The 60,948-nt window shown below is 38.4% G+C and overlaps 1 protein-coding gene and 1 long non-coding RNA gene across 3 annotated transcripts; both read right to left on the minus strand.

Annotated features, from left to right (window-relative positions):
- Window positions 1-14,784: 14,784 nt before the first annotated feature.
- LOC306881835 lies at window positions 14,785-19,302 on the minus strand. 2 transcript variants are annotated; one of them, XR_013785169.1, is made up of 6 exons: window positions 19,176-19,302; window positions 18,930-19,050; window positions 18,681-18,746; window positions 18,512-18,594; window positions 18,099-18,148; window positions 14,785-17,992 (listed from the first exon to the last, which is right to left on the minus strand). It is a non-coding gene; the product is annotated as an uncharacterized lncRNA (long non-coding RNA). The 2 variants fall into 2 exon arrangements; XR_013785170.1 differs by having other exon boundaries at window positions 18,099-18,153; window positions 19,176-19,295.
- A 7,626-nt stretch (window positions 19,303-26,928) lies between these two features.
- Window positions 26,929-60,302, minus strand: LOC306884717 (very-long-chain 3-oxoacyl-CoA reductase-B-like). Its single transcript, XM_079440851.1, has 11 exons — window positions 59,992-60,302; window positions 40,295-40,341; window positions 39,786-39,861; window positions 35,497-35,604; window positions 35,116-35,180; window positions 34,944-34,988; window positions 31,951-31,985; window positions 30,876-30,957; window positions 30,547-30,612; window positions 30,207-30,356; window positions 26,929-28,036 (listed from the first exon to the last, which is right to left on the minus strand). The coding sequence occupies exons 1-11, from the start codon at window positions 60,143-60,145 to the stop codon at window positions 27,929-27,931; spliced, it is 936 nt and encodes a 311-aa protein (XP_079296977.1). The 5' UTR covers window positions 60,146-60,302; the 3' UTR covers window positions 26,929-27,928.
- Between the last annotated feature and the right edge of the window lie 646 nt (window positions 60,303-60,948).

Consider the following 60,948-nt stretch of genomic DNA (forward strand, 5'->3'; position numbering starts at 1 on the left):
CTGTTTCGTACATCAACCGGCAGGGAGGTCTACGATCACGCCGCATGTCACAGCTCGCCCGCCATCTCCTCCTCTGGAGTCAGTCACAGCTCAATCCACAGTCCACATTCCGGGGGAGCTCAATCGTGCAGCCGACGCGCTCTCACGACAGCTCATGTTCCCCGGAGAATGGCGACTCCATCCCGAGACGATCCGGCTGATTTGGAGTCGATTCGGGGAAGCTCAAGTAGACCTGTTTGCTTCCCGCGAGTCCTCCCACTGCCAGCTGTATTTCTCCCTGGCCGAGGCCCCCCTCGGCACGGACGCACTGGCACACAGCTGGCCTCGGGCTCTGCGCAAGTATGCGTTTCCCCCAGTGAGCCTGATCGCACAGACACTGTGCAAGGTCAGGGAGGACGAGGAGCAGGTCTTGTTGGTTGCGCCATATTGGCCCACCCGGACCTGGTTTCTGGAACTCACCCTCCTCGCGACAGCCCCTCCCTGGCGCATCCCTCTGAGGAAGGACCTTCTTTCTCAGGGGCTCGGCACCATATGGCACCCGCGTCCAGATCTGTGGAACCTCCATGTGTGGCTCCTGGATGGGACGCGGCAGAATTGAGTGGCCTGCCACAGGCTGTGGTGGACACCATCACTCAGGCTAGGGCCCCTTCAACTAGGCAAGCCTATGCACTGAAGTGGAGTCTGTTCGCGGACTGGTGTTCTTCTCGAAGGGAGGACCCCCGAAGATGCACGATTGGAGTGGTGCTTTCTTTCCTGCAAGAGAGGTTGGAGTGCAGGCTGTCGCCCTCCACCTTGAAAGTGTACGTGGCTGCTATTGCGGCCCATCACGATGCAGTGGACGGCCGGTCCCTGGGGAATCTCATCGTGAGGTTCCTGAGGGGTGCCAGAAGGTTAAATCCTCCTAGGCCACCCCTGATGCCCTCCTGGGATCTCTCTATTGTCCTGGCTGGACTTCAGAGGGGTCCCTTTGAGCCGCTGGACTCAGTCGAGCTGAAATTCCTGTCGGCTAAGACAGCGCTCCTGACCGCGCTCACTTCCATCAAGAGGGTCGGGGACCTCCAAGCATTTTCGGTAAGCGAAGAGTGCCTTGTGTTTGGGCCGGCCTACTCTCACGTTGTCCTGAGACCCCGGCCTGGATACGTGCCTAAGGTTCCCACCATGCCCTTCCGCGATCAGGTGGTGAACCTGCAAGCACTGCCCTCGGAGGAGGCAGACCCAGCCTTGGTGTTGCTGTGTCCCGTAAGAGCGCTGCGCATATACGTGGACCGCACCCGGAGCTTCAGAAGCTCTGAGCAGCTCTTTGTCTGCCACGGAGGTCAGCAGAAAGGGAAGGCTGTCTCCAAGCAGAGGTTGGCCCACTGGATAGTGGATGCCATCGCCTTGGCGTACCAATCCCAAGGCGAGCCGTGCCCCCTCGGGGTGAGGGCTCACTCCACACGGAGTGTTGCCTCCTCCTATGCGCTGGCGCACGGCGCCTCTTTGGCAGACATCTGTAGAGCTGCGGGCTGGGCGACACCGAACACCTTCGCGAGATTTTACAGTCTCCGCGTTGAGCCAGTCTCTTCCCGTGTGTTGGGTAACAGGTAAGTGGCGGGAGGAGTTGGTGTCACGCTTGCTGCGCCATTCCCCCTTACACGGGGATATGAGCGCCTATTCTCTCCTCCAGTTAGTTCCCCGGACAGCGAACCCTGGCGGAGTTCCTCCAGCACCCCCGGCAGTCAGGCTGGGCGGAGCAGTCTGACGCCAGGCCCAATACCGGTGTTAGCTTGCCCGGGTCTCCGGTCAGCCCCTGTACTCGGCTAGGTGCCCGTGTGGCCTGATTCCCTTCGGGTGATCCCACACATGTATTCATCCACGGTACGGTTTCCCTCACGGTAAACCCGTGTCTTCCCTTTGACAGAGCTCTGTCAGACCCTGCTAGCAGCCCTCCTCCCTTCTCCTAGGTAGGATCTGCCCCAGGGTCCAGGCGTATGTAGCACTGCCCCAGGCTTGGGCCAGTCCATACCAGTGTCTCCACACGTTACCTCCCTTCGGGCAGGGTGTGGCCTCCGTAGCGCCCTTCTCCGGAAGGCACGCTTCCCCGTCGTTACTGCCGGGCTGTAACAACAAACAGGAAAGACTTGAAGCAGTCTTTCATAGAAGGTCGAAATCCCTTTCCGATTTCTGGGGAAAGGAACAGCGGCTTGGCTATCTCCAGCAGCAGTGGTCCCTGTGGGCGCCAAGGTTAGCGAATTTGCGCTGGGGCGACAGGAAGGTTGCGACCTTCGCATCGCATTTGTCTGTCACGCGCTAGCTTGTCAACATCTGCATGCCATAAGGTCGTGATGGGGTTCAGGTTGTGGCGCTTTCCATAGACCCCTAATGTCGTCACGACATAACTCGTAGTGACCGACAGATAGGGAACGTCTCGGTTACGTACGTAACCCTCGTTCCCTGATGGAGGGAACGGAGACGTTATGTCCCCATGCCACAATCTTGAACCATCGCTGGTTGCCAGGGACACGTTCTCGGCTCCTCAGCGGAAAACCTGATGAGTGGATGCACCTGTCGCCCTTTTATACCCGTATGCACGGGGAGTGGCTCAGGTATGCAAAATCCACTAGCCAAATTTCATTGGCGTTTTCTCTTATCAGAGGCAGTCGGGGCTCCCAAGTGAATCCCCTAATGTCGTCACGACATAACGTCTCCGTTCCCTCCATCAGGGAACGAGGGTTACGTACGTAACCGAGACGTTTGTTCAGTATAAACACCATTACGCCTATGGAGAGTCCCCATAAACCACAAAAACCAACATGTGTGTGTGTGTGTGTGATAGCGAGAGAATGTAACACTCGAAGAATAATGTATCTGACCTGTCACTGGAAGATTAAGCAAAAATCAAAGTGTGTTAGCATACAAGTTTAGATGGAGTTTAGCTCCATGAGCACCTTCAATGGCAATAAGCCAAAAATGTAATAGTTCCATACAAAAATATGCAAGAGTGTCTCTTTTCATTTAAGACCAACGGCATTCATTATTTATATACATTCATTATCTACTTATATTCTAAATAAATAATAAGCTTGAGAGTGAGCTCAACAAAAGTGGTTGCAAGAGACCTGGACAGCACCATTATAGATGAAAGCAGTTCATGAATATCAAACTCCTGGTAGAAGCTTGTTGGATAACTCGGTATAGATGTTACACGCTATACCGTTATGTTGCCCCCCGTAAATGATAATGGCCACATGATAATGCAGCGAGAGGAAATTTGGAGCCCTGATAAGTTGTTTCCAGACAAAAGCAAACCTCTGACAGGCCTTTGTGTGATGTGGGCCCCCTTCTCATGCATAGTAATGGTTCTGAGCTCTGGGCTCTGGGCTTGATTTCCTTATCTGCCTTCCTAATTATCAAGGCATGAGAAAGGTCATTTTGCTGCTAAATTATCTGCTATGCATTTGATTACCTAGCCTTCATAGTGGATGTAGAACTGGAGTAACCTTGGTTTCAAAAGTACTGACAACAATGCTTTGAACAGATACTTTCAATTCACACTTTTACTTCAAAGAAAACTAAATGATGTGTTTAAGTGTGTGTATTCTTTTATTCATCTGCTTTATTGACATATATCACATATTTATAATCCTTATTTTTATCTCATCCATTACTCATAAAAATGTCAGTGAACTTTGACAAAAAGAAAACGAAAAATATCTCAATTCAGCCAAGACAATTTGCACTAATAATTAGCTTGTCTCTGAGTTTATTTGGGTTTTTTTCTTTCGTTCACCCAGCCTTCAAAATAAGATGATAATGAAATGTGCATGGCCAAATTCCAATGTACATTAAAGAACGTTTTTATAAAACATGTCTGCAGATGAAAATAATTTCCTCTTTGGAGGACTAATGAAAGATGGCAGCAGATAGAAAACAACACTTTAGCCAATCACACAATCTTTGCCAGAAACATCTTTATACACAAAAGGATTTACTAATCAAACACACCTGATTCAGGTCATCAGCTCATTAGTAGAGACTCCAAGACCTCACTAGGGTGTGTCAGAGAAAGGCCTCCAGGACCACTGGTCCAGATCACAAAGCAATTCAAGCTTGAGATGCCCTTCCTGTACACTCAGTTTGACTTAGGGCACAGAAACTGGGACTGCCAATTTACAATTCAAATCAACCAAATTGCGTGAATGTTTGGCAAGAGTTATCCTCACCTAAAGGGCAAGATTAGAGCTATCTGCATAGAGCAGACTAATCATGAATAATTTGACGCCAAAAATGACTTTTACGTTGTTTATACCACACTGTCATATTTCTCCTCATGTCAGACATGCAAATGTTGCCCTGTCTTGGCTTAATTAGCTCCACAGTCACACAATTTTAGTTGATCACTCACTATGGAGTTACTGAGGAAAAAACATACCCCAAAGGGTCTTATCAGATAAAACAGGATGATATCTCTTTCTGGAACAATCAAATCTAAAACTAATCATATTAGTAATCACATGCTAAAATCAGACTCAAGCCAGAAATGTCCTATTCTGTTCCAAGGATGAATTACTGAGCCGTTTGTCACCACTGTTGATTAATATTAATTCAGTTGATTGAAATTGGTTCGTAGACAGAGAACTAGATTTTATGTAACCTCAACAAGGTGATCTGGACCACACCGCAGAATGTTAACTCAATAAATAAATAAATAAATATATATATGTACATTAAATATTGATATGCACTGAAATTTTACAATCTTTTACAAGCCTGCATTTAAAGAAAATAGTCCACTACAACATACAAAACTATCCAAGATCATTTTCACTACAAACAATCACTACAACAGCAGTTGCTCTTGTATGAAATAAGTTCATAGTGTGACCAGAATGAAGAATTAAGTACTCAAGCAAAGCAGCATAATAACTAGTTTCTAGATCAAATTGTTGTTTTAAAAATTCTGGACATTCAAAATGTAGATGAAAAACATGTCAATATACATATATACAGTCATGGCCAAAAATATCGGCACCCTTGGTAAATATGATCAAAGAAGGCTGTGAAAATTAATCTGCATTGTTAATCCTTTTGATCTTTTTTTTTTATCATAAAAATCATTATGAAATAAATAATGATTTTATTTTCATTATGAAATAAAATGCTTTTCTCAAATATACGTTGGACACAATTATTGGCACCCCTAGAAATTCTTATGAGTAAAATATCTCTGAAGTATATTCCTATTCATATCCACAATTTATAGCACTCCAGGGTGATTATGAACATGAAATTTTCCAGCCATGGCTTCCTGTTTCACAGAAACATAAATAGGAGGGAAAACAAAGCCCAAATTCCCTTACCCATCTATCACAATGAGAAAAAACAAATAATATATTTCTGATGTGCAGCAAAAGATAATTGAGCTTCACAAATTAGTGAAGTGACTTTAAGAAAAGAGCTAGAGCAGTGAGGGCAATAATTAAGACAATCAGGGCAATAATTAATTAATTAATTAATAATTAATAATTAAAAATGTATAATTCTGTTGATTTACAATCAACAGAAAATGTTACGAAACTGCCTAGAAGAGGACATGTGTCTATATCGTCCTAATGCACAGTGAGGAGGAGAGTTTGAGTGGCTAAAGACTCTCCAAGGACCACAGCTGGAGAATTGCAGAAAATAGTTGAGTCTCGGGGTCAGAAAACCTTTTTAAAAATTGTCAAACAGCACCTACATCACCACATGTTGTTTGGGAGGGCTTCAAGAAAAAAAAATCAAGAAAAGAAAATGCTTTCACCAAAAACAAACTCCAGCATATTCAGTTATCAGACACGACTGGAACTTCAAATGGGACTGGCTTCTATGGTCAGATGTAACAAAAAAATGAGCTTTTAGCAGCAAACACTCAAGATGGGTTTGGTGAACACAGGGATAAAAAGTAGACCATGTGTACAATGAAATATACTGCTGTGTTTTTGATGTTGTGGGCCTATATTTCTGCTGGAGGTCCTGGGCATCTTGTTCAGACACATGGCATCATGGATTCTATCAAATACCAACAGATTCAAAATCAATAAGTGACTGATTCTGTTAAAAATTTTATAATTGGCCATGTTTGGATCTTCCAACTGGACAATAATGCAAAAACAAACCTTAAAAACAACACAAAAATGGGTCACTGAGCACAAAATCAAGATTCTGCTATGGCCATTCCTCTGACCTGAACCCTGTAGAAAATGAGTGGGGTGAACTGAAGAGGAGAAGCACCATCATGGAGCTGGGAATCTGAAGGATCTGGAGTGATTCTGGATGAAGGAATGATCGCTGATCTCTTGTCAGGTGTTCTCTAACTTCATCAGGCATTATAGGAGAAAACTCCTATACTATTTTGGTAAATGGAGGTTTCAAAAACTATTGAATAAAAGGGTACCTTTATTTGTGTCCAATGTGTATTAGAGAAAAACATTTATTTCATGATATTTCCCCCGTTTTAAATTCTTATTCTCCAGTGAAAGATTAAATTTTTGTGAATTTTTTAAATAATAGATCAAAAGGATTTACAATACAGATTTATTTCCACAGCCTTCTTTGATCATATTTACCAAGGGTACCAACAATTCTGACCACGTGTGGTCACATTTGATATTTGCATTAGGGCAAGATGGAGAATGATGCCTCCAATGTGCATTTACTTTTAAAATGTAACATATTTAGATGCATATTTATCATGTGCAGTGTGTTAAGGAAAATAAATAGAAACCTTAGGACAGAATGTAAAATTATTCAAAGAGGCCATCTTACAGAATCCCTGTAAAAGAGATTTAGTTTGAAAGGTACATTTATTTTATGACTTACAAATGTATATTTAAATTACATATTTAATTGCCCATATTTTAATTGAAGATATGTCATGAAGATATGATTTCACTCAATTACCCTATAGACTTCAATAATAAAAAAAAGTGTGACAATTTTGAATTATACAATTCTGAGTTTGGATTACATCTGAATTAATAGGTATTACGTTTAAAAATTACAAACTTGTAACAACATGCCACTTGGGGCCTTCTCTGCCAATTCAGGCGGGTCAGCTTACCCCAAAGATCGAATTTTCTCTTTCACTTCGAAGTGAAAACATCTATGTGTCCACAAGTCCTTCGTTAACAAATAGAACATTAATATCCAACATCAGAGTCATGGATTTCTATTGAACAAAATCTCACAAATGTTGATTTTCAGATGAAATTACAAATTTTGAAATAGCGTAGCCCTTCATCAAAAATGTTGAAATTAGATTTTATGCTGTCTATGGTTCAGAAAAAAAAAAATTAGGGTTGGAGGGTCATCTTACCCAGGAGCATCTTACTCCATCTTATCCTCCAGTAAATGTTTCAAGATTTCTCTCCATATTAAATGTCAAAGGCCTAAAATGACTTACTTTTTTTCCATTCCTGTGAAGACACCAGCCCAAAACTCTTGTCTTGAAGGACAACTTGACAGTGTGTACTTATTCAGAACCAAAAGCATAATACCTCAACAGCTACATTAATTAAGTGAATCAGGTGCATTTGAGGTGTGTTCATTTTGGAACAACAAATTGCTGCTTCTGAGGTCCTCAAGGGTGGATGTCAGCTACCTCATAATTAGAGAACGCTAACAGCTAAGAAAAATGGAATAGCTGGCATTCAGACTTCCTTTCTTCAAGGAAATTTTTTTTTTTTCATAACTATATTTGGGTTATGCATGAGCTAGGAGCACACGTCATACCACTCTTCAATTTAGTCTTGTGTTTCAGGTGGTTTGAGTGAGAGGTGGCTGTAAATTGCATTTGCATTCATTAGTTTCATCCCTTGTCTCTGCACTGCCATTAAGTTAATATGAGTGTTTGCATGAATCTCCTATTTAGGTGAAAATGGATTTGGACTCCATTAGCTGATTAGCCGTAAAATTACATTATCTCTCACAATGTGAACTTAATGCCAGTACTTTGAAGATGGATTACCTTGGGCTGAGACCCTCTCCCCGTCAATAATTTCCATCATAGGTTCATCATCTAACATATACATGAATTAGAATATACACTCACCTAAAGGATTATTAGGAACACCTGTTCAATTTCTCATTAATGCAATTATCTAATCAACCAATCACATGGCAGTTGCTTCAATGCATTTAGGGGTGTGGTCCTGGTCAAGACAATCTCCTGAACTCCAAACTGAATGTCAGAATGGGAAAGAAAGGTGATTTAAGCAATTTTGAGTGTGGCATGATTGTTGGTGCCAGACGGGCCGGTCTGAGTATTTCACAATCTGCTCAGTTACTGGGATTTTCACGCACAACCATTTCTAGGGTTTACAAAGAATGGTGTGAAAAGGGAAAAACATCCAGTATGCGGCAGTCCTGTGGGCGAAAATGCCTTGTTGATGCTAGAGGTCAGAGGAGAATGGGCCGACTGATTCAAGCTGATAGAAGAGCAACTTTGACTGAAATAACCACTCGTTACAACCGAGGTATGCAGCAAAGCATTTGTGAAGCCACAACACGCACAACCTTGAGGCGGATGGGCTACAACAGCAGAAGACCCCACCGGATACCACTCATCTCCACTACAAATAGGAAAAAGAGGCTACAATTTGCACGAGCTCACCAAATTTGGACGGTTGAAGACTGGAAAAATGTTGCCTGGTCTGATGAGTCTCGATTTCTGTTGAGACATTCAGATGGTAGAGTCAGAATTTGGCGTAAACAGAATGAGAACATGGATCCATCATGCCTTGTTACCACTGTGCAGGCTGGTGGTGGTGGTGTAATGGTGTGGGGGATGTTTTCTTGGCACACTTTAGGCCCCTTAGTGCCAATTGGGCATCGTTTAAATGCCACAGCCTACCTGAGCATTGTTTCTGACCATGTCCATCCCTTTATGACCACCATGTACCCATCCTCTGATGGCTACTTTCAGCAGGATAATGCACCATGTCACAAAGCTCGAATCATTTCAAATTGGTTTCTTGAACATGACAGAGTTCACTGTACTAAAATGGCCCCCACACTCACCAGATCTCAACCCAATAGAGCATTTTTGGGATGTGGTGGAACGGGAGCTTCGTGCCCTGGATGTGCATCCCACAAATCTCCATCAACTGCAAGATGCTATCCTATCAATATGGGACAACATTTCTAAAGAATGCTTTCAGCACCTTGTTGAATCAATGCCACGTAGAATTAAGGCAGTTCTGAAGGCGAAAGGGGGTCAAACACAATATTAGTATGGTGTTCCTAATAATCCTTTAGGTGAGTGTATGTAATATATTAGCTGTGAATTGTTAAAGTAACTTTACAAAAAAAAAGATAGAAAACCTTGTGCAAGACACAAGGAAATATGAATTTTGTTTATGGTTTCAACTATGCTGTTGGGAAATGTCAAACTATGGAAAATGAGAATCTGCCAAACTTTTCACAATTTATCTATATGTTTATGATGCTCTATATTCTATCCTGGTATGGTACACTTTACATTGTAACAGTGGAATATTTTCCCATTTTATTTTTGGACATAAAATAATTCTAATAACTAAAATATTACAGGAAATATTGCCTTATGTCAAAAGTTTTTCAAATCAATTTCTCATTAAATTAAATCGATATTTAATTAATTGAACATATTTATACACTTCAAAATCTTACAACCTAAAACTGAGTGCATCATTATAATGGGTTCTTCAATAGTGTTCCTAGAAGCATTAAAAACTAATTCTGAACTTTCTCACTATTGTCACTTGGAAAAGCAGACTGTGCATTCTTGCCGTTTCTATACACTCTATACAATAATAAATGATTAAATGTAATAATATATCTGTTGATACTACCTATATACATTCCCAATGAGAAAATGCATGAGTGCAATTCCACTATACAGAGTTGTCATATGGCAACACAGCAATTTTCCACTGTGGTACAGTGTTGTTATATATAGTTGTCAGTGTTGAAAATATTCATATTTTCAAAATTTTCTGTAAAAAATTTGAATAGTTTACCCCAAAAAAATTAAATTTGCTGATAGTTTACTCACCTCAGGCCATCTAAGATGACGGCACCCATTCACTGGAGAGGATCCACTGGTGAGCAAGTGGTGTAATGCTAAATTTCTCAAAATCTGTTTTGATGAAGAAACAAACTCGTCTATATCCTGTATGGCCTGTACATTTTCAGCACATTTTCATTTTTGGGTGAACTATTTAATGGAGCAATTTTTAGGCACTTCTGCTGGTTATATCTCTTGTAGGGGAGTCTTGAAAAAAGTCAAAGGTCATGTGGCATAAAAACTATATAATTGGTTACTTTAAAGCCTACCCTTTTATTTCCAGCAATGCATAATATATTTTCAGGTTTCTCTAAAAGCTGAGAAAGTGAAGAAGAATGTACCGTATAGCTATACCATATCATATAGGCTAAGTGTCATGTTAAAGGTCAATGAAAACAAACGGTCCAACCATGATTAATGTCCATATTACTTTAGGTTGATACTTGAATAGGCACATCATCAATGTGTATTTATGTAGATGAATGTTTTTCCCGTGTAGCTCCTTCCTCAGGTGTGTTGAAAAAAAAACTAATCACAGAGATGTTGTGATTTCATTATGCACAGTATAATGTGCCGGCTGGGAACCCTCAAGATAATCAATGAAAACCTGATGGAAAAAAGAAGAGTTGTGTTGAGGTATTGTCGTGGAAAGGAGGGTCTTCAGGGAAAACAAAGACAGAAAAATGAAAATGGGTCTGCAAGGTGTTGACATAATAGAGAATGTCACATTTACATTTCACATTAGTAAAGAGGTTGCCGCTATGTTTTTCTCCAATTGTTTAGGCCTTTAGATTATGAAAACCAGCATAGAAAGATACAATGGATTAGCCTCACTCAGACATTCTCAGTCTCATATAATAATAAACAGTAATACGTTTTATTATTAAGCTCCTTTCCCACAGCTCAATGTCGCGTCACAACAAAGCGTGAACTTTTAAGAGACAGATGCAACTGACAGACATGAGTAACTAGAGAAATACACAAAAACATTCAGAGTTCGAGAAACAGTACTGTGAAAAGGTTTTTATTTGGAATTTGAGATGATGCTGTGGAGCCTCAATGGGAGTGAGATTCAGAGTTTTGGTGCCATGATACCAAAATTAATTTGCACTCACAAAAAGAAAGTCGAAATCTAGGGATGAAGAAACTCACAGATGTAGCAAGAGGCCGTTGAGACATTTAAAGGTTAGGAGAAGCATCTTGTAATGGATACAAAGAAGAGACAGGCAGCCAATGTAATTTACAGAGGATGTGGGCACATTGTTTGGTGTGGGTGACTTTTGCTGCAGAAGTTTGAACATACTGCAGTGATTTCAGCAGATACTGCAGGCCAACCAAGAGAGAAGAGCTAAAACAGCATAACATCAATCCATGTTGGATGTGAGAAAATTAAAGCAACCATGCTTTTCAAATGCAGGCATTAAAAGAACAGCGTGGGAGGACAGATCTGAAAGTCATGAGCGGAGCAATGGAAGCTGAGACCATGATGGCTGACAACATGACCAAGAGGACGCATGCAAATATTAAAAAGCAACGTCTGTCAGTGGAATACTATTTAAACCATGAGGGAGCAAAATCTGTTTCCTTTAAAAGAAAGTCAAGAGAGGAGTATGTACTGAGCTGAAACGCTAAGATCGAGCAGGATGAGGATACCAAGAGTCAGCAGGTTAAAGAAGGTCATTGATATTACTCAAGAGACCAGCGTCTGTGCCGTGGAAAGTGTGAAAACAGATTGAAAACGGTCATAGAGACTGAGAGTATGCAGATGCGATTATAGTTGTAAAGCAACAAGCGGTTTAGATAAGAAGATTTGAGATAGATCTGAAATTATTCCATGCAGATTGGATCCAAGCCACGTTTCTTAATTATAGGGGTGACAGCTTCCGTTTTCAGGTGTATTGGCACAGAAGCAGAAGAGAGAGCATTTTATCAAAAGTGAAATGAGAGCTGTTTTTTAAAACGGGGTGAGGGAAGGGTCTAGGTGGCAGGATGATGAGTTCGATTTATAATTAACTCACTGACAGAGGATGAGAGAATTTGTTTCAAGGCTTGAAGCTCAGGGGTAAACTACACAGACAAGTAAGAGCAAGGCACCAGCCTAGTTTCGGTGGAAGTGGGTGTCTTTAAAACTTCATAGATGGTAGATTTACCACCGTTTAAGTATTTGGGGTTGGTATGTTTTTTAAATGTTTTTGAAAGAAGTCTCCAATGCTCACTAAGGTTGCATTTAATTGATCAAAATATAGTAAAACAGTAATGTGAAATATTAGTACAATTTCAATGAAGGCTTTTCTATTTTAATATTTAAAAAATGTAATTAATTCCTGTAATGGCAAAGCTGAAATTTCAGAAGCCATTCAGTGTCATGTGATTCTTCAAAAATCATTTTATGCTGATTTGATGCACAAGAATGATGAAAACAATATATTTGTGGATCCCAAACATTTTTTCAGGATGAATAGAAAGTTCAAAAGAACAACATTTATTTTCACTGCAATTTTTAGACACCCAGACACCAGATCCTGTCAGAAAATAATTATTTTGTCTGGTAACAGAACAACTAGTTAGCAAAGTTGTCTAATAACTAAAACCCGTTAACAGCAAGTCTTGTCTGGTACCCAAAACTGTATTAAGTGTTCTATCAGCCAAAAAGTTCACTAAGTAAAGCCAGTGAAGAGCAGAAGTAGGAGATGAAGTAATGACGATAAAAAGGAGCAGACATTATTGAATAATCTTAGTTGTTTCAATGCTCAGACTTTATCTGTCCAGTACACATCCAACAAGTGTTATTACACCTCAAGCAATAGAAATTGAGTAGTAGTAGTATATTTTTATTTAATGCCATGTCAACATCTTAGGCTGTTTTCATGGCAATAACAATTAATAATACAATTATGCCATAGAAATGGAAGATTATTGCTTCACATCATCCCATAAACCTCGAATTTCCATGAACATTCCACAAACATCCCTTACCACCATCTTAAGTCTAAACAACAATGGAAAAATAATATTTAATATAAATGATCAATCAATTAATAAATCAACAAAATGGGTATATACATGGCTAAAATGATTATATGATTAAATGGAATAATAGAAAGGATTAAATTATAAATGATTATGAATGAAAAAACAAATGTATGGTTGCTCTCTTGAAGAAAACATGCTACATTTGAGGATCCTTAGATCATTCAGTGTCCTTGCTGAATATAAGTATTAATTTCTTTCAAAAAAAAAAAAAAAAACAGTCTGACTTCAAACCTTTAAACAGTATGTGTAGAAATAAAAGATCACCAGCGTTTCTACAGTAAACGGCTGGTTGTGTATATGAGCTATGCTACTATAATATATCGTGCAGATAGCCTAGTTGTAATGATAGATTCAGTGTTATGTTTTCTCACCAACAGAAATGCATTTGAAAAGCCAGTATGGACCTCATTCTCTCCGCTACCATACCATCAGAGTCAATGAGCTGAAAGCATTAATACTAATGTTTGTGAAGGGGGAACATTTCTTTTAAACAATTTCATTCAACTTTTGAGGTTGTTGTTATTATGAATCCATTGTGATGGGTTATAATTTGAAGCAATAGAAACAAATATCTGAATAGCCCCATTCCCAATTTCCTGGTTGATTCTGATGCCTCTTATCAAAACGTCTCTTATCAGTCTTTCCCTGTACCGGCATTATCACAGATCTCTTTGTCTACAGCTGTAAAATGAAAAGAACATAAATTATTTCTGGCTCAAAAAGGGGGTAAGTTTGCTGGTTTCAAAGTGAAACGTGATGTAAAAAAAAAAAAAGTGATAAAGAGCTTTTTATATTGGAAATTGTCCACTGGTCTTTTTATTGCACAAAGGGAATTGCAGCTTGGAGAAAGAAGAGTCTCTAGAGTAAGGAACATTAACTGACTTTGCTAAGTCAACCTTTAATGTACAAATCAGCATAGAAAAACCATCCTCGCCACTATTTTGCTTCTTTTTCATGTGGCAGGGGCATTCTTCTCACAGTCAAGTAGACATTAATTCCTTTCAATCTTCACACTCAATTTATTCTCAAATGTCCCTGCCGATATGCTTGGTCCTCTAAATTAGTGGCGGTGATTTATACGGTAAAGAAAGAATGGAAGAAAGAAAAAACTTAAATCATATCATAGCTTCGTGTGGGGAGTCTTGTATTATGAAATATGTTCCTTCTTCCCTGAGGATATAAGCGGTCAATGGAGGAATAGAAACCAATGGAATGAACCAATAAATACACAGTAAATTTTGCAGTGTTAAATGAACTCTATTAGAGTTAAATTTAACACTCGGCCCGAGTGTATTTGGTCCCACTCAGAATTGGTGATAAATTGACTCTCGCCATAGTGTTAAATTTTCAGAGTTAAATCAACTCTATTTTGAGTAAAAAATTAACACTGCTCAACACTGAATAGTGTTACCAGAGTTTAACACTAGGGAAAATTAACTCTGTTGTGTGTTACCAGAGTTTAACACTAGGGAAAATTAACTCTGTTCTGTGTTACCAGAGTTTAACACTATGGGAAATTAACTCTGTTCTGTGTTACCACAATTTAACTCTGCAGGAAAATGTACTCTAATTAGTGTTAATATTTCACTTATGTAGAATTCATTTACATTTATAATAGTGAAAAATTCTCTAATTTTAAATCCCATCTGGTGTTTTACAAACACAACAAAAAACAAGATCAACGACGTCAGATTTAAAACATTTATTACAATGCTGTCATGCTCAAGAAACAATTACACTCACAAAAATACATCACATCTGCATTAAATGACAATACATCACTATATTCAGTACAGAAGCTGTTGAACCACCTAGCTAAGCAGCCTTGCTCTAACCTCAGCAATACAAGGACCTTCACTTTGCCAACATCTGTTGAACACAGTGGTCTGAATGAAAGTGTACATCTTGTGTAGAATAGTGTTATAAGTGGTGCCAAAAACAAAGTGTGCCTTAATGAGAATTCAAATTTTTGGTGAACAAACTCATGTCATACCAAACCTATACGACTTTTGTTCATTTTCTGAACACAAATGAAGATATTTGTAATGAAATCTGGCAGACTTCTATCCTACATCTTTCAAGGCCCAGAAAGGTGTTAAAGACATCATTAAATTAATCAGTGAGACTATGGTGATTTAACTTTTATTAATGTTTTATTAAGCAACATGAGTGCTTTCTTTGCACGAAGGAAAAAAAATATATACAAATTTACCACTTTATGAAAATATTAATCCCTGACAAGCGTACACAAGAGCACGACAGATGAGTGTTTTGTTTGAAATTAAAGCAGACATTTTGTGAATGCATGCATAAAATTAAGGTTAACCCTCTGGGGTCTGAGGTCATTTTGGGGCCCTTGAGATGTGTTGACATACCCTGATATTTGTGCTTATTTCAGCTTCTTAAATCATACTATTGACCAACATGTATTTTTTTTTGTATTCAGCACAAACTGTGCTACAATAATATGTGACCAAGATGGATGTACATGTCTGCATTTCTTAGAAAAAAAATATTATGCGTGGTTAGTAAGTTTTGGGGAAAATAATGTAGCTGAAATAAGGCCATAAAAGCCACACTACATCGTCCTGAATAAGACTTTTGAGTAATCAGTCTTGTAAACTAGAATATTTACTTCACAATTATGTGAAAATCATTCAGCTTACTCATTCACAGAAAACAATATATTGATTTAAATTTTTAAAGACATGTTTTGTGATCGAAAGCGTATATGCGAGGGAGTGGTAATAGCCTTGAATATTAAGTGGTTCTCACCTGAGAGACAAAGGGCCCTCCCCTAAAGCTGCTAATGGCCCATCAGTGTGACTGTGACTGAGGCAGGTAAGACAGAGAGTGTGAGGAGACTGAAAAAATGGGGTTTTTAAATTATTTGTATTTTATTTACAACACAGTATAATCAAAACATACATAATGAAGGTCAAAGGCACATTATTGTGCACACTGATCTAACCACAGAGATGTGAACAGACTTTGAGTTATTCCTGCAACAGATTCTGTTCAACAAGTGAAACAAATACCTGATATTTACTTATTTCCATGGATTCAAGAAGAAAAAAACACAATCAGTAGCCAAGGATCTTGTTTTACCATAGAATATCAGTGTAGTTGACCATCTGATGTTGGTACAGTGCTCTCAGAGGAAAAGATATTGAAGAAAGTCATCAGGATTCATCTGTGGTTCAGGTACCTGGTCCAAAAAAATACAAACAACCAAAAAAAAACATTTGTGAGCATAGACTCATGCATGCTTTGTACTATCATACACAAAAAAATACATTTTATATCTGAGAAACTAATTATTATTGTTTAGTACGTTATTAAAATCTATTTTTGAACAGAGTAGGCTATTAATAATAAACATGTTGTAAACATACTTAGACTCGTAGCATTCATCATGTTACAATGTAACTTACTCTCGTATTACTTTTATTGTTTTATATAGAGCATGAATACAACACCGCACCATAAGAAATTGAAATACAATGAATTGCCCATCATATTCAAACACCGTAGTCTGGAATTACAGTTTGGGAGAAAAACAACTATGATTTTGCAGTCATACAGCCTAGTATGTATGGTTTTATAGTAACGTTAGCTGTTATGATTCTGCAGCAATAGACTCACGTATGCTGTGAACTACAAAAGGATGTACTTTGTACCATTAAAAAAGGATATTTTATATCTGAGAAACTAATTGTTATTGTTTAGCACGCTATTAAATCTATTTGTGAACATTAAATATTCTTCTAAACATTCTTAGATGCTAGCATTCATCATGTTGTCGGTTGGGAAAACCCAACTAAACGCGTTCAACTTTGTCACAATAACACGCTAACTAATGCAAAAAAGAAGCATTACTTACTCAGATCGATCTTCTGTATGAACTCTTGCACTCATTCTGAGGTAAATCCAGCCTTTACTCAGCGCGTCTCCTTCCAGAAACGAGCAGCAACAGAGTCTCGTGACTGTTTGTTGTTGGGCGTCTCCAAGCGCGCGCGCGTCACGTGGTTATTTACATGTGAACACGAGGGGGCGGGATCTCATTAGAAATAATGAGTTAGACTGGACAGATTGAACATGGTGTCGGTTTCATACGGATTACTTTATCACAGAACATTTGTTTTCGATAACACTTACTTCATTTGAAAGCAGACACTTTAGGCTTTCTATAGAGATAACTCTCATGTTTCTGTGTTGAGTATTCACTGAGTTACACTTCATTTTAGTGACGCGTTACTATAAATATATCGCGGAGACGGAGAAGACAGAGAGCGCATCCTGTTGGTTTTCTTTTTTTTTTCCAAAACCACAAAGTTTTGTTGTAATCGTCATTGTACTCAAAAAAAAGTAGACACTTAACAGTTTCGATTGATGTATAACACTTATTTGTGTGACCAAAATCAACAGAGTACTTTTAGTGTCTTTTGCACTTATCTTAAAAAAACCGAGTTCGTATCGCCGGCGATACAGCGGGCCCCAGAGGGTTAAACCAGTGGAGTCACATTGATTACTTTAATGATGTCATTACTACCTTTCTGGGCCTTGAATGTGCTAGTTGCGTGGACTCTCAATGTAAGGACAGAAATCTCTCAGATTTCATTAAAATATCTTCATTGGTGTTTTGAAGATGAAAGAAAGTCTTACAGGTTTGGAACGACATGGGGGTGAGTAAATGATGACAGTTTTCATTTTTGAGTAAATTAACCCCATTAAACAGTTTGTCAAAGGCATCAAGAGAAGAGATTGACTTGCATGGAATGGCCTGCTGATCAAAACTGAAGTACTGGTGAATTGAATAATTCTTTCCTAAGCCAGGAGACAGGGCTGAGCACTTCCAGCGATGTCTTGAATATGCTCCTCAATGCTTGTTCCACTCTGAAAAAAAACAAGCAAATTGCAGAGGACTATCACTGATGTGTTAAATTAAAAAAAAAAAAAAAAATACAAAAAATAATAACAAAAACAATAATTAAAAACAAACCTTTTAGAAGATATCCTTACTTGAGACGTAGACACCTTTCCTTGTCTCTTCTGGCCTTGACAAGACACAAACAAAGCATTTTAAGATCATCAACAATGCTTAAAGAATACTATACGAAGTCAATCCTTAGTCACAGTTAAAGCAACTCAATGGCTACAAAACTGCTGTGAAAAGTGGCACAATGAGAATTCTCTTTTCATTTTGTATCTTCAAATGATATTCCTCGTTCTTTAGAAATGCCTCTCTGTATAGTTATGATTCCGGTGCTTCTTAGACAAAAATACAGAAAAAGGAGGAGAAAGTGTTTTAAAATCCAAGAGAAAAATACACCACCTGTATTATGGGCATGTGATCAAAACATTTAATAGTTGTCAACAATGTATTAAAACTAAGACAAAAACAGTGATACTTACGTAGCCATTTTTGAAGAAGGTACAGGAACAAAGGCACAATTCCTCTGGCACAGTTTTCATTCACCTTCCTTGGTGGTGATGCACTGCAAAAATTATTATTATTATTAAATATAAAAATTATATATATATCATATCGTTATCATATATGCACAGTTATATGAAATATTACCTATTATTTTCTTTAATGTCAGCTGTCAGAACACTTTCTTTTTTCATCGAGAATCGATCAGGCCAGCTTATTAAAAAAAAAAGCAAAGCAAAAACATAAATATGGTATATAAACAAAGAAAGCACTACTTCAAATAATACTTAATTTTAAATACTTTTACCTTATAGAGATCAAATTAATGTTGTGTTTTTAAGTAGATTTATGAGTTTAACAGTCCCCCAAATGCATAAGTAATAACTTCTTGCCCACCTTTCAGCTCCATCATCTAATCTCATTCCTTTACTGGAAGACCTTTCTTCAATAATGAGTGTGTCCTGGAGTCAAAGGATGAAGACAGGGACTGAGTTGACTGTACAGGAGAAGCTTGTTACTTAAAAACAGGAGAAAGATAATACATTAGTTCTGCAATATGTGCTATGTCAAGCCAATAACAGTCACTCTTTATAAACAAGCAACATTTTAAAATGCGTTAACGTTACTTGTACCAGTACTTACATGATCAGGCCAACTAACTGTGCATGTCTAATAACAAAATATAATAAATAACGAAAAACAAAGACGCGTCTGTTTTTAAATGAGACGTTCCGCCTGCCCCATAATTGACTTCTTCGTCGCGAGCATTGAGCGGATTTACCGCTAACTTACTCCCACAGCGCCATCTACGCGGCTTCAGTAAAGATGCAATGGCGGCGTTCGACTAATTTGTCTTCACAGTACTTAATTAATGCCGTTGGACACATTTAGTCTTTCGTGAGCTGAACAGTGAGATGAGTATAAACGGAGGTCGGAGCCATATCTAAATGGGCCCTACCTAGAAGATTTCGACCGTCCAATACATAAAAATTAGTCATCTTAACGTATTTACGTACATTGTGACGTTACATAATTGAACGTTTAAAAAACAAATGAAGCGAGTACACCAAAGCTAAATACATCTGACAATCTAATTAAGTAAGATTACTGACATCATTTAAACTTTATCATTAACGTTACCACATTGAGATGAAAAAGCACATTTCTCCAACATACTGACTTGCCTATTCGATATTTCCGAGTTTAAACCATTCAAATTACACAAAGTTAAAAAATAACTACAACTTATGCATTAATAGTAGCATAATTATTAACCTCAAATATTAAACTTATGTTTTAACAAATTAATTAAAAGAGCTTACCTTTTGGCGCAAGGCAGAAGAAAATGGCGACGAGACAACTTGTGCAGTGGTCTTCGGGGTAGATTGAGGGGCGGAGCTTAACAGAGTAAAGTTAACAATGCAGAATTCAACTCTGATCATTTTCACCGACACTAGAGGGCATTTTTCACTATTTGTTGTTAAATTAACTCCTTAAGAGTAAACGGAGAGTAACACTGCTTAATTAACACTGACGATTTTACTGTGTAGCAAAGAGCTCAAATAATTAGGTCTTTTAGTTACGCTTTGGGTATTTTGTTAAAGGCTATTTTCTATGCCAGCATCCCTTACAAAAAGGGTGGAATTCATGAATAACTTGCAGCAAAAAGCTGTCCAGTTCATAGCAAGTTTATCTTTTCTCACCAGCCATATGCCTTGAATGGTGCTGATATACTGTTCGTTTGCTTTAGCTCTTCATTCCACATACTGAGAGACTGAGGTGTTTTTGAATATACTTGTCCAGTCAATAACGCTTCTGTGATTAGAGAACATTAATTACACCGTTTATCAATACTGTTCATCAGCGTGCAAATGTTTTAGTATTAATTCCAGTGGGCGGGCAAGTGAATGATGAGACTGGCATTCGAGGAGAAAAAAACTGAATCATTATGATGAACAAATTAACCTCTCCACCCACCCCCAAAAGACGCAGGCCTTGAATCTAAGCCATCTATCAAAATTACATGCAAATTAGGCACCAGGAGGCCATAAGGGACTTTACACTTAGGTCAAAGAGCTGGCACTGGTGTCACTGTTATTAAAGTCTATCATAGCGCCTTTTTACAGACAGACAGACAGGGGGTGCTGATTTCAGGGGTTGATGTTGGAGGGTCACCATATTACAGTGACTGTATTTCCATTTCGAAGGGCTCGGAGCAGCCAGAGAGGTACAGTGACGGACCCTGTGCGCAGGCAAGGTCTGCAAGCTGCTGTCATATATTTCAGGGAAACAGTCAAGCTCTGCTGATGCTGAATGTCTACAAAAATATCTTTGTATGTTGGAGGACTTGAGGAGGCGTGAGACAGGAATTATGATGTGACAACAGAGACCCCTAATGGAGGAAAGAAATCCTCAGCAGCAATGAGTTCTAAAAAATAATTAGCTGTCTTGATTAACTATTGCCATGATTTACTTGTCCTGAAAAACAAAGACACAGTATCAGATATATGAAAACATATTTGCAGGTCTTGACCTATATATACACATATTATATATATATATAAATAACCTGAGTAATAATGTTGTTGAATATTGTTTGTTGAATAATTTTTTGCAAAAACAAATAAATAAAATTCCACCATTTTGTTGACCTTCTGTATATCCCAGTAATGCCAACCATTAAATATCTTATATTTAAAAATGGGTATACTACAACTTAATAAAACTTGGATCCCTTTGCTCAAGAGCACAACTGTAATAGTTCTCTCTACATCTACAACCTTTGAGTTACCAAAAAATTGAGAGGCTTGAATTGAAGGCTTGAATGGAGTTGTGCTTCATTTTCATGAGCAGGGAATAAGCATCTTGCCAAAACAGCGCACTGTCCTTCCCCGTGCTGATCTGACTTTAAGAGTCCATAAGCCAAACTCTATTCATAAAAGGCAGGGGTGTCCAAACTCAGTCCTCGAGGGCCACTGTCCTGAAGAGTTTGGCTCCAGCCATCTTCAAAACACCTGCCTGGAAGCTTCTAGTATGCTTAGTTAGACGTTAGTTAGAGTAGCTGGTTCAGGTGTATTCAGGTTTAATTGGGGTTGGAGTTAAACTCAGCCGGACAAGGGCTCTCCAGTTTGGACACCCTTAATCAGAGGCATCATGAAGAGAGCCTCCTGCCCCCGATGAAATCTATTGATAATAGAACTTGAATTCATGCCAATTCCAGAATTAATTCGAGTGAAACTAAGGAAAGAAAACAATGATTTCTAATTATTCTGTCAATATAACCTTGTGAGCCTTTATTATACTAAATTTGCTACACAGCTTAAAAGGAACATTGTACAAAATTAAAATCATTATTTACTTAAAGACTTACGTTCAGTCTATTTAAATCATTATACTAGCCCAGAATAATCAATAAATGAGTACAAAAAAACTTAAATGAGCACAAATTCCACTGGTCTCTCAACATTGCCAGGACAGAACAGGGAGAATAAGATTATAAAACTATATGACGGAAAGCTAAATTTTCTAGCGCTTTAAAAACAACATGAAGCTGTTTACAACCAGATCTCTTCAGTAATGTGACAAAAAAAATTTTAATAATTGTGAAACTAATTCGCATTACCAGAATGGATCCAGGCTGAGTGGAGGGAAGGAGTTAAAAAGCAAGAGACATTTATGACTTCAACTAAAAACAATGTTTCAGAAGGGTAGCAAGTTATTACATTTGGTAAAAGGATTATTTTTTTAGTTTTTTTGGAAAACTAGACCGCCACCTAACCATCAGATAGTCAAAAAATCAAAGTTGTTTGAGGCTATTTTTGAAAATGACAGCATTTGTATGGAACAGGATTTTGTATGAAAAGAGTAACTTGGGCATTCTGCTAAATTACTGTTTGCAACATTTGGAGGCAAGCTAGTCCTTTAAAGCCTGTAAACGGGAGCAGAACATACAGCAAAATACTTCTGACTGCTAAAAACTGAAGATTGGAAGAGGTATAAGATCAATGTTCTGATCCCAAGAAGAGATTAAATTAAGCTACATGCTTGATGAAGGCTTCCAAGAAGTCCTTATTTCCAACCAGCTGAGAATCTGTATAAAAAAAAATAAAAAAAATGCAGTACACAAACACCATCCAACTTAAGAAAAACAAGAATCATACTTGAACAGTGTGAGAAGCTGACACATACAGGTGCTGGTCATAAAATTAGAATATCATGAAAAAGTTGATTTATTTCAGTAATACCATTCAAAAAGTGAAACTTGTATATTAGATTCATTCATTACACACATACTGATATATTTCAAATGTTTATTTCCTTTCATTTTGATGATTATAACTGACAACTAATGAAAGTCCCAAATTTCAGTATCTCAGAAAATTAGAATATTGTGAAAATGTTCAATATTGAAGACACCTGGTGCCACATTCTTATCAGCTAATTAACTCAAAACACCTGCAAAAGCCTTTAAATGGTCTCTCAGTCTAGTTCTGTAGGCTACACAATCATGGGGAAGACTGCTGACTTGACAGTTGTCCAAAAGACCTTGCACAAGGAGGGCAAGACACAAAAGGTCATTGCTAAAGAGGCTGGCTGTTCACAGAGCTCTGTGTCCAAGCACATTAATAGAGAGGCGAAGGGAAGGACAAGATGTGGTAGAAAAAAGTGTACAAGCAATAGGGATAACCGCACCCTGGCGAGGATTGTGAAAAAAAAAAAAACATTCAAAAATGTGCGGGAGATTCACAAAGAGTGGACTGCAGCTGGAGTCAGTGCTTCAAGAACCACCATGCACAGACGTATGCAAGACATGGGTTTGAGCTGTCGCATTCCTTGTGTCAAGCCACTCTTGAACAAGAGACAGCGTCAGAAGCATCTTGACTGGACTGCTGCTGAGTGGTCCAAAGTTATGTTCTCTGATGAAAGTAAATTTTGCATTTCCTTTGGAAATCAAGGTCCCAGAGTCTGGAGGAAGAGAGGAGAGGCACATAATCCACGTTGCTTGAGGTCCAGTGTAAAGTTTCCACAGTCATTGATGGTTTGGGGTGCCATGTCATCTGCTGGTGTTGGTCCATTGTGTTTTCTGAGGTCCAAGGTCAACACAGCCGTCTACCAGGAAGTTTTAGAGCACTTCCTGCTTCCTGCTGCTGACCAACTTTATGGAGATTTCATTTTCCAACAGGACTTGGCACCTGCACACACTGCCAAAGCTACCAGTACCTGGTTTAAGGACCATGGTATCCCTGTTCTTGATTGGCCAGCAAACTCGCCTGACCTTAACCCCATAGAAAACCTATGGGGTATTGTTAAGAGGAAGATGCAATACGCCAGGCCCAACAATTCAGAAGAGCTGAAGGCCACTATCAGAGCAACATGGGCTCTCATAACACCTGAGCAGTGCCACAGACTGATCGACTCCATGCCACGCCGCATTGCTGCAGTAATCCGGGCCAAAGGAGCCCCAACTAAATATTGAGTGCTGTACATGTTCATACTTTTCAGTTGGCCAACATTTCTAAAAATCATTTTTTTTTGCATTGGTCTTAATTGATATTCTAATTTTCTGAGATACTGAATTTGGGACTTTCATTAGCTGTCAGTTATAATCATCAAAATTAAAGGAAATAAACATTTGAAATATATCAGTCTGTGTGTAATGAATGAATCTAATATACAAGTTTCACTTTTTGAATGGTATTAATGAAATAAATCAACTTTTTCATGATATTCTAATTTTATGACCAGCACCTGTACATACCTTAAAAACTGATTGTCACATTACATTAATTCATTTCTGTAGAGAATGAAATGTGCAGGAGGATTACTGTATATCGCCAGGTAACATTGAAAGTGAACCGAAAATTAAAATTGTCATCACCCTTTAGTTCCAAAAAAGTTTGCTTTTCCTACTTCTGTGGAACTTCTGTGGGGAAAAAATAAATAAATTTTGAAGAATGTCGGTAACCAAACAATTTGACTTCCACTGTGTGGACAAAAAGCAGAGACAATTCTCAAATTACTTTCTTTTATGTTTGACAGAAGTCATGCAGGTTTGGAATGACATGAGGGTGAATAATTGACAGAATTTTCACTTTGGGTGAACTCTTTAAAGACAAACTTTATCCTTTGCATAAATCTTGATTACTCTAAAGAATCAAGGACTCAGTCACAATAGCTACATTTCATATTCAAAACTTTATTGCACAGATCATATAAAGACAAAATAGAAAGCAATTATTTTCATATGCATCTGTGAGAAAACAGTCTCAAGAGATATTTTGCCTTTGACAAAACCATAACAGTGCTAACGTGTGGCCCTGTAAATCCACAGCTTTTCAAAGCCAGATGGACAGGCATGCAACACATTTCCAGTTAACGTTAAATGCAACATGCTACACATTAGCCATTTACTAGTGCAGAGAAAAATCAGAACAGAAATGTACTGGACAATACAGCTCAACCAGCAAATTACCCATCTTTGGTAGATATAAACAGTTTGGGTCAGTCAGTCTGTCTTCATTGTGAAGCATCTACCCTGACTGTTCCCTTAAAATAATCTCCATTCAACACTGAATCGCAGTCTCTCAGTCCATTCAGGTTCAGAGTGAGGTCCAAACAAGCCTGCAGGCTCCTAGATTTACTGATATCCTTGCGTGCATCTGCGCAGACTCTCAAGCGACTGCAAGAAGGTGCGCCGTGCTTTCTCTTCCTCCATTGTGAACGGTCCTTCCTCATCCACCTCCTCAGCAATCTTGTCGCAGCTGAACTGCTTCTTCCATTGAAGGACGGAGCGGGCCCTGTCGCAGTCTTGGATCCTGGACAAGCCCACCATCTGGGGGAATTCCTCTGTAGCCAAGGACATTCGGTGAACGGCCAAAGCATTCAAGTGGCTCATCTCCATTGCATGTGCGGACATTCTGGAAGTTTGGATGAATGAGGAAAGCTTCTTTCAAATTCCTCTTGTAGATGTAGTTCTTGCAAGTTGAGTCAGTCTTCCAATGCCACGCTTTTAAAGCAGCAAGCCAGAGTGCTGGTAGAAGTAGGTGAAGAAACTGGAGAGAAGCTCTTCAGTCGGTTTGCTGCTCCTGTTCTGTATCCGTCTCGAGTTGCTGTGAGGCTTTATATAGGCCTTCTCTTCCCACACACTCCTCCTCCGTCACAGGACTGTCACGCTTCCGACTTCCATTCCTATCCTCCGGAATCACCCCCCACTACTGCCTGGAACAAACACGCATGCGTGTGCAACAGGGAGGGGGCTGAGGGACGGCACTGGAGGATTTGGCACTCAGACACAACATGAGAGAGATCATGCACATCTATTAGAGGAGATGGACGTGACATCTGGCAGATGGCCTTTTAAATGCCGCTACAAAGCTACAAAATTCACTTGTATCAAGGCCCAAAGAATACGATTTTGGTAGCATTTAAATGCAAAGGGCATGTACATGGGTTGGACACAGATGGTCCTTGCCTGCAGGGGAGAAAGAGGCATGCAGGAGAAAAAAAATAAAAAATATCACAAGGTGAAAGGGAGAAAGATTCTAAACTATAGGTCACTAATCAAATAAGTAAACACTATTGGGGTCAGTAAGGATTAGGTAAGAAATAAATAATTTTACTCAAGCATACATTAAATTGATCAAAACTGACAGTAACAGCATTTACATTGTTTAAAGAAAATTATATTTCCAATAAATGACTTTCTATTCATAATAGAATCCTAAAAAAAAATTGAAGTTTTTACAAAAATATTAAGCAGCTTAGCTGTCTTCAATATTGATAATATTAAGAAAGGTTTCTTGAGCCCCAAAATCAGCATATTACAATGATTTCTGAAGGTTCATGTGACACTGAAGATTGGAGTAAAGGCTGCAGAAAAGTCAGCTTGGCCATCACAGGAATAAATTACATTTTAAAATATATAGAAAACAGTACTTTTAAATGGCAATAATATTACAAAATATAATGTATTTTTATTAAACAAATGCAGCCTAGAGGAGCATAATAGACTCCTTTAAATCTCAGCCAAAAAATATATAAAAATTACAGACCTCACACAAACTTTAGAACAGTATCGCAAATTTGTGACAATGATTGTGCAACTCTTTGTACATAAATTAAGATAGCCTTGCTTCCACTGAAGCTCACAATTATATTTTTATTATTTAGAAATTATGCTACTTCAGAACATGATTATTCTTCTATTGATGGTATTCACCTATTAGGGAATGACAAAATCATCATGACAACAGTCTTACTGAATAATGACTAAACCTTCACCGTCCATCTTTATTTTACCACAAACACATATGCAATAAATATATAATAATAATATATATTAAGGTCAAACAGTTCCATTTTTGTGCATTAAAATGAATCAAACAAGAGTTAGAAGCATTATTAGAAAGATGATTTTATTTGCAGGCTCAATTCACAAGCAGGCGTACTAAATGCATCAAGTCTGCTATTGCAGACTTTAAAAATTTGTCTTGTAAATGTCATTCATGACAGTTTCATTCATAATAAATTCAGGAATTCTAAGACCTGTTTTGGAGGAAATACTGCATTGTCATAGACCATACAATAATGGAACAACAGCCTTAGCTTTCGAATAAACTGTTGTCAGAATTGAAATTTGCTTCCTGTCACCAACAGCACCAGCATTACAAAGTTAACCATACAGGATGTACACAAACGTCCCACAACAATGTTAGTGCAATACAAATCACATCTCCTTTCAAAAAGATGCTCTAAAGATAGAATGCATAGTGCCATCTGTGCTGGGTACAAATAGTTCATGTAGTGCAGTGAGTCAGATGAAAAAAAAAAAGCAAATATGGACCAAGAATTATAAGTGCACTATTTTGTAGACGCCGCAGATGCAATTTTTAAACGATTGCAGGCAACCTGCCTAATTTCAGTCATATCACTTGTAAATCTTTTGATTATGTTAATGGATGTGTTGTTATACAAATAGATATTGCATTCAGGTTGAGAACTTTTTTTTATTATTCGTGTTCATCAGATCACTATTACTCTCATTAAACATTAAAGAAAACCAAACAAACTCTACTGATCAATGCTGTTAGTGACTGTTAGGATACAAAGAACTTCAGCTATTCTGTGGTTGTCTTACCCAGATAATAAGATCTGTGTTGGTCAGCAAAGGCCGTTCAAGCAAATCATGTTTTGGTTAGCTACAACTCAATAAACCACTCTAATGTCTGGAAAATACATTGCTTGTTTTGTACCATCTCAGGAGCAGTTGGGTGTGATTACTCTTGGCCCCTGACAGCAAAAGGGCAGAGAGATTGGGGATTTTTTATTTTTTTTTGGTTGGTCCCTCTGTTTAATCACTCCATCCCTTCATCCCTCTGTCTGTCCTTTTTCTGATTCTAACCTTGCTTCTGTTTCTTCAGATAGCGTGCACGCTGGGACAACCCCATGCTCATTACATATTTGTTGAGCAGTTTCGCAGGAAGCAGAGAAGTAGTCACCCAACCCTGCGGCAGTGATATAATAACAGACTAGTTAGACTGTCAAAATACAGGATATGAAAATAATCCACTTTAGTACTATAGTTTATATCAGTGGTTCCCAACCTGGAGTAGAAATACTTTGAGGTAGGGCTGGGCGATAAAACGATAACTAAAATTATAGTGATATAATTTTCCTCGATAAAACAAATTTGATTAACATTCAATGTAATGTTAATGTGGGGAAAAACGGAACAAAACAGCGCTACTCATTTGAACCGCGCTACACAGACCATATCCGCTCGGTTCAAACAGCAGCGCAGCGCAGGGCGAGCTGACTAGAGCAGTGTTTACTCACCGATCACGCAACCACTAAACAGCGCTGTGAGATCCAGTGAGAAGTGCTTGAATTCAGCGAAGAACACAAATGACTGGTATAAACTAGTATCAGTCGATATCAGTCAACTGATTATAAACTAGTTTAAATCCAGATAAAACAGCGCTGACAAACAGCCGAAAAACACTGAGCAACAATACGGTCAGAAGGCTTTTCAATCTACAAATCGCCATCGTTTACCATGGATTTACTATAGTAACATTAACTGCACCATGGTATTGTGGCAGAAATGTGGGGTATTTATAGCAAATTTATTATATTAATGTAGACGTGTATTAAATGTATTAAAGGAGCAATGAAATGTAATTACACTATATTCGTGATTAAGCTATAGGCTAGTGTTTGTGCATTTATAATAAATGTATTTAGACTACTGTTTTACATATAAATAGGCTACCTAGAAACCATATAATTTTTACCACAGTATTGAGGTGCTATATGTATGGTTTTAACTCTGGTTATCATGATGTAAATGTATGCTACTATGGAAGAACTATGGTTAATTTTTATATGGTGAAATTTTATTTTTCTGACTGTTTGAGTTTTATTAAAAAGGAGGTTGTTGCAATTTTTACAGATGTTACTGATCTTGATAATTAACATAAATTTACATCTGCATCGTTACTCAAACTACTACTGTCATCTCAATGTCAAATGTGCATTTCTAAGAGACAAAAACAATTTTATATATATATACACACAATAACACATATGCGTGTATAAATATAATATGGGGGGTTGGGGATCTCAGATTACCATGTGTGTACGTGGAGGGGGACCCATGAAAAAAAGGTTGGGAACCACTGGTTTATATCATTCATTTACAAGCTTCCATCATTCAAAATTGTCCTTTTAAGTATAGTTTGTATGATGTACATACTGTTCAAAAGTTTGGAGTCTTTTGTGCAATTCTTCTTTTTATTTTTAAATAAAATAAAATTAATACCCTTATTCAGCAGTCTGTCATTAACTTCATCAAAAGTAAAGACATTTATAATGTTACAAAAGGTTAATATTTTAAACAAATAAATGCTGTTCTTTCTTGAACTTTCTATTTATCAAAAAAATCCTGAAAAAATATATACTAACATTTCTACAAAAATAATTTTTTCTTGAGCAGCAAATCAGCATATGTGGCCTAATGGTTGCAAATTCGAGTCTCAGGTCCAGCAGGGATTGTAGGTGGGGGAGTGAATGTCCAGCGCTCTCTCCACCCTCAATACCACGACTGAGGTGCCCTTGAGCAAGGCACCGAACCCCCAACTGCTCCTCGGGCGCCGCAGCATAAATGGCTGCCCACTGCTCCGGGTGTGTGTTCACGGTGTGTGTGTGTGTTCACTGCTGTGTGTGTGCACGTTGGATGGGTTAAATGCAGAGCACGAATTCCGAGTATGGGTCACCATACTTGGCTGAATGTCACTTCACTTCACTTCACTTCACCATACTTAGCTTAGCTACATGTGATGTCATTTTCACTTTTTTTCAGTTTCATATTAGAATGATTTCTGTAGGATCATGTGACACTGAAGTAATGGCTGAAGTAAAATTAAGCTTTCCCATCACAGGAATAAACTACATTTAAATTTGAGGTATAATATAAATAACAAAACATTTATTTTCAATTGTAATATTATTTTGCAATTTCACTGCTTTTAACTGTATTTTTGATCAAATAAATGCAGCCTTGCTGAGCATAAGTGAAATCGTTCTGACCCCAAACTTTTGAACAGTACTGTATAATGAATTCACTGTAAACCTGAACACTGAATTAAAGATTAATGCATTTTAAGCGGGTCTCACCATGACGGCATGAGGGAAGTAACCATTCGACTGAGTCTGCAGGCCTACAGTGCTCAGCTGGGCTTTAACGTAGCGTTCCGGAGTGGGAATGTCAAGAGTGGCCCTCCTGATCTTGCTCAGTTTTGTCGTCACATAAAACGGCAGCACACTCTTCAAGGCAATACACAAGACACTTTATCAGTATAAGCAGTTGAAAAAAAAACATCCAACACTATATCTCTCAAATGGCATTACACTTAAAATCATCTTTGCTTATAGAAATGATGCTTTTCAGACAACAACATGCTGATGTCTAAATGCATGGTTGACTTTAAACTACTGTTAATAAATTGTCACTCACCTGTATAATAATCCCTTTGCTTTTGTATTCAGCCTCAAGTCCACGGGAGAAGAAGTCCACAAAGGCCTAGAGGTATGAGAATAATTATGTAATGTGTCTTATTTAACATTATGAATATTTAAAAACATGTATTAAGAAATAACCAAGAGCATCAGGCTGCAGTAGCATTCTAATATCAACAATTAATTTGCTCAAAATAGTGCTGCTAAACACTTTCTATGCAGCAACGTCCTCTGAGAAACCTTAGCAACAAAACACAAGACAGAGCTTTCTCACAAAGACATTGAAAACTGATCAATGGTAGAAAGAATAAGAGAAAGATGACTTGCCTTTGAGGAGGAATAGAGGGTGAGAAGAGGAAATGGGTACATGCCACTTGCTGAAGCAACATTCAAGATCACTCCTTTAGACCTGGAAAAATTTGTGTTGTTTCACCCATTAATGTTCGAACTGTCACAGCACAGCACATAAGCATGTTTTACACAGACAACAGTGCTTAAAATGTATCATGTATTCGTTCCATTTTCACTTGACTCTTTTGACAGCACAGAATTATCCCTTCTAACACACTGGTACCTGCTAATGGATTCTTGCATCCCTGTTGCTATGGCAACCAGCGCCCATGCCAGTGTAAATACTGTACTAGTGCACACCAGACTCTATGGCTCTAGATGGGAGGAGTTGCAAATACTTTTAGCATGTCTTTTTTTCTCCAAAATAAGGAAGACTTTAACTAAATACATTGGTTGAGAAAATTTCCATCAAATCTGTTTCTCATTTCAGCTCGACACAGTCAGCCTCTGCCATAAGTAGTAATTAAAGCGATAGTTCACCTAAAATGAAAATTGTATTATCACTTACCGACCCTCATGTTGTTCCAAACATGTATGAATTTCTGTTAAACAAAAAAGGACATATTTTGAAAGAATGTGGATAACCAAACTGTTGTGGGTCCCGAATGACTTCCATATTATGGAAAAAAAAAATGCTATGAAAGTCATGGGGATCAGAAATGTCTGGTTACCCACATTCTTCAAAATTTCTACTTTTGTTCAGCAGAAGAAATTATTTTTTTGGGGGGGTGAACTATCCCTTTAACAGCTTATCATCAACATGCAACATTTATAATTGCCAGTCTGACAGATCAAAATATGTGAAAGCGGAACATTTGTTCATGATTACTGGACTGAAGTGTGAAAGAAGTAAAGGCCAAAACCACTGCGTAAGCATGGGATGACCAAACTGTACAAAAATAACCACATAAAAATCTGCATGACACACACTCCTGTGGGATAGAGCCTACTAGTTAGTCATAATGCTACAAGTATAACAATCATTCCATCTGCTTTACCAAACACTACTTTGAACAAACAAAAATCATAGTTTGGTGATTTCTCAGCTTACCTCTCTACCATCCTGGGCAGTACCAGTAGTGTCATCTGCAATAGTGCAGGGATAGAGCATTTAAATCAGATCTACAAGGTTTAAAAGCTATTGCACAAATTAAAATCTGATCAACTCCAGTAATCTTTTCAGTAATATTTCACATATGCATAAGTGCACACTATAAACTGTCCCGTGTCTATGAATGGACATGTATTTTTCCAAACCACACACATTGTATTGCACAGAATAACAGAATAATACATTTTGGATCCTGAAGGTGGCAGCATAGACTGGCTGTATTATAAAGAACTGCAGAGGCAGTGAGCTACACTCAACTTTCCTGAGCATCATATAGGAAGTGATGTATACATTTTTCATGAATGAGTCAAATCACATTATGAGGAATAATTTTTTCCTTGATAAAGTTCACTGTAATATGAAAACACTTACAATCAGAATGCAAAACCTCCTTTTCTAGTGCAAAAAGGAGTTCTGCAAATGTCTAATACTAGATCAATGAATGCATTAACATACATATAAGACGGCCAACATTTTATGCCAACAGCAGTTATTTTGTGTTCAGAAGCTTGGCCTGCCAAGACACAGTAAGTTAATATAGACGCAGGACAGATAATATTGTAGGCAAAGAGGGAATCTTAAAACCATGCCAGCAAAAAAATGAACAAAAACTAAATTATGACTTCGTAACAAACTATAAAAACTATGTAATGACTGTTTTTGTCATTTATATTAGGGATGAACAGATGTATCAGCCAGTAATTGGTAACAGCCACAAAATCCGATCAATACCAATACCAGTCAATGATAAAGGCCGATAATATTCTGTCAATCAAAATGGGGCAGAAAAACATGTCAGAATTTAGGGCTGTCGATAACACACAATCTCACTTTAAAAAAATTGTGCAGTTAATGGAGTCAATTTGAACCGATGAATGACCAGTAGTTCAAGGCAGGGTTGCCAGGTCCACTACCCTTTATCAAACATTATATGCAATTTGCATCCCATCCAGTAATCGCAGCTTTGTGCTTTGTTACTTCTGATAAAAACTCGGCTCTCAAATTCTGTCCATTTTATCACAAAATTCAAACAATAAATGCTGTTTTGATGCTCTTAAATGTGACAGGCTGTGGCACTTACATTATAGGATATTAAAATAAGCATCTCCAATATTATAGCAATGTATCATGCGCTTGTCCCAGTATAATTTACAGCATTAGCTGGAAGATATTTTTAACAGTATCGGCAGATGTCATTCTGAATAATCGGCTATCGGTAGAGAAATTTTGTACCAGTACATCATACAGTTGTGTTCAAAATAATAGCAGTCCAACATGACTAACCAGATCAATCACTGTTTTTGGTATAAATCATATTATTACATGGCAAATAATTTACTAGTAGGTGTAGTAGACTCAGAGAAACCAACAGACCCAACATTCATGATATGAATGCTCCTGAGTCTGTGTAATTGAATAATTAAGTGAAAGGGGCGTGTTCAAAATTATAGCAGTGTGGAGTTCAATCAGTGAGGTCATTCATTATGTGAAGAAACAGGTGTCATTCAGGTGGCCCTTATTTAAGGATGAAGCCAGCACATGTTGTACATACAATTCTCTCTGAAAACCTGAGAACGATGGGACGTGCAAGACATTGTTCAGAAGAACAGCGTGCTTTAATTAAAACATTGATTAGAGAGGGGAAAACATATAAAGAAGTGCAGAAAATAATAGGCTGCTCAGCTAAAATGATCTCCAATGCTTTAAAATGGAAAGCCAAACAAGAGAGACGTGGAAGAAAACGGAAGACTACCATTCGAATGGATCGAACAATAGCCAGAATGGCAAAGACTCAGCCAATGAACAGCTCCAGGGAGATCAGAGATGGTCTGAAGTTACCTGTGAGTACTGTGACAATTAGAAGACGCTTGTGTGAGGCTAATCTATCGGCAAGAAGCCCCCGCAAAGTCCCACTGTTAAAAAAAAGACGTGCTGAAGAGGATACAATTTGCCAAAGAACATATCGACTGGCCTAAAGAGAAATGGAGAAACAAACAGGCTGATGAGAGTAAAATTGTTCCTTTTGGGTCCAAGGGCCGCAGACAGTTTGTCAGACGACCCCCAAACACTGAATTCGAGCCACAGTACACTCTGAAGACCGTGAAGCATGGTGGTGCAAGCATCATGATATGGGGCTGTTTCTCTTACTTTGGTGTCGGGCCTATTTATCGCATACCAGGGATCATGGATCAATTTGCTTATATCAGAATACTTGAAGAGGTCATGCTGCCTTATGCTGAAGAGGAAATGCCCTTGAAATGGGTGTTTCAACAAGACAACGACCCCAAACACACCAGTAAGCGAGCAGCATCTTGGTTCCAGACCAACAAAATTAAGGTTATGGAGTGGCCAGCTCAATCCCCGGACCTTAATCCAATAGAAAACTTGTGGGGTGACATCAAAAATGCTGTTTCTGAGGCAAAACCAAGAAATGCAGAGGAATTGTGGAAGGTTGTCAAATCATCCTGGGCTGGAATACCTGTTTACAGGTGCCAGAAGTTAGTTGACTCCATGCAGCACAGATGTGAAGCAGTTCTCAAAAACAGTGGTTATACAACTAAATATTAGTTTAGTGATTCACAGGAATGCTAAATCTTAACGTTTTTTCAGTTTATTGAGTAAATATTTGAGTTTGTAATGAAAAATGCAGACACTGCTATTTTTTTGAACAGCCCAAAACCCTTTTTTTCTTCATTTTCTGTAAAGTAATTAAAATATTGATAGTTTTTCTTCATGTTTTGATGTAAAATATAATGTGCAGTGTTCCCAATGAATGGAAATAAAAAATATTATAAGGATTTTGAGCTTTACTCACGTTTTAAAAAACACTGCTATTATTTTGAACACAACTGTACATAGACTTGGTTTTCAGACTCACAGTGGATGAGTAAAGGCTGTTTCTAAGACTTGAGTGAGAAGCAAATTTCTCTTACCTGACAAACTGATGTAATGTTGATGTTGATCATACTGTTGATGAACTGCAATCACAACTGTCAATACGTTACCAATCAAAACAAACAACAACAAAACTGATCACAACAGACAATTATACTTATTAATCAAATGCTAATTTTGCGTAATGCACAAATGGCTACACAAACTCACACTGTCAATATCAGGAATGTTGAGGAAGAACTCTGGGTAGGAATAAGACACTCCAACATTGTTAACTGCAGGAGGAAGAGACATCAAGAATTTAAAGGGCAGGTTATTTAAAAAAAAAAAAGAAAAAAAGACTTGCAAAGTGCTTGAGCAATAATAAAAAAACAGGATATTTTAAAAACAGATCTGGAAACACAGGTAGTTCCCTCCACCTTCCTATAGCTGGCAGCAAATACTAAAATAATCACTGAAGAAACAATTTATTATAATAAAAAAAATAAAAAATAGTTTTGCTGTTTGAGCCCAGAACATCTTGTTCTGGACAAAACCAAATAACTCAGTATAGTCTCCCACTATCATCTAAATTACAGATATGTAATATACCTAAAACTCCTATTTCCAATCCAGTCAGTCCAGACTCAATCTTAGGGTAGATGTCCAAAGATCCAAAGTCAACAGAAATGGTTTTGGTCTCCACATTATACTTGCTCTCTGGAGGGGGAAAAAGGAAAAGCAGACAATTGCAAAACATTAGGAATGTTGAAAGTGAAACACTGTTTTCGGTTTAAAAATTCCAATAAATCAACATAACTGTCATCAAATAACTGCAACAAAGTATGTCACAAACTACAACTGCAGTTTCTCTTCACAAGAGCATGATTTATTTCTGTAAAATGCACTAAAATGTTCTATTGTAAACGTAGGCTACTTTAATTACAGAATATGTCTGAGAATATGGACGGAAGAGAGGAGTGAATGAAAGAAAAGAAACAGAAGTCCATTCAATACTCGCTCTGGTAGACACTGCTCTGCTTCATTGAAAGAAATGTGACGTACATTTGCACTCAGAATGTCACACTAGGAAAATGGGGTAAAAAAAATACCATATCCTAATAAAACTACACACAACCTGACGAGAATTTGTGTGTGTGTGTGTGTGTCAGTCAGTATATTTTTCAATAAACAGCTCTGAAATTGATATCAATTGGACACGTCTGGGAAAATGGTACATTTTTGGCACAATCACAGTATAAAATTCTAGTACATGACATTTTGGCCAATACACCATCACTGTGATGTCATTAGCATTAGTCAGAAGTTGCCCACTAGACTGATTAACAGATGTCTGCAAATTTGGCTGCATGATTTGGATAAATCTAATTGTAAATCTTCAAAAGATGGCTCAAGATGGCGCCGCACATGGCAGCCACGGTGCCTGGCTCTCCAGTTGGTTTAGTGTTTTGTTAGTTTCTCCTGTTTTTTTGTTTGTCAAACACAATCAGTTTCACCAGGGTTGAACTGCTGAACATTCGGCAGAACACACCATAAAATCTCCAACTGGTTTTCGATTATTCTGATGTTTTGCTGAACATAGTAGTCGGCGGAGCAGCAGCGCTGTTCAGAAGCTTTAGGACGTGCATATGGGAGAAGCGAGCAGGCGCGCTCGTGAAGCACGGATTTCAAACGCTGCTACCCAGTATCTATCGGGCGAATTTCCGCTCTCTGCCAAACAAAAAGTACAAACTCCTGCTTTCCTGGACTTTTCAAACTCTGCTGCTCTGTGTTTCACAGAAACCTGGCTGAATGGCGCCATTCCGGACAGCGCGCTCCATCTGCCGAGCTTTAAGCTGTTTAGAGCGGATCGCGACGCAGAATCAACGGGGAAATCGCGCGGCGGCAGGACATGCTTTTACCTCAATGAAAGGTGGTGTACAGATGTAACTGTGTTAAAGATGTGCTGTCCAGATCTAGAAGTGCTTTTCATTAACCTGTAAACCTTTCTACTCGCTGCGGGAGTTTTGCTCATTCATTCTCGCGAGTGTTTACATTCCACCGCAAGTGCACGTGAGCTTGGCTTTGAAAAAACTCACTGATCAAATCACAGAGAGAGAACAACACCACCCACTCTGTTTTAATCATTCTCGGGGACTTTAATACAGCAAATCTCTCCCGTGAACTGCCAAAATACAGACAGCATGTTACATGTCCCACCACAGACAGTAATATATTGGATCACTGTTACACCACAATAAAAGAATGCTACCACTCCGTCTCCAGAGCAGCTTTAGGACTGAACACTGTTTGGTTCATCTTATACCGACTTACAGGCAGAAACTGAAATCAGCTAAACCTGTACTAAGGACTGTAAAGAGATGGACTAATGAAACAGAGCAAGATTTAAAAGCCTGTTTCGACCTCACTGATTGGAGTGTTTTTGAAGCTGCTGCAAGCGATCTGGACGAGCTCACAGAGACTGTAACATCTTATATCAGTTTCTGTGAAGATACTTTTAAAGGATTCTTTTAACTTACAACAATGACAAACCATGGTTCACTGCAAAACTCTGTCAGACCAAAGAAGATGCTTACAGTAATGGAAACAGTGTCTTGTATAAACAGGCCAAATACACACTGGAAAATGAGATCAGAATGATCAGTAATTATTCTGATTAGCTAAGGATCCAATTCTCTTCCAGTGACTCTGCTTCAGTGTGGAAAGGTCTGAAAGACATCAATTACAAGACACCATCCCCCAGCACTGTGGAGAATCAACAACTGGGCAGATGATCTGAATGAGTTCTATTACAGGTTTGAAAAAAACACCATTAACACCACCAGCAACCCTGAAGCTCCTCAGTGCTGTGTTTTCTCCCCACTACTCTTCTCCCGCTACACCAACGATTGCACATCTAAAGACCCCTCTGTCAAGCTCCTGAAGTTTGCAGATGACACCACACTCATCGGCCTCATCCAGGACGGTGACGAGTCTGCCTACAAACAGGAGGTTAAAGAGCTGGCTGTCTGGTGTAGCATTAACAACCTGGAGCTCAACACGCTCAAAACAATGGAGATGATCATGTACTTCAGGAGAAACCCCCCTGGCTCTCCCCCCACTCACCATCGTGAACAGCAATGTAACGACAGTGGAGTCATTCAGATTCCTGGGCAGCACCATCTCTCAGGACCTGACGTGGGACATTTCATGACACCTTTTCAAAGTTTAATATGTTTAATATTTCATACACGTTACTAGATAATTAGATTTTAAACATTAAACTTTGTGAAACGATTTATGTGTCAGTACTTTTTGAACATTCCCAGCACATTTTAACAATAACATGATAATACTAATAACAGTGATAATTTGTCACAGTAATCATAAGATATTTACATCTCTACAGGGCCCAGCTTCATATTTTACTTCATATTTATTTCTTAAAACCCTACTAAGCCATATTGTGATTTTAGTTTAATTTTACTAATCAAGCAGCCCTAATAGCGCATTTAAAAAAAAAAAAAAAAAGGATAATATAATATACACCATACAGAAGTCCCACCCATCTGGAGGACAACGACACACGTTTAAGAGAGGTAAGAGTCATTACATCAATCACTTTTGTCAATTAATTCCAACTGCATCCGATGAAAGATGCACATGACTGTATTTGCCAGTGTTCAGTGGAGGTCACTGGGCTGATTTCCTCCATTCGATGCTCTCTCACTCATCCCCGCCATGACATCTCCAGGATCCACCTCCATCTGTGAAGTCGCGCTCTGCTGCAGCAGCCAGGCAGCTCAATTGGCAGAGTGCCTGCCTTTCAACACGGAGCTAAAAATAACTCCCCTCATTAACATCCACATTCATTTAGCAGAGGGAGACACTCTCTGCTTCACAAACAGGAGCAGCACTCGCTGCTCACGACTTTCTCTCCCTCACACACACGAATAGGTACCCCACAGGTCCTCTGCACACAAGCATACACAAATGCACATTTGCCAGCACATGAGCGCACACACGTGCATGCATGCTCTAAATCATGCCATCCTCCTCAGATCAGGAGTCAGCCAACCAACGGACAAGAAAAAATGAATTGGGGGGGGACATCTGTGATTCAGCCACTGCTGCTCCATTCATTCAACGATGCCATACTAGGAGATCCTGCTTTTGCTTTGTTCTTGCAGTGCCAGTGGTATAAAGAACCACCAACAATGGATTATATGTATAAAACTGTAAATGATTCATTTTTTTTTTTTATTTAAAGATTTTTTCAACAGCAACACAATGCACACACAATAACAGACTTAAGATAACAAAATTATCAAATTATTTTTATTTTTACATTTTACATTATTTAGTGCATGTAATGCGAATCGTCCCTGAAAACCCTCCTCCTGATTTACAAATGCTTCATTAATCCTTAGATGCAATCATTTTGTAAACAGGCCATGCTTATTCAGAATAAATATAAAAATAATCCCTGTGAATTATAACTGTATGAATTACGTGTACAGGAATGCCGTGGGATCTTCTGGACTCCTTTCTTAGGTTCAGGTCCAGTAATTTCCTTACACGCAAAATAGACTAATTGTCTATATGCGTAATAAAAATTTTTATAAAGTGATATTAATATAATAATAAATAAATAAATGAATAAATGTAGTGTCTTTATTTTCCCTAAAAGAGCACAAAATGTTTTGATGTTTCACGCATTATTAATGCATGTTTGGGAGCAGGTGTATTTTTTTGTATTAACTAACATTTTCATAATACAAGCACTTTTTATGAAAATCTGTCAGAACAACTGTATGAATGATTTACTAAAATATTAATTCTGCTTGCATTTATTAAGAGGTCCACACAGTTGTATTTAAAAAGTCTAAGCAGGTACCTACCGATAGCTTTGGACACTTCATCCAGCTTCTCTTGAGTACGGCTGATGAGAACGATGGCAAAACCTCGTCTAGCAAGCTGCACAGAATCAGAAACATTTCACATTATACATTATTCTTCTAATTTTATTACTTTACTTTGATTATACATCAAATCGCTCCGGATCAGATCATAAGTAATCTAGCCTTCACAATCAAATCACCCATTTCTATTCACATTACCATCAAAATACTCCTACTCATCCTAGTACACTATTATAGAATCCGATCTCGTTTAGTATAATCATTCAAAATAGTATATAATAAAAAGCACAATTCATAAAGGCCATCAAATGGAAGACATGAGAAGCAGCGGGGTGGCAAATGCTTGCCGGTTTGTCGACTGTACAAGGCAAATCTTTGAGAGCGGAGTTTTCCCTGAACTCTGACTGAGACCTCTAGTTTGATGACTCATTGTGATTTCCGTTAAGAGAGGGGGGAAAAAAACACAAATAAAACCTGAGGAATCTTACCTCCTCCGCATAGGCTTTTCCGATTCCATCTGTGGCCCCAGTCACAACTACAGGGAAAAAGACAGAGTCAGCCGGAGGGGAGAATGTAAATTATCAAGCACACTAAATGCACATCACCTCAATGTATGTGTAAAGACACACTGATAGGAGGTGTAATTACGCATTTTGATAAACAGTGCAAGCTATTACTTTCGTGAGAGAAGAGATGACATTAAATTTGGCTATAAAAACTGTATTTTTTCCAAATTAAAAAACAGAAGATTCCAGGGACTCTCAGACATGTTAAACCTGGGTGTCTGTCAATGAAAGCATGGAAATAACAGCGTTTTTGACTAGCTGTCCTGGCTTCACCGAGACAACAAGCCCTGTCACCCCCCAAATGCAGCTCACCTTTGCAAAAAATAGCTTGGAGGCAAGCAAAGAGGGAAACAGCTTCACATTTATAGAAAGAGCAGAAAAGCATGAATTCATGCCGGGCATCAAGGACACGGGACACACATCCCCACCCTTTAGCCTGGCATCTTTGTTGTCAGAGATGCCAGCACTGATTAAAGATTTACATTGGCAGCCCGCTTACACCGGCTGGAGTAACACAAGAGAGTGTGGCGAGGGAGGGGTGGATGACGAACAATAAGACAGCACAAGAGAGGAGCGAATGAGGACTGATCCTGGGGGCAGTTAAAAATAGAAAGGGAAGAGTGAAAGGCAAGCGGCTAACAGAGAGTACAGTCGGGAGGGGGCGGCACACAGTTACAGTTATTTTTAAGCACATTTACGATACATTACTCCACATGAGCGGAGGAAAAAACACTGGTTGGGATGAAACGCTTCGAGCGTGTACTGCTAGGAGAGGACAGAGAGGAGGAAAATTTGTATGAATGCTGCTCTATGGCCAAATGCCTCCATCTCATAACACACCCGGAGCAATGTCTGCAAACACATGCTGGAAATGTGAATGAATGGGAGTCTTATTCAGAAAAACTCTGCTTGGTAAAAAGACCTCACGTGTTTAACGCTATCGTATCATATCACATCTCTACTTTACAGTTTAACTAGACATCCAGTTTAAATAAGATCCATCTGTTTACATCCTGTCTGCAGAAAGGTGCAAAAATATCTTGGCTATTATGGCTATTATGGAAAATGCGCAATCAACAAACTACATTAGCTATGTGATTGTCTTGCATTTCAAGGCTCTAACATGTTTAGAATTTCATAATGGCAAAATAACCTGGTCCTTCACTTAAACCAAGGAAAATGTATGAAAAAATGTCAATGCATTATAATGCGTTTCATGAACATTAACATAAGGAATGTGCCAATTCAAAAATAAAATCACAATACATCACAATGATAAACGGAATATAAAAATACTACAACATGCAAGGCATTTGACTATTGTACAAGCGATTCCAGCTCTTGAAATATTTCACTGAGAATGACAAACAAATGGAACATGACAATAAATAAAAAAAAAATACATACTAAACTATCTTAAATTATAAAACCAGTCAATGGTTTTTGAACAGTAAGAATTTATTTATTTCTTCATATTTTTGAAAGAAGTCTCCGCTAGGCTGCATTTATTTGATAAAACATTAAAACAGTAATGCTGTGAAATATTACAGATTTATTTATAATATAATAATTCCTGTGATGGCAAAGCTGACTTTTCAAAAGCCATTATATTAATAATTTCTCAAGGATCATGCGACACTGAAGTGACCCTTCAGTGTCACATGATCCTTGAGAAATCATTCTATTATAATAATTTGGTGCTCAAGAAACTAATAATAATAATGATGAAAATAGTTGTACTGATCAATATTTTTGTGGAAACAATGAGAATTTTTTTTTTCCAGGATTCCTTGATGACTAGAGAGTTCCCCATAACAGCATTTATTTAAAATATTTGTAACATTATAATGCCTTTACTGTCACTTTTGATCAGTTTAATAAATCCTTACACAAATGTTCTGACCCCAGACTTCTGAACTGTAGTGTATATATTACACACAATTTTCACTTCATTTGCATTGTGCAGAAAAAGTAACAACTAAACCTACCCCAATAAAAGGTTTCCAGCCATTTTTAAAAATCCGGCACAATATTTTCTGCTTTATCACACTAAGCCTGCATCAGAGTGAAAACATTCACAGATTTTGAGCATCATCTGTTAGAAAATGTCAGAGAAAGATCTTCGGAAGGTGATGCCAAACCTAGTGATGAGGAATTTGGGTCAGTGTGATTCAAGTTATTTTTTAAAGTATAGAGCTAAACAATGATGTTAAACAGCTCATTGAATTCATTCATTTCTCACACAAACTGTACATTGGTCAGACACAGCTCCTTCCTGTCTGGCATATGAAAAGCAACTAAGAACAATGCAAAATAAACCTTCACTAAAACCACAAGGTTAGATGCATTTCAGTTTTGCAAACATGTGAGGCAGCAACAGGAAAAAAATCGTCGACCTTCTCAAGCCACATATCAAAAGATTAAATGCTGGAGTCTGGTCAACTGAGAAATGATCTTATAAGAGAGAAGACGCCCCCTCACAGCGCACACTGATGCTGCTGCTGCTGCTAAATATTCTGAAGGCTAAAAAAAGAACAGGAGATTAAAAATACCAGGCAAGCACTGCAGCCTCGTCTGAAACAGCTGCAGCACTTGAATACAAACGAGCTTCAGCTTCACCCGGCATCACATGCACTGCACTCCTCCTCCCCGGGCTCAGGGACCAAACCGTACAGAGAAGCCATGCATTTGATGAGGCATTTACTGCAGCTGCATTTCACACAATGAAGAGCAAGTGAATGAATCTACAAGAATGAAGAATGGTACACAACCGACTGTTGCATTTTGCTAGCTGCTGTCAACAATGCAGTTTTAATTTTAATTTTCTACATGTTGTAGAATTCATTGCTGGTTTAGATTAAGCGATTAACAATATGTTCATTAACAGTACAGTTCAAGCTAGTTTACTTACTAATCCATAACAAGTCATTTTTTTTTTTGTAACAAGCAGACAGTTCTCCAAGTTTCTCTCTTTGAAACCTGGAAAACTTTGAGAAAAACAAAAAGTGCCATCCCTCACTGCCCTTGGATGTTCCCATGCTTGCAGTGTTATGTAATAGCACACCCCTCTCCGTCCGCAGACCGGGATCCTCCCTCCTCATTGGATGGCGCAGTAGAGGATTCAAAGTGTCTCCTGGGCCCCCACTCCCAGTAACATGCTTCTTTAAATAGCATGGGGTGCCACGTGCCTCTCTCGACAGCTTTATTTGCTTCACATCAGCAGCGCTGTTCAAAAGGACGTTTTTAAAATCGGCTGCTCTAAAAATAGAGTGAGATGCATTTATTTTTCCCTGAGGCAAGATATTTTCAGAAAGGGGGAGAACTATGTGTCTTCTGCGATCGAGTTTGCAGTACAGTAGCGTTACAGCAATTCATAAATATCTATTAATGATGCTTTCAGAACAATGTGCACAAGAGGGGAAGAGCCTTCAATTAAAGCCATGTCAACAGAGAATTGCAATCAACACCACATTTCTTGTTGAAATACTACATCAAATTTATTCATAATTATGTCATGCCATCGTGGTGAAATGGGTGTGACTGTACGTACGTGTAGTATACACATTTCAGTATTTTTGACTCAAATTCTCAGTAAATGACGAGCCAGTGTACCATGCAAATTCCTTGGAATAAAGATGAATCACACATTTACAGAGGACATGGATGAGACGTAAAGCTGCACTTCCTCAGTTTGTTCAGGCATATATATACACACACATACATTTATATACACACACACACATATGTATGTATGTGTGCATGTGTGCGTGCGTGCTCAATATCACCATATAGTGCCTTTCAACCTTCACAATACTCAAATTTAGGTTTTAATTTTCCATTCGCTTTATCATATCTAAATAGTAGACATTTAAGTACAATAGAAACATATTAGCTGAGCTCCCACACATTTTACGATAATTATGGGCTATTATTTGAAGCATAAACCATAAGATATGTCCACCCTGTCATGGACACGGTTGAATACATTTTCATTGCATCAGATGCAAATTATATTTTCTGAAAGGTATGATGTCCCTTTCCTAAGCAGGGTTATTAAAGAAGTATTGGTTATTAAAAAAATATTGTAATGGTAATAAATAATATAATTATATCTTCAGTCACATTGATACGCCCCCCCCATTCATTTTAGTTTTTAGCAATACTAACTACAAATGAATGCTATGTCCACCCTTTCATGTTTATGTCCACTCTATCGAGTCTAAGTGGCCGACAGGTTGGACATTTTGGAACAATGACAGGGCGGACATTTTGAGCTTCAGTTAGCATATTAGCTTACAACAAACTGTGACTGGCTAAATATTTAGTCTGGTTGTTGAAGAGAATTTGGTAAATTTAAACTTACATATTTGGAAAATACTGTGTTCAAATTACTTCTGGTATATTTTATGCCGACAGGATAGGCATGCAATGCTTTGGCAAAGCAAGTAAGCAAACTCATACGAAGGAAATTCACCATACACTGATATTTACCCATATACATACATACAGATATACGCACACACACACGGCTTACCGTGCCGGAGGGGCTTAAGTGTTTCAGTGAAGTCCAGAGCTATGCTGGCGGTAGCTATGTTACCAGAAGGGTCTCCCATGCCAGACAGTTCTGAACTGAGAAGCCAGACAAACATGTGTTCACGACCCCAAACCATGGAGATGGAGAAAGACCTTGCGACCTACCCAAGAAAATTCATGGCTAGTCTCTTGCAGAATGTGATTAAGGTTCCCGAATGGTGGACCCCCAGGTCAGTAAGTACCCAACTTGAGACTGGGGAAGAGCAATGGTTTCTTTGTGAGTAAACCAGGAATTTATGACCCAAATGGGGGAAAACCCTTGGGAGCCTCAGCTGTAGATTTCACCTATGATGAAAGACAGAATCTGTGCAGCACTAAAACATACAAAATTGCAACATGGAATGTGTGAATGAGCCAAGGAAAAATGGCCATTGTCAAGCAAGAAATGACACGCTCAACATAAGTTTACTCTGAGTTAGTGAATTACACTGGAAAGAGAATGTCACTTTAAATCAGATGACTTTTCAGTGTATTACTCAGGTTGTCATGAGCTTAGGAGGAATGGAGTGGCCTTCATAGCTCAAAAGAACACTACTCGTGCAGTGGAGAGTTATACCACCATTATTGACCGTATAATGGCCATTCGTATACGTGCAAAGCCACTGAACATTACAGTCTTACAAATCTATGCTCCAACAACAAATGCCTCAGAAGATGACATCGAAAGTTTACATGCCAAAATTGAAGAAGCATTAGATCAGGTTCCCAAAAAAGACATCATTTACATCATGGGTGACTTCAATGCAAAGGTTGGTAATCAAGAAGAGTTGAACATTACAGGCCGGTTTGGATTAGGTGAGAGAAATGAAGCTGGTGACCGGCTAATCCAATTCTGCAATGAAAACTAGCTCTGGGTGGCAAATACATGGTTTATACAACCAAAACACCACCTGTACACTTGGACAAGCCCTATGGTGGACTACATCGGAACCAAATAGATTATATCCTCTGCAGACATTGATGGAAATGTTCAATCAATGCCATCAAAATGTTCCCTGGTGCTGACTGTGGCTCCGACCATGAGCTGCTTGTAGCTACCATAAAAGTGAAATTCTGTAACATCAAAAAGACTGCTCCACAATTTGATGTCTCCAAAATCCCAGTATCACATAATGTTGAAGGGAAGAACAGGTTTGAACTGTTTTGAATCTGCAGAGAAACATCCAGATGAACTGTGGCAAGAAATGCAATCTGCAATTATTGAAACAGCAGCACAGAAACATATACCATACAAAAAACAAGAGAAACGAAGCAAATGGATATCAGAAGGAACTCAGCATTGCTGAACAAAGAAGAGAAGCCAAAGCTGCCGGCGACAGAAATAAGACTAGGAGGTTAAATGCAAAGTTTCAAAGAGCAGCAAGGAAAGACAAAGAGACATACTGGAAGCAAAGTTGCAGGAAGTTGGAGGAGGACTGTAGAAAAGGGCACACCAGGGATCTCTTTGCACAGGTCAGGAAATTGCGAACCCCCAAGCCTGTAAAGGAATGATCAAAGACAAAAACGGAAGAGTTCTGACTGACCAGCAAGGTATCAGAGACAGGTGGCAAGAATATACAAGAGAGCTCTACGCAAACGCTAGTTTTGTACAAGATCCCAACTGTGACCCAGTGGAAATAGAACCTGCTATTTTGAAAGAATGTTTTGAAGAAATTATGTGTGCGACGCAAACAAGGCCCCTGGGTTTGACTGTATCCAAGCGGTAGGCCTATCACAAAGGACTGCGCCATCTGACCAATCACAGCATCGAGGGCTCATGGAAAGGAGGGGTTTAGAGAGACTGATTCTTTGAACTGCTTCGCACAAGTTATTTAGGAATCATTTAGAAATTAGGTCAAATTAAAGCTATTTTTTGAGAAAATTGTTTTTTGACCTTGGATGCATGTAAACCTGTTTTAGTAGACTCATAAAATAATATTAGCAACCTTAAAAATTGCATAATAGGGGCACTTTAAACTAATTTGCCAAAATGTCTGGGAAACCAGGAAGTGGCCAAAAGATTGGAAAAGGATAAAGGATAAAAAGTACCCCATGTGTACAATGAAACATACTGCTGTATTGGTCCTGGGCATCTTGTTTAGACACATGGCATTATGGATTCTATCAAATAAAATAAATCCATAAGTGACTGACTCGGTTATAAATCTTATAATGGGCCATGTTTGGATCTTCCAAACGTACAATAATCTAAACACAAACCTCAAAAACAACACAAAAATGGATCACTGGGCACAAACCCAAGATTCTGCTATGGCCATTCCTCTGACCTGAACCCTGTAGAAAATGAGTGGGGTGAACTGAAGAGGAGAAGCACCATCATGGAGCTGTGAATCTGAAGGATCTGGAATGATTCTGGATGAAGGAATGGTCTCTGATCTCTTGTCAGGTGTTCTCTAACTTCATCAGGCATTATAGGAGAATATTTAGAGCTGTTAAACTGGCAAATGGAGGTTTCAAAAAGTACTGAATAAAAGGGTGCCATTAATTGTGGCCAATGTGTATTAGAGAAAAACATTTATTTCATAATGAGATTTCCCCCATTTTAAATTCTTATCCAATGAAAAGGTTAGATTGTGAATTTTTTAAATAAAAGATCAAAAGGATTAACAATGAAGATTAATTTTCACAGTCTTCTTTGATCATATTTACCAAGGGTGCCGATATTTTTGGCCATGACTGTATATACATAAATAAATAGAGTACACATTCAGTGCCCTCCATAAGTGTTGGAACAGTAAAGACAAAATTGCTCTGTTGGCTGTGGAGTCAAGACATTTGGAAATATGATTAAAAGACGACAGTTGAACATAAGGCAGATATAAAAGCTTAAAAGCTATTATTTAGTTGCAGATTCCTTGTGCACAATCACAGCAGTGAGTCTGTGACCCGCAGACATCACCAGACTCTTGGTCTCATCCTTTGAAATACTTTTCCCAGCCTTTAATGCAGCCAATTCCAGTTGTTGCTTGTTTTGGGGCGTTTCTGCCTTTGCTCTCCTCTTCAGCTGGTGAAATTCATGTTCAGTCGGATTCAAATCTGGAGATTGACTTGGACAATCTAAGACTTTCTTTTTATTTGCCCTTATAAATTCCTTGACTGAACTGGCAGGGTGTTTTGGGGTCATTGTCCTGATGCAATATGAAGCACTTCCCAATGAATCTGGTGGCATTTTCTTGAATATTAGTAGGCATGATGGTTTTGTACCCTTCCAAAATTCATTCTGCTTCTGTCATCATACATTAAGTCATCAGTAAAGTTGAGAGGGCCTGTTCCAGAGACAGCCATGCATGCCCATGCCATGACACCACCTCCACCATGCTTTATAGATGAGGCTGTATGCTTGGGATCATTTGCAGTTCCCTTTTTTTCTCCACATTTTTGCTTTCCCATCACTTAGATAAAGGTTCATCTTTGTCTCATCGGTCCATAAACACAGTTCTCAAAACTCTTCTGGCTCACCTTTGTGCTTTTTTGCTAATTATAATCTTGCCTTTCTATTTTTGGTGCTGGTCAGAGGTTTGCATCTTGCTGTGTAGCATCTGTAATTCTGTGTCAAAGTCTCCTGAGGACAGTAGATTGTCAGAGCATCACCCCAGCTTTCTGGAAGTTGTTGGTGATTTTACAGACACGTCTTTTAGGGTTCATTTTCACAACTTTTATGATTTGTCGGTCATCAACTACTGTTGTTTTCTCAGCCGATCAGGTAGTTGTTGGTTGCTGGTGTCGCTGGTGGTTTCCAAACTCTCGATTTCTCCATGCCCTTTGTTTTTGCTATAGCTCTAATTGACTTCCTCTTTTCTTTTAGCATTCAAAAATTGCTTGCCTTTCTCTCAGAGTCAGCTCCCTCATCTTCATCCTGGTTTGTGTGTGTCATCATCGAATGCAAGATTCAGAATACAGAAGTAATGGATATAACTGATACGACACATTCCCTGCATTTAATATCTGAAGAATTAATGCAACAGGACACAGCTGATCACTTAGAATGACCTGTGAGGCAACTGTCCCAATACTTATGCTCACATCAGATAGAGGGATTAAACTCTAAAAGTGCTGAACTTCTTAGCTGGTAAAACATCTATGGGTTGAATCACCCAATAATAAAATGTGACATTCTGTAGTTTTGTCTCATATTTATCTTTTAATCATATTTGTAAATGTCTTGACTCCACAGCCAACAAAGCAATTTTGACTTAACTGTTCCAATACTTTTAGAGGGCACTGTACCTATAGTATGTAAGCAAAAACCTTTATTTTGGATGCGATTAATCGTTTGAGATTACAAGGTAATGGAACAGCGAACCAGTGTTGCCAGGGTCGCGGTTTTCCGCACAATTAGACTATTTTGAAAATACAGTCGCGGGAAAAATGACAGAGCCGCCCAAAGTGTAGCCTATACACATGTGATCGCAAAAGGAAGTTATTACAAACACTCGATGGTGGTTTAAAGTGAGTTCTGAGTAAAAGTGTACTATTAATCTCATAAATTGTCTTATGTAGCATGATGCTAATGTTAGCTCTAATGCACCTGCAGAACAGGTCCAGTTCTTCTTAATGCATTTGATCATAATATTTCATGTAATGCCGCAAGAAAATGTTTTGCATTTAGAAATACTTTTGATAATAGTTGGGTAAATGTGTACTGGGATTGAAGCCATGTGGCTTGGTAAACGTTTTATTGTCAGTATAATGGCTAAAACAAAAGAAAAACAAGGAATATGTCTCATACCTGGAGGAGATGTGAAAGGTTTTGTTTCCTTAAACTAGTTTGTCATGCATTCCTTTATTTCAACACATTTACAGGTAAATCCTAGTATTTTAAATTTGTCCAGGGACTGTGATTAACGCGATTACATTTTTTAATCGATTGACAGCACTAATAAATATATGTATATATAGACACACACACATACATATACGTTTACCCACTGACAAAGAAATAATCAGTCTTTAAATGGTAGGTTTATTTGAACAGTGAGAGACAGAACAACAAAAAAAATCCAGAAAAAAGGCATTTCAAAAAAGTTATAAATTGATTTGCATTTTAATGAGTCAAATAAGTATTTGATCCCCTATCAATTAGCAAAATTTCTGGCTCCCAGGTGTCTTTTATACAGGTAAGGAGTTGAGATTAGGAGCAGTCTCTTAAATAGTGCTCCTAATCTCAGCTTGTTGCCTGTATAAAAGATACCTGTCCACAGAAGCAATCAATCAGATTCTAAACTCTCCACCATGGTCAAGACCAAAGAGCTGTCCAAGGATGTCAGGGACAAGATTGTAGACCTACACAAGGCCATCGCCAAGTTTGGTGAGAAGGAGACAACAGTTGGTGCGATTGTTCGCAAACTGTCAATCTCCCTCGGACTGGAGCTCCATGCAAGATCTCACCTCGTGGAGTTTCAATGATCATGAGAACGGTGAAGAATCAGCCCAGAACTACAGGGGAGGATCTTGTCAATGATTTCAAGGAAGCTGGGATCATAGTCACCAAGAAAACAATTGGTAACACTATGCTGTGAAGGACTGAAATCCTACTGTCAGGGTCAGGACATTGAAGCCTGCAAAGGCATTGAAAATGGGTCGTGGATGGGTATTACAGCACGACAATGACCCAAAACACACGGCCAAGTCAACAAAGGAGTGGCTCAAGAAGCACATTAAGGTCCTGGAGTGGCCTAGCCAGTCTCCAGACCTTAATCTCATAGAAAATCTGTGGAGAGAGCTGAAGGTTTGAGTTGGCAAATGTCAGCCTCGAAACCTTAATGACTTGGAGAGGATCTGCAAAGAGGAGTGGGACAAAATCCCTTCTGAGATGTGTGCAAACCTGGTGGCCAACTACAAGAAATGTCTGACCTCTGTGATTGCCAACAAGGGGTTTGCCACCAAGTACTAAGCCATGTTTTGCAAATGGGTCAAATAATTATTGCGTTTTTCTGGAATTTGTTTTTTTTTTGTTATTCTGTCTCACTGTTAAAATAAACCTACCATTAGAATTATAGACTGATCATTTCTTTGTCAGTGGGCAAACATACAAAATCAGCAGAGGATCAAATATTTTTTTCCCACTGTATATATATAAATAAAGTATAACTTTCAACTGACTAGTTGATTAAAAAAAACAAAAAAGTGAAAAAGCACCAGAGAAGTTGAGAGAAAGAAAGGATGCAGAGGAAACAGTGCACATTGTTCCATGAGAAAGAGGAGGGAATGACGGTAAAAGAGATGGTTAAATGGAGGGAGATAATATGCTAAACAAGAAGATGAGGCACATTACAGAGGGTGCTCTTCATGAGAGATGTAAATACACACGAGAACTCAAATGTCCAACTGCAGCTCTTGTTCAGTCAACCAATTATATCAAAACAGCAAATGCCTTTATTCACCAAAGTAGCTACTAACAGACATTCAAATAATAATGGCAGAGAAATGAAGACAATGGCATTAATATCAAGAAATTATTACCTGATATTTAAGAGTTCACCAAAAATTTAAATTTGCTGTAAATTTATTTACCCTCTGGCCATCCAAGGAGGTGATTTTTTTCTTCAGTAGAACAGAAAAAAAGGATTTTAGCTGAAACCATGGTCTTTGGTGATTCTAAAAATTCAAGTCCACAGCAACCGTGACTTTGGAAGTCAAAAAAGCATACGAGGCAACACAAAATGACCAGCCATGGCTCCTGAACATATATTGAAGAGGTCTTATGAAGCAAAACGATTGGTCAGTGCAAGAAACTGACCATTATTTACAACATTATTACCTAAAACCCATACCTACTACCTATATAATCCATAGCCTCAGGAAAACAGGAAAGTCTAAACAACCAGTTCACCAAGTCCTTTCGTAAGCACGCAATAAGCATTACTGATGTGATTTTTTACACGTCTAAAATTAAAAAACAAATCAGTCAACTCAACTTTTTACAGTGCAATGAAAACTTTTTTTTGCCCCTTCCTGATTTTTTTTTTTTTGCATATTTGTCACACTTAGATTCAGATCAAACTAATTTTTATATTACACAAAGATAATGAAAGTAAAAACAAATGCAGTTTTTAAATGATTTCATTTATTAAGTGAAAAAAGCTGTCCAAACCTGCCTGGCCCTACATGAAAAATTAATTGCCCCCTCCTGTTACTTAGATCAGTGCTGGACTGGTGAGCTGGTGCAACTAGTTCATTAAAAGAACCAGATCAAAAAAACAATTTTCTTAAATGAACCGGATATCACTCCAGACCATTTCCCTAAGACTATGGATTACAGGTAATAATGCTGTAAATAATGTTCAGTTTCTTGCAGAAACCAATCATTTTAATTTCTTAAAGGGATAGTTCACCCAAAAATTAAAATTCTGTCATCATTTACTCACCCGCAAGTAGTTCCAAACCTGTATGAATTTCTTTGTTCTGCCGAACACAAAGGAAGATATTTTGAAGAATGTTTGTAACCAGGCTGTTTTGGGGCACCATTGACTTCTATAGTAGGAAAAAAAATACTATGGAAGTCAAGGTGCCCCAGAACTGCTCTGTTTCCCACATTCTTCAGAATATCTTCCTTTGTGTTCAGCAGATCATAGACATTCATACAGGTTTGGAACTACTTGAGGGTGAGTAAATGACAATTAAAATTTTTGGGTGAACTATCCCGTTAAGAAGTTAAAATGATGATCACCAGGAGCCACAGGTATTATTTCTTTGTTGCCTGTATAACTTTCAAAACGATAGCAGCCGTGGACTTGTATTTTATGAATCACCATAATCTCAAAATTGTTCTTCGCTGTTGTACAGAAGATATAAAGTCATCTACATCTTGGATGACCTGCGGGTAAATTAAGAGCAAATTAGAGCTTTTTTTTATTTTAGGGTAAACTATCCCTTTAAGACAACAAATTTTAATTTTAAAACATTTATTTTCTATGCATATTTCTTATAAATTTCTGTCTTATGTTATATAAGCGCGTCTGCTAAATGCCTTCAAGCGATTATTCCTTCTGACATTTTGAAGAAATGACTTTCTTTAATCTATGCAAAAACTAATGAATAACTAATGGGAAGTGAAGATTTCAAGGCTCAAAAAGATGCATTATAAAAAAGATGATCATAGTTCACATGATTTATGCACTATACACCAAATATATTGAACTGATACAACAGCTTTATATTAGGGACAAACCAAAATTTAAGTTGTTATTCAGTGATAACCTTTGCTAATAACATGAGCTGAATTAATCAAGCAGTTCTTTGAAAAGACCTGACCTGAAAAACGAATGACACAAAGCTATGGTATGGCTTTAGATGCTGTGTGTAAGTAGCAGGCTAAATTTAAAGGGGTCATCAGATGCAAAATTCACTTTTCCATGTTGTTACAACTGAAATGTCTGTTGGCAGTGTTTGTACACATCCACCTTATAATGATAAAAATCCACCCAGTGTTTTTTTTTTTTTTTTTTTTTATCCAGATAAATAATATCCCCTTTTTCAAATCAAGCCATTCTGAGACTCTTGGCTGTATGACATCACACAGACCCAGGCCCCTCCCACAATTGTTGATTTTACACCTGCCCTGAGTGAGCTGTCATTAGTCCGCCATTGTTTCGATGCCGGAGCAGAAGTAGACAAGAATGTCTCAAGCAATTGAGGTGTTCTGTTTTTGGATGTAATAATGAACATAGCAGTCGTCATTTACTCCCGACATCTGAGCCAATGAAGACGCAGTGGAGTATGTTTGTTTTTGAAGGGAATGTGTCACCTGATCTACCTAAATGCATCTATGTTCGCACGAATCATTCGTGATACAGCTTCACTTACAGAAGAAGTGTAAGTGTAGTTTTTTTTATGAATTTTGTAAAATCGCTTTCCTAATAATGTGCTAGTTAGAAAGTTTCACGATGAATGCGGCTAAAGTTTACAGTCTCTCAGAGAACTGCGCATCACCCCAAGGTGGGAGAGGGGCGGGGATAGTAGAGCTCATTAACATTTAAAGGGAAATGCACTGAAACGGCTTGCTGAGAAAAGAGCTGTTTTTGACAGGCTAAAATAGGTGTTTTGCACTACCATTGAGAAATTAACGAAAATGTGTTATAGACTTTTCATTAAGACCCTAAAGAATCATATCAACTTGCGGAAAATGGGCATCCGATGATCCCTTTAAGCGGTTATTCATTAAATATCTTCACAACCTCCCAAGGTCTCCTTGTTTAAATCATAAGAGGAGTATCAATGTGGGGTTTTTTTTTTTAAATCATTCTTTTGAGTTGGATTTGGTTCACAAATCCAGTCATGAATGATTCATTCACAAATGGTCCCTGATAATACCTAGATTTAAATCACTTAGTGATTGCAGAACCCTAAAAGATTAACAGTAGGGAAGCACGATATTGGATTTTTTCGATATCCGTTATACTGATGTTTTTCAAATTATTTTGGCCGATACCGATATATTTCCTTTTTGTTCGTAAAAAACACCAAGTCTCTCCTGTGCAGAAATTATAAGCAAAATATTTTTAATTTTGGTTAGTTTTTAACAAGAACTTATTTGTTAGAATTAAATAAACCATAATGAAGGTATTTTGACAGCACACTGAAGCTTTGAAAAGAACTATAAATAAACATATCAATTGCTGCATTTTTTCCCCAGAAAGATGCAGTGTTAACCCTAACATTTTATTTTATTTATAAGATTTAACATTTGTAGATGGTCTAAAGCAAAAGAGTTATAAAAATTCTGAAAATCTTTTAGAGCTTGTGATTTCTTTAAAAAATAAAACATTAATGAATAAATCTGTATATATAAAAATATTTAATTTACAAGTGTCATGTTTGTGATTTTATGCAAGCTATAGCTTCTGACCTTTATATAAAAACACTCATTTTATGACATCAATTACTGCTTTATTTCATCAGAAACAGTCTAAATGTTACTTGTGTAGGCTATTTTACTTTTAATTTAATTAGAAGTAGGCCAACAGCGCCCACTACAGATTAAAAGTCCTTATAGAACGGGCATTAGGACGTGGGGGCTGCTGCCGATGCAAGTGCTATTACTGTTTACCCGATCACACAAGGAACTCTATTAAATGCAGTAATCCAAAAGAGTGAATCTAATCATCATTCAGACAAAACTTTGCTTCAAGAATGAGCCACACTGCTGACGTGATCTAATCACTAGCACACCCTGAGGACATGTGAGTTAACGTATTCCTCTTATCGGCAAGACATATCGGCATAATTTTTCATATCGGACCGATGCCAATATTTACATTTAAAGCCCTTATTGGCCCATTCCGATATCACACATCCCTAATTAGCAGTGAAAAACAACTTGATTTCCTGAACAACATACTTCAGGAAACTTCTGGAAACATAAAATGAATCTTGGTTAATTAAATTAATATCAATATTACCAGTTTCTCTTAATAAAAAAAGGTTACTCTTGGAATGTTGTGTTGGACCCTGTAGCGGGGTCCTTGGAGTCAAAAATATTGAGAACCACTGATTTATATTGGTCAAAACAACACTAAACAAAATTATAAACGCAACACTTGTTTTTGCCCCCATTTTTCATGAGCTGAACTCAAAGATCTAAGACTTTCTATGTACACAAAAGGCCTATTTCTCTCAAATATTGTTCACAAATCTGTCTAAATCTGTGTTAGTGAGCACTTCTCCTTTGCCAAGATAATCCATTCACCTCACAGATACGGCATATCAAGATGCTGATTAGACAGCATGATTATTGCACAGGTGTGCCTTAGGCTGGCCACAATAAAAGGCCACTCTAAAATGTGCAGTTTTACTGTATTGGGAGGTCCGGGGGGGTCCGAAAACTAGTCAGTATATGGTGTGACCACCATTTTCCTCACGCAGTGCAACACATCTTCGCATAGAGTTGATCAGGTTGTCCACTCCTCTTCAATGGCTGTGCGAAGTTGCCGGATATTGACAGGAACTGGAATACGCTGTCTTATACGCCGATCCAGAGCATCCCAAACATGCTCATTGGGTGACATGTCCCTTGTGTACAGATTCTTGCAACATGGGGCCATGCATTATCATGCTGCAACATGAGGTGATGGTGATGTATGAATGGCACAACAATGGGCCTCAGTATCTCATCACGGTATCGCCGTGCTTTAACACTTTAACCTTCAACCCCATTTAGGGCCTCGCAGGTGAAAATAACCTACCTGAATTAAAATGGTAACAGTTTGTGACAAAGTGTGCTTACACAAACAAATTAGGTATCTTTGGAAAGAAGAGACTCTGGGCTTTACTATCTATCATCCAGAGTTGATAATGCTCAAAAAGATAAAAAGTTATAGACACTGACGTGCCTTGAAAAATATTTTTCCACACTGAATGTTTTTTTATTTCATATACAAATACATGAAATAAGTCCTGGAGCAATCCAGAAAAGTAATGGATCGAAAGCCATGTGTCTCATCAGTTCATATTTCAAATTTGAAGAAGATACCATGAAAAATGAGATTCCTGCAATATTTTTTCTGAAACTATTTATAGTCCCCCCCACCCCCCTGTTTGAGGAAAAATAACCACCAAATGGATTGCAGAATTATACAAGCTATTTTAGTCATTATACATGTTCCTGCATAGTTTTTCAATTATAAAATAATAGACAGATTTATTTGAGCACTAAAAAATACAAAAATAATTATTTGAGTAATAAAAAAGGAAAAAAAATAGAAAAAAATGCTTTGTATATAGTATGTATACTGAAGTATTCTTCGTTATTCGTTATTACAATGATAAATATCACTGCCAGACGTGAAGTGATATTGCCAGACATGGTCAGAGTCAGTAAACACACGCTGATGTGCTTCCATTCAGATTATAATCAAACAGATGGGCCATATAATCAATAATAGCTGATCAATGAATCACAATGATAGCCGTCATAGAGTCGCTAATAAACACGCTGATGTGCGTCCATACATATTATAATCATGCAGACACGGCCACATTCCCCACACAATACACACACACACATATAAAAAATGTAGAAGAAAAAAAAAACAGTTTTTTATGGATAAAGCAGATCGCTAAGTTATGCCCCGCTCAGATGACAGCGTGCGTCACAGAAGCGTCACTGCCGGCAGGAGGGAGCGCCAAATTCAAATAATCTATATTCCGCTTTTCTGAGACTTTTTTTTCCGTAGACGGTCTCATTATGTTTGTAAGACCGTATTCTACAAAATCGTTTTGTTTTTTTACCACCAAGACGCTGTTTTTGAGCGTAATTTATTCCATAACGGACGCGAACAATAACTCTCTGAAGAAATGAAACGTAAACAAAGGAATATTCATCCTTATTACAACGTTATTGTTTCGCTGGACTAAAAGTGCTCGCTGGGATGTTTTTCTGTGGACCCTTACCTCTCTAACTAAACTGGGATTTCAGCAGTGGACGCGTTTGTGGCTCGTTATTACAATGATAAAGGTACGTACGGCTTTTTTACTCTGCGTGTTTGGATGTGTACTGCTTACACAAATGTAGCAAATTTGTGCCACTCATTCCTTATAAGCTTTCCATCGAAAAACAGCGATCTGTCGTCGATGCTTGAGGCTTAGACCCTCAGAATGATATAGAGTTTGACAAGATTAACTTTGTCCCGTTTCATTTATTCTATTAGAAAACAATGACACATGCAAACAAAGAGCGTTCAGTGCGAGGTCGCTCTGGTGCAGGCTAACAGGTTAAAAATGCCATCAATAAAATGCACCTGTGTTCGTTGTCCATAACATATACCTGCCCATACCATAACCCCACCACCACCATGGGCCACTCGATCCACAGCGTTGACATCAGCAAACCACTCAACTATACAACGCCATACACGCTACGCTGTCTGCCATCTGCCCTGTACAGTGAAAACCGGGATTCATCCGGGAAGAGAACACCTCTCCAAAGTGCCAGACGCCATCGAATGTGAGCATTTGCCCACTCAAGTCGGTTACGACGACAAACTGCAGTCAGGTCGGGACCCCTATGAGGACGACGAGCATGCAGATGAGCTTCCCTGAGACGGTTTCTGACAGTTTGTGCAGAAATTCTTTGGTTATGCAAACGGATTGTTGCAGCAGCTGTCCGGGTGGCTGGTCTCAGACGATCTTGGAGGTGAAGATGCTGGATGTGGAGGTCCTGGGCTGGTGTGGTTACACGTGGTCTGCGGTTGTGAGGCCGGTTGGACATACTGCCAAATTCTCTGAAATGCCTTTGGAGACAGCTTATGGTAGAGAAATGAACATTCAATTCACGAGCAACAGCTCTGGTGGACATTCCTGCAGTCAGCATGCCAATTGCACACTCCCTCAAAATTTGCCACATCTGTGGCATTGTACTGTGTGATAAAACTGCACATTTTAGAGTGGCCTTTTTTTGTGGCCAGCCTAAGGCACACCTGTGCAATAATCGTGCCGTCTAATCAGCATCTTGATATGCCACACCTGTGAGGTGGATAGATTATCTCTGCAAAGGAGAAGTGCTCACTAACACAGATTTAGACAGATTTGTGAACAATATTTGAGAGAAATAGGCCTTTTGTGTACATGGAAAAAGTCTTAGATCTTTGAGTTCAGCTCATGAAAAATGGGGGCAAAAAGAAAAGTGTTGCGTTTATAATTTTGTTCAGTGTAAATGCATTTAAGTACCCGTAACAAATACACAAGAGATTTTCACAGATGATCAGATAATCTCTGACATGATCAGTACTTGTTATTGGAGGATCGACACCTGCCATTTAAAAGTAGTTTAAAATTAATGACAGCCAGGAAGTCATTTGATTAGACATGAGCTAAAGTCAAAACCAGAGCAAAGCATGTTGATGGCGTGACTGGTCTAAACTCTAAAGAATGATGGACTTTTGGAACTCCACGTATGATAAGCCCTTGGTCAAAAGTCAGGTCTATGTATAAAGTAAAAATACTACAGTGTAAGTATCACTCCCACTCCTGTACTAAAAAGTCATTGGCAGAGTGTACAATGGTTAACTCCAGATCTCTTCCATACTGGTCACCATCACCTTCATCCATTTAATAGACACGTCAGTTAAGACCCAGAGCCATGAAATACTTTATGACCTTGTGCTTCTATGAGATTCTGTATCTTTAACAATCTATATCCCAAGAAACTAAAGACCCCACGAAATGGCATGGCAAGCATGTGCTTATTAATAGTTAGTAAGGTGCTAATACGGGAGAAAGGGATATTCTATATCTATCTATCTATCCATCTAGTTTAAGGATCAATTCTCACTATGAATTTAACTAGTTTTAGCATGCCTTTTACTAACATATTGGCTGTTCACTGTGACCGTACTTTAGATCCATACCCAATACCTAAACTTAAAAACCACCTTACTAACTATTAATAAGCAGGAAATTAGGAGTTTGAGGCAAAAGTCATAGTTGGTGGTTAATAGTGAGAACTGAGCCCCAAACTAAACTGTGACCAAAATTTGAAAATGCAAATGTATGGTCTGATTTAACCAGATATAAACTAAAAAAATGAACTGACACAAACTTTCAATTTTACTTTCATGTTTTGCTTTGTTTTGTTTAGTTTATTTAACCACTAAATATTTATCCACAAAGTAACATTAATGTAAACTCATTAAAGATTGCATTTATTTCTGAATTACACAAGTAGTTCCTAGAGGTTCCCAATACTTGGTTCTAGTCCCTCCATTCAAGCTCTATTCAAACAACAAGGGACACAGCACTGCACTGAAGCAACCAAAGCAGCAGAGGAAACTGTATTATCGCAAGGTGGATCCGTCAAGCGGATTAGACGGTCTCGGTAGAAGTCAAAATTTTTTAAAAAAAGTGTAGCAAAACAGAAAAAAAAAAGTTTAGCTCCAGCCCTCATTTTGATAGATATTGTATGAAGTGCTTCACAATGAAACATCATACGACTATCATGTTACAATAATGGCACAGTAACTGATGGCTGATAATTGCCTGATAATAATGAAAGTGTTCTCGACATCTGTCATTGCAGTGTGTATACCAACCTGCCCATTTCCCGAGTTTGGTTGCCCGCATCAAATTTCCATTGCCCACAATCCACACGCGAATCCCGCTGAGCAGACAGCACAGAGAGCTCAGCGAGACCCAGGCCACAGTGACAGCACCGATCCAGTACAGCGCATCGGCCAGCAGCTCCATCACAACACAGTCAAACGTGCCTCACACACGCAAGATCACAACTGTTTTCACAGTGTTTGCTGCAAATACCGATTGATGTGATGCTGCACGCGGTCGGCTCGGTGGTGTGCAGGATTGAAGCACATCCGCTTCCGCGTTAATTACGTATTGCTGCGTTTTCTGCAGACTGCTTTCTGATTGGATGTCAGCTCTGTTTGTTCGCTCACCGGCGCGTCACCGCGTCGTGTCGTGCCTGTCAGCGAAAGACGGAAGATTCAAAGTGTGCTAAAACATCGAGATACTGTAGAAATATAAACGTCTCAAATGTTTGGTCCCTGAGAGAGCTTAAAATAAAGTTTGGTCGGAGTGATGCGATTACATAAAACATGAATAAACCTGCCTGAATTCAAGACGACACTGTGAAGAGTCAGATGGTCCCTTTTTATTTTTCTGGAACATTTGTGACCTTAAGTCTTAAGTCACTGGGGTATATTTGTAGCAATAGCCAAAAATACATTGCATGGGTCAAAATTATTGATTTTTGTTTTATGCCAAAAATCATTAGGACATTAAGTAAAGATCATGTTCCATGAAGATATTTTGTAAATTTCCTACTGTAAATATATCAAAAAATATTTTTTGATTAGTAATATACATTGCTAAGAACTTAATTTTCTCAATATTTAGATTTTTTTTTGCACCCTCAGATTCCAGATTTTCAAATAGTTATATCTCGGCCAAATATTGTGCTATCATAACAAACCATAGATCATCGGAAAGCTTATTTATTCAACTTTGGAAAATGACTGGTTATTCAACTTTGA

Source organism: Barbus barbus (assembly GCF_936440315.1).
Source record: "Barbus barbus genome assembly, chromosome: 2".
NCBI lineage: Eukaryota > Metazoa > Chordata > Actinopteri > Cypriniformes > Cyprinidae > Barbus > Barbus barbus.

Bases quoted from the DNA above. Each gene is read 5' to 3' on its own strand.
- LOC306884717 (XM_079440851.1), bottom strand. From the start codon at position 60,145: ATGGAGCTGCTGGCCGATGCGCTGTACTGGATCGGTGCTGTCACTGTG. The intron at 35,181-35,496 runs GTATATTACATA...TTCCTCCTGCAG, and splicing joins ATTGGAAATAGGAGTTTTAG to TTAACAATGTTGGAGTGTCT. The intron at 34,989-35,115 runs GTGAGTTTGTGT...TTGTGATTGCAG, and splicing joins ACATTCCTGATATTGACAGT to TTCATCAACAGTATGATCAA.